We start from the raw sequence: 60,948 nt of genomic DNA, 5'->3' as shown, positions 1-60,948 counted from the left end.
GTCTACCCGCTTAGTGAAAAAAGAACCAGCCCTCAAACTAGAACACAGTCCTTAATCAGATGAGTTACCAAGGCGGGCATTGAGGACTATGTGTGAAAATTCATTTGGCTACTACTGGGGGTTTGCTGCCGACTGGGTGGGTGAGAAGGGGAGCCATCTGCTTGTAGTTTCCACCAGCTGTACCCGAACTACCAACGACTTGCCCAGCCCAGATGTGCACAGGGTGTCATTGTTAGTGCTCAACTCTATGAGGAGGCACTAGGCTATGCTTGTCGAATACGGAGTACAGGGGATTACTGAACTATTGCCCATTCCTCCCCCGACATCCATCCTGTGAACTAATTATGAGTGCTGGTAGCCGAAGAACTTAGCTGAACAGTTTGCACTGATGTTGACGAGCGAGCCAGTTGAGGCTAAATGGCCACTGTAGGTTTTTTCACATATTCCCACAAACCACCTCTTGATGCTCCTGCTAGAGACTATGGCGTGGCATAAAGCAGGGGTATGAGCTAATGTGGTATTTTACAAAAGAGGCATCGCAGGAAGGGAGGCAATGCAGAAAGAGCGTGTCTCTTAATGTGGCGCCCTCCAGAAGACATTGTAAGACAAAACATTCTCCTGCTGTTTGTTGAGAGTGTGATGAAAAGGTGTCGGGATGCCCTGACCAGTGTGGCTCAGTGGGTTGGGTGTTGGCCCACAAAGCGAAAGGTCACTGGTTCAATTCCTGCTTCTCTGTGAGAGACGACCCATCGATGTTTCTCTCCCTTTCCCCTTCCCTTCTCCACACTTGTGAGCTGGCTCCCCTTTGACCAGGGGCACAGCCCTACCTGCTTTCCCCGGGGGCTACATCCCTTCAGGGTCTAAGGGCAGAAGTTTTACTCTCCATTTTCTTCTTTCTTTAAATCCCATTATTCTTAACACTGTATATAACTCCAAGGCATTTTATTTTTGAATCACAATTCCAAAGCCTCTTGTTGGAGGGGTAGTTTCAATTTATTAATGAACCAGAGAAAACAGCACAAAAATGAAGGGTCCAGAAACACAGACGGGGGTGTTCATTTTGCCTGAGTCACCTGTGCATGGCAGAATACGCCTTCCCGTGTCTCAGGGACTGTGCCTTGGATGGGGGACCGCCAGTCCTGCAGGGGGAGCACAGTTCGGCATCTGCGCAACAGGTGGCAAACTCCACTCGCCCACTGGAGGATCATAAATCTGCACATCTGAGACCTAAAAGACAGCTTCTGAGAAACATTCTCCCAATTTGCCACTATATATTTCACACCTTTAGATTAATTTCCAATTTATTTGAAATAGCACATCTAGAGACAGACTGCACACCCAGACCACCAGAGACTATTGTTCTGTTCTTTGCTGCGTAGTAGTCTGGATCCAGGTTGGTCCCTCTGACACACTGAAGAGAAAGTAAGACCCTACATTAGTGTTTTCAAAAGCGTGAACATACACGGTTTCATATGATCCTCGTAGCAGCCCTGGGAGACAGGCAGGCGGGCATCCTGGTTCCAGGACCCAGAGGACAGAGGAGTTGTAACTGGTGGAGCTGGGAACCAAACCCATGTCCTCCGACTTCTGGTCCAGGGCTCCTTCCACTCCACAAGATGAACTGAGGTCTCCTTGAAGAGCAGGGCAGCTTTTCTGCTCAGAATAGATGACATGTCCTTTGGGTTTGCAGACAACGGTGGTTTTAACTACAGACCTCATCAGTGAGCTCAGGGAACAAACCCACCCAAGCTCGATTCGACATCAACACTGGAGGGGAGAAAAGGACAGAACACGGGTGTGTCTTTGACAAGGGTGTCTTCCTGTTTTCTTGATTCTCACCCAGACCATGCTGGGTGCTGTGACATGAACGCAGCAAAGTCCAGGAGGAACGGACTTTGAATACTAGAAGGTATTCAAAGGACGTTCTCATCAAGCAATTTATGGATTCCTTCACAAATCCTCTTGAGGTTGGGTCTACAGCTTCCATCCAGACTATAAAGGGTAGAGAGGAACTCCACATCAGCAAAGTGGTTGAAGACGTGGTTGATGCGCCCGTGGGTCCTGGGTGTCAGGTGCCGCTGCACCAGTTCATGCACCAGGTCTTTGCACTCATGTAGGAGCTTGGAGAGCACGTTCTTGTCGAAGGTGTATTCCACCTCATAGAAGCTGATGATGGTCATGGCGGTCTGGTTCAGCTTCTTCCTGAACTTCTCCACAGTGACAATCTCCTCCTGGTTGAACTGGTTGTTCCGGTAGAGGATCCCAATTTTGATTGCCACCTTGATTAAGTCTTTCATGATCTTGTGGGCCTCCTTCTTGTTGCGGGTGTGCTCTTTGGTGACTTTGTAGAGCTCGTCAAAGATCTCACTGCTGGTGTCATCAATCAACATGCTGGCCACGGTTTTGCTGGCTATTTTGCTCAGAATCTTCTTCTGAGCTTGAATGGCAAGGTTCTTGGAACTGAAAACATCAGGACCTATGGTAAAAAGGAAATGAAGGTTATGGCAATACGAGAACAATTTATTATTTTTCTACAAGTGAAACACATTAATTCAAACTTCTTAGAGCGAAAATTCGTGCTTTTATAGCCCACACCCCCTAAACGCCACCCAGGCCCGGCTGCCACACTGCCCCGTCCACGTGACCTGCTTGTTTACTCTCCTGAACCTTCTAAACTGTGCTCTTCCCTCTCCGGAAGTGCTCTCCTCTTGTCTGGGCCAAATCTCACCTTTTAGGACCTACTCCATGCATACAGCCTTCCAGACTCTATTAGATGTCAGAGGACTCCCTATAGTGGACACCATTCAGTTTTGCAAATGATACAGGAGGAGAGTTATTGCTTAAGGACAAGAGTGTAGTCTTTTTTGACTCTCAGAATTCATATGGACTCAGAATCCATCTGGACTGTTCATTGAGTCTGAGATGTATATTTTTCCAGTTTGATATCTTGGAAACCTGAGATGTGTCTTGCAGTCATGTGGCCAGGTGGCAGTTGTACCATAGTGTCATTATCTATGTGCACATCAGTTTACAGAATAAGAGCCAGAGATTTGGGAGGAAAGTCAAGAGTACTCTTGTAAGAAATAGTGCCTCACCAGCGCTCCCGGTGGCATAGAGAACCGCACCGTGTAGGAAATTAGACCCCGACAGCCCCAAGTCAGAGGTGCCTCCACCGGTAATGCTCTCAGTGTGAAGAAACTTAGAAAAACCACAGCTAATTTATTTCCTTGTTATTTTCCACTTTACAAATGAAAAGGAGCAATACATGGTAAAAATCAGAGTATGTTCAAGTAAGTCTAAAAAGGATGTTTCAATAAGTATAAAATTAAAATTCTAAGTAATAAGAAAGCAATCGCAGTTTAATTGGCACCATCCTTTTCTCTCTTAAGAACACATAAAACAGCATTTTCCAATCAGTGGGGTCTTAGATCTGATGCAATACCCTAGGAAGTCACCAATTAGCTGGAGCTGACATTTGGAACTAAACACTCCCCCTCCCCCGCCAGCCTTACTGGACAGTTTCTATGTGCAGTAGCATCATCATCTTCCCCAGGCGGTGCCAGCTGCCTGCAGACGGACGCAGTGTCTCCCGCAGCACCCAGCTCAGCTCTGGGCACGGGGATGGGATGGTGTCTGTTGTAAAGTACCAAAGAAATACCGCAGGAGAGCATGAAGATAGTAAAATATGGAGCAAATGTGTACTTACAAAAAGCAACAGCAAATTTTCCTTTGTGAGTTGAAGGCCCTCTAGGATCTCTAGGGCTTTCTACCCAGTGCTCTGTGGCCATGTGGACGTGACATGTGACATGCAGAGTGGGTGGCCAGCCTGCCCCGCTCGCCACCTTCTGCAGCCCTTGTCCGGCCCCTCCCCATCTCACACTCCACCCCCTCTGCTCACCCTGGACTCATTTCCTCAGTGGACAGTGATTAATCCCTGGACACTCAGGTCTTGCAGACACAGACTCGGTAAACGCTCTAACACAATTTAAACACAGGCCCCAGGGCGACCTCCACCCTCACGGCTCCTCACGGACTGGCCCTGCCTCGCTCCCTCAGCCCTGGGTCCTTCCAGGGCAGCTGCCTCGGCTCTCAGGCCCCTTCCCGCTGCAGGCCCCAGTGGCACCACCTGGAAGGGGTCATTGCAGTAGGATGAGCAGAACGGAGGCAGTGGGTGCCATGAGCCTCTCACAGCCCAGGAAGCTCCCTCTGTACAGTTTGAGACAACAGAGTCTTCAGGCAACTTGCAGCCAGGTATCCCTGACCTGGCCGGATGTCCCTGCAGCCTCAGTGCAGAGGGACTACCTCTTGACTCTTTACCATGAGAAAGCCAGACTTCCTGATCTGTGCTCTTCCAGAGTCTGAGACGAATAAATTCCTGCCTCGTCTCATCATCCACCACGGTCACTAGACCTTTGTGTGAGTAACCTTCGTTCCCAAAACATTGATTTGTCCCCCAAAGGCAAATATTTACAAGCATTTCGGGCGTGCAAACGATAGTGCTGTATGTTTGAAGCTAGTTCCACAAGAGAAGCTCAAAGACTTCTGCGTAAGGAACCTGCCATTGCAACAAGTGTATATCTGTTCACGTGAGTGTCTGAGGGGAACAATGAAATCTAGACAGATCTGCTCTGGAATCTCAAAAAGGGGGTCATTTCTTTGTAGAAACAGTTCCTAAAACTTGCCTGAGAGTAAAGTCCTTCAGGAGGCTCTCTAGAAACGCAGTGAACATTCCACAGAAGCCACAAGTCAACTAAATAGGTGTTCACTAGAATGTGAGCTTTGTGGGAGCAGGGACTTGTGTCTGAGCCTCACTGTCCATCCAGAGCCCAGAGCGCCGGCAGCACTGGTCGCAGGAAGGGAGTGCAGGTATAGGTATATTTCTACATAAAACTTGAATATTCTATAAATATTGATATTTTAAAACTAACCTTTTAAATTATTCTTTTCAGTGATCCACTGTAGCAGTGAGAAAATGCACATTACTGTCCATTTAAAAATGCTGATGATGTGCCATTTGGGGGCCAAAGTCCTTTAGGTCGTTCGGTTTCTCTGCAGTTATTGAGCATTTGCCATGTGTGTCGCCTCTGCATGAAGTGCTGTGGGGGACGTCCTCCAGAATGTTTAACTGGGTGCTGCTTTGAATGTGGTTCCTCAGGGAGGGGAGATACAGAGAAATGAATCAAAATCGAGAAACGCGAAACCGCCTGAGCTGGCACGAGTGACCGCGGCTGGAGGAGGTTCTCTGGGCTCCAGAGGTGAGCTCCAGTGCGGACAGATGGGGACGCCGGCAATGGTAGGAGGTGGTCTCCAAAGGCATGGAAACAGGCCAGTGACTTTCCCCAGGCCGCACAGGCCCTCATGTGTTTTCAGCATCTCCCTGGCATAAACGTGTTTACCTACAAAGGGACTTGGGTACAAGTTCTTTGGTGAGGGCCGAGGAGGGTCACAGGTATAGCATGTCTGAAGCTTTAAAGATCAAAATCATAAGGAAAGCTTTAAGAAAAAAACAGCAAATGACAACAACAACGAATAAGCAGATTCCCACACTCTACCCCAGACTGCCAGTATTAACATCTTTAGAAGCAGAGCCAGTGATCCCAGACTCCCTGCCTGGTACTCACATGCTGACTGCAGGAGCCTCTGACCGTGACATGCCCCACCGTGCATCCCGTAGAATACTAGTCCTATTAGATGCTCCCAGAAAGAAGGCTCTGTGGTTGACTTCTTTCTTAAGAAGTTGACTTCTTCTTTCAACTTAAATGAGCTTGTAGATGACTATGTATTGTGACTGGCTTTGATGATTTGGTAAGCTACCATACCAGGTAGCTTATTAAAGGCCTTGAGAAGTTCTGCAATAAAGATATCTGTGTAGTTTTTTTTTTAGCCTATCGCTTCTCAAACTTACTGGACCTTAGAAAACATATCTGTATCCACAGATATATTTTATACACAAATATATATATATCTCCCTACAACAATATCCCATGGTATACATTATGGGAAATGGGGGAGAATTGGCAGAAATGACCTGAAGACACCACTCCAGTCAACTTTTACAACTCCCAGGGATCTGTGGGGGAGGCCTGGGGAGACGCTGCTGTTTCCCACGTACACACACGATTTAAGGAGTGTGTGTGCACTGTGGGAAAGCTGGGAGAGGCAGTCCTATTCAAAAGATGTTCTGCACATGGAAACCCTGGGCTTGTTTCCTGCCGTCCACCCGTCTGTCTCAGCTTTCTGCAGAGGGACCAGGTTGGTGACCTGCCCCCTCAGGAGCAACACCACAGGCTGAGAGGAAGAGTGTGAGCTTTGGGAGCCAAGGTCAGGAGTGAGTGCACTTGGGATTTCTAGGGAGGCAGGACTAACTGGTGGGCACCAGTTTGTTTTGTAGAAACATCATGAGATCTAGAATAGGTCTTGGCAAAAACTTTTTAAGCCTGTGCACAAGGCTTAAGAAGACTCTTCATCGGGGATGATTCTCTTAACCATATTTGAACAAAAGTTCCCATTCCTCAGCCATAAAAAGTAACGGGTTGTTTACAAGTATCTCAGGATCTCGGCGAATGGAGATTAAAAATGTGACTATGCAGCTATCGTATACCACACCTGACTAGCACAAAGAGACAAGATTGAGGAAAATGCAAAATTCCTCTTCGTAGAAACAAACAGGGGCTTTCTTAAACCAAGACTGATGGAGGAGCTCCAGTGAAAGAATCACGACATCCGTGCTCTTAAGAAGAAGCACCCTTAGGACATTTACAAGGAAGGGAAAAGTACCAGAACTATGTTGGGAGAACGGCATAATAACGGTTGTGAACTAGTCTGTGAGAGAAAGCAAAACGTAACATAAGTGGCCCTTTTTCCTGCATGGGAAAGTGCTAGGGCCAGTCTCAGTCAATGTTTCTATAAATGGCACTCAGCCATAGTACAAGTGATGTATGTTTTTACATTTCTAGAAAACACTGAGCTCCTCCAGATGGTGAAACGCCAAGCTGGTAGTGATAAACAGCAGGAAGCTGGGTGAGTGGGCAGCAAAGAGGCAGATGAGCTTTAGCATGGAGAGAAGAAGGTGATACACTCTGGGGTAAATAAAGTAAATGAAGGGTAGGAAAGATGATGATGGTCTCTGAGGCATCAGCTACAGCCCAGAAAAAAGCTGAGTATCAGCCCTGGATGTGTCATGGTAGAGAGGGGCTAGGGGACAGACTGAGCACCTATCTCCATACTCACAGGACCAGGTAACTTTTCTACCTCTGCTTAAGGTGTGGAAAAGTTGTATATGAGTATGGATACCTGTATCAGAATTATAAAATGAAATTACCTGTAATAGCCAGCACTCACACAGTATCAGTTCATTTCTGTTAAGAGCTTGAGATGATGGCAAAGAAGAGAGCAAGCTAAAAGTGTTTGGTAGAAGTAAGGAGTGGAACTAGTACCCAGAGAGAAACAATCTGTGGAGCTTAATAAGCACCATCCATTAAGGGGTGTCCAACCTTTTGGCGTCTCTGGGCCACACTGGAAGAAGAAGAGTTGTTTGGGGCCACACATTCAATACACTATCAAAAACTGATGAGCAAAAAAAAGGATTCAAGTAAACTTTCAGTTTTGTGTTGGGCCCCATTCATAGCCATCCTGGGCCCCATGAGGCCTAAGGGCTGTGGGCTGGCCACCCCTGTGAGACCCAGAGTACAAGGAAGGGGGGCGGGGAGTTCCTAGGGCCTGGGGTGGGGAAGGGAAAGGCCGTGGCCAGAGGGTGATCTGTGGGTGGTCGCCCAGGTTTCTGGCACTCAATCACCTACACTTACATGTTAGAAGAAAAGTCCAGGCAAGGCTCCTTGAGATGAAGCAGCCTCACAAATGACTTTGAATTTGAACTTTCACAATGTACCCCCATCCTTCTGCACGTGCACTCACAGAGGCTGGTTGAACCAGTCACTTCCCTCAGGTTCTGTCTTTCACTACTGATCAGGGGCCAGTGGGGAGACTGACACCCTCTCCTCTTCCTTCCTGCTTTTTGTCTGTTCTCTGGGTGAAGGACCAGGAAGGGGGGTTGACTTGGGGGCAATGTGGCCTGCAGGGTGGAACATCCCTGACAGCGTTAATACACCTGGAGGGGACACTGCCTCTGCTCTAGTTCTTGGTTGTCCCTCTGCAGCTATGGGAACAAGACTACTAAGGAATGATTGGGTAGTGCTTTGAAATGCAGACCTAACACAGCAATGGTTTTCAGAAAAACTAATTCGGTTGTTGCATCTCTAAGTGGAGTCAAACTGGAAAACATTTTCCTTCTCTTGTATTGTGTACTGCTGGAACAGTAAAGAAAACACACAGCACTGGTGGAAGTGCAAAAAATGCTATAAAATCAAGGGAGGGGCCTTCTTTGACCTGGAGTTAGGGACATGCCAAAACTGTGATCCTCCTCTCCCCACAGAGAGAAATGATCCAGCTTAGAAGCTCATGAAAAATGACTCTTGTTGGTCTGATCCCTTTCATACTTGATTGGTGGCATTTTTAAGGCATTAAGTAATGTATTTTGGCATCTATAAGTGGAACCTAATCAACAAAACAAACAAGCAAGCAAAATATAACCAGAGACATTGAAATTAAGAAAAAGCTGACAGTAACCAGAGGACAGGTGGGAGGGGCTGATAGAGGGGGAAAGGGGGAAGAGTTTTCAGGAACAAGTATAAAGCACACATGGACAAAACCAAGCGGGGCAGGGGGGGAATGGAGACAACTGTACTTGAACAACAATTAACAACAAAAAAAGAAAGGTATTTTGGAATACTTTAAAAGGCATCACAGTAAAATTTAAATGGTCCAGGCAGTTAGAAATGTGTTTTTCTGACTAAGGGTTAATCCTGAACATCCTTGAGGTCTTCTTAGGTCTTCCCCTTCCCCTACCTTCCAACACAGCTACCTGCCTTGGGGACATATCCCCTATGCTCCCCCTTGCTGCTGAGAACATCTGAGGTCCCCTAATTTCCACCACCTGACATAAGAAACAAGAAGTTTGTGGATGGGGTCACCATGACTTGGAGGGTGGCAGCCTCTGCCAGGCACGGGCTAGCGGGTGTGCATAATGAAAATATTCCAACCTCTCTTCTGCTTCTTTGTTTTTGAATGGGCTAAATTAGGCTTTGCAAATATTTAACACCGAGGCTGACCCTGGGACCTGCAGTAGGCAGTCAGACAGACATGAGCAGAGTCGGAGTGATGAGCCAGGTATGGAAGGTCACCAGGCTGGGAAGCCCCAGGTGACCTTTCCTCCCCAGCATAGCGCTGGCCATGCGGTTTAGATTCCCTGAGCTTCTATATCACTGGTCATTCTGTTCGGACCCTCCCCTGACCTCTCCCCCCCTGGTGTGTTGCTAGTCACATGGTAGACCCCTGCAAAGGAGGGGCGGGGGTGGAGAATGGCTTCATATGACTCCCACACAAGCCCTTGCATGACCACTCCCTTAAGCACTGAGCCCTCAAAACAATGAGGTTCCAAGCAGCATCAAATAATCTTTGGAGCAAAGCCTCAGTATGCTGAGCATACAGGCCGAGTTTTGCTCATACTAGAGTTAACATCTAGACCTCTGTTGTGTTTTAGCTCCAGGCCCAGAAAAGCAGCAAAACCAGACAGAACAGAGGCCACAGCTGACATCGGGCCCAGCTGCACTGACCCTCCGCAGAGCCGGCCAACAAGCAGACGCTCCGTTCTTCTTCCTTCAAGGCCCACAGCTTTGCTTTCTTTGTCCTAAGCTCCAAGGGTCCCTCTTTCGTCTCTGTAACTTGTTTCCTGAGTCACTTCTTCCACCCCTCTGACTTTCTAAATGAACATTTGCCTGTATTTCAGTTCCTTGGCTCTGGATTCTTTTCTTAGCCAAAGTCAAGGACCGAGGTCTAATGACCTGGAGTGGGGGCGGGGGCAGGGCTGGTGTTTGGTGTCTCCCTTGCTCATTCGTTCTCTTTTGGCAATTTTGATTTATTTCATTATATGTGTATGTGTGCTTGGTTAAGCAGACTCTCCGATTATATTATTTAGTTCTACCTAAGCGAACCCTCAGAAAATGGGCCGGTGATTTCAAGAGATTCCTGCAAGAAATGCAACCAAGGAGTGAAGGCAATATGCTAATCATGCCAGCACAAGTGAACAGCAAGAAAATGGATTTTCCGCAACCCATTTATATGGTAAAAGTAATGATCTAATCAGATCTGACAAGAAGCGAGCCATAAAAGTTTCAGAAATTCTAATGAGATGATTTGAAATATGGATTTCAAATACTTTTACTTGTCTTGAGATAGTCCCCAGGCAGTAGGAAGCCATGGCAATTAGCAAAACAGTGAAACACATTGTGATTTGCTCCTGGCTTGACATGGGTGATGGGGAGAGGCAATAAGGCACAGCAGACCCCTGGGGGGGAAGGATGAGTCAAGGATGACACTGAGTGCATCTGCTAGCTAGGGGGACAGGTGGGGTGGGGTCATTAAGGCACCACCAACTGCGACAGGCATCTGGGAGCCTGGGGGGAAGACGACTTCTCGGACCCAAGCACAATGAGTTTGAGGGGCCCTGGGGAGCATCCGGGCCACACAAGGCTGCCTAGTAGGCACCTCTGACTTAACTTATCCCACCTACCCTGAGCTTCCCATTTTCCCATCCAAACCCTGTCACTTTCCATCAAAGCAAGACAAGGCAAAAAACCCATCTTCCCTAAATAATTAGCCTATTAGGGATCCTGAGGGATAAAGCGATTCTTCCTGAAAATGCAAATACCTATTGTGTTGGTCATAGTGTAGGCTCTGGTCACAGCCTGCTGGGCACCACTGTCAATCACTATAGTCAGAGCCATGCTGTATCCTTCCCAGGCACTCTCTCTCCTCTGTGCAGTCCACCACCAAGCCACACTGTTCCCCCCACCAAGAGAATGAATTATTTAAAAAGAAGGGTTGGAAGTGAAAGGCAGGCTTGGGTGCAGAACGAGTGGGGTGGAGGGCGAAAGAGAATAAACAGAATGGTCAGAGACGACCAAATGCAAAGGTGGGGATGTTGTATCAGCCAGTCCTCACTCCCTAGGCCGTGCGACCAGTCGTCCCTTCTCCAGTTCCAGCTTGAGTGCCCCTAAAATCGTGCCTTTGGCTCAGGCCTGGGAACAGGAACAGGGTTTTTGCCTTTGCCCTTGGTGGCTGCTCAGTCCTAGAGTTCACTCATCCAGTGGTCTGGAATGACAACAAATGTTTTTTTTGGGGGGCCAAGCATAATGAAGTTTCTTGGCTATATTGGGTGTTTTAGGGTCCTGAACAAGGACATACGAAAGCAATGATAGTCAAACAGGGCATGTCGTATAGGAAAGCAAATTCAGATTGTTGCAACACCTTGTATTAAATAATTATACTTTATTGATTATGCTATTACAGTTGTCCTGATTTTTCCCCCTTCCCCCCCCTCCACCCAGTACCCCCATTCCCTCCAGAAATCCTCCCCTTTAGTTCATGTCCATGGGTTGTGCATATAAGTTCTTTGGTTTCTCCATTTCCTATACTGTTCTTAACCGCCCCCTGTCTATTCTGTACCTATCAATTTGTACTTCTTAATCCCTGCACCTTTCCCCCATTCTTCCCTTCCCCCTCCCAACAGATAATCCTCCAGGTGATTTCCATATCTATGATTCTGTTCTTGTTCTACTTGTTTGCTTAGTTTGTTTTTTTAGATTCAGTTGTTGATAGTTGCGAATTTGCCTTCATTTTAATGTTCATAGTTTTGATATTCTTTTTCTTAGATCTCTTTAACATTTCATATAATAATGGCTTGGTGACGATGAACTCCTTTAACTTGACCTTATCTGGGAAGCACTTTATCTGCCCTTTCATTTTAAGTGATAGCTTGCTGGATAGAATAATCTATTTTGTAGGTCCTTGCCTTTCATCACTTGAATACTTCTTGCCAGGCCCTTCTAGCCTACGAAGTTTCTTTTAAGAAACCATCTGACAGTCTTATGGGAACTCCTTTGTAGGTAACTCTCTGTTTTTCTCTTGCTGCTTTTAAGATTTTCTCTTTATCTTTAACCTTTGGCATTTTAATTATGATTTTCCTTGGTGTGGTCCTCTTTGTGTCCTTCTTGTTTGGGACTCTCTGTGCTTCCTGGACTTGCATGCCTATTTCCTTCACCAAATTAGGGAAGTGTTCTTTCATTATTTTTTTAAATAGATTCCCAATTTCTTGCTCTTTCTCTTCTCCCTCTTGCACCTCTATGATTTCAATGTTGGTATGTTTGAAGTTGTCCCAGAGACTCCGTAGTGTGTTCTTGATTTTTTAAATTCTTTTTTCTCCTTGCTTTTCTGATTGAATGCTTTTTTCTTCCTTATGTTTTAAAGCATTGATTTGATTCTCAGTTTCATCCACTGCACTGCTGGTTCCTGTAGATTTTTCTTTATTTCACTTAGTGTAACCTTCATTTCTGCTGGGGTCTTTTTTTTATGCTGTTGAAGTACCCAGTAGGTTCCTTGAGCATCATAATAAACAGTGTTTTGAACTCTGCATGTGATAGATTGCTTATCTCCATTTTGTTTACTTCTTTTTCTGGAGTTTTCTGTTCTTTCACTTGGGCCATTTTTTTTTTTTTGTCTCCTCATTTTGGCAGCCTCCTTGTGTTTATTTCTACGTATTAGGTAGAGCTGCTTTGACTCTGTGTCTTGCTAGTGTGGTCTGTTGTAGAAAAGTGCACCTGTAAGTTGGGTAGAGCATAGTCTTTGGTAATTGGGGGAGAGGATATGCCCTGTAAACAAGGTTGTTGGAGTCTCATATTTGGTACCATCGTTCTGTGGCTCTGTGTTGGGGAGGGCTCAGAGAAAGGGGACAAAGCCGCTGCCTGGCCTCTAGAGTTCTAGAGTTTTGTCCCAGAGGAAGCTGTCCCCCAGCACTTGCCCTGATGCCAGACAGTTCAATTTCTTCCCACAAGCCACTGGTGCCTTTCCAGCTGCTGCCCCAGTGCTGAAGCCCAGAGGGAATGAGTGTGCATAACTCCTAAGTCTGTTGCAGGCCCTTCAAGAGAAGACTCCTGAGAATCTCTCAGTTTCTTCTACCACCCCAAACTCCATTGGTTTTTACGTTCAGAGTTATAGGGATTTATCTTCTTGGCACTGGAACTCTGGGCTGGGTGGTCTGGTGTGGGGCTGGGATCCCTCACTTCCAAGGTATTTCTCCAGATTTTTACCTACCCCACATGGGTGTAGGACTGCCCCCCACCCTCTCCGCACGTCTCTGCCCCTTCTACCGGTCTAGGTGAATGTGGCTTCTTTAATTCCTTGGTTGTCTCACTTCCTTGTGCAGGGGCCATGCTAATCTTCTCTGTATGGTTCCAATTTTAGTATATGTGCTGCCGAAGCGAGCACTGTCATACTTCCATACACTTCGATTTTCAATAATTCTGGGTGATATTTGTTTTGTAGTTGGGTTGTAGTTTTTGCTGTGGTTGTGTCAGGAGGTGAGCCATGTTTACCTATGCCTCCATCTTGACCAGATATAAATAATTACACTTTAAAAGCAGCATTTGAGCATCTTCAAGACGAAGACCAAGATTTTTTCATTTCAGAAAAAATGCCTGGGCCTTGAAATAACCTGTTGTTTCAAGTGGTGAAGAAACATGGGCAGGGTCAGCTCTAAGATCTTCTAGCTCATTATCTCATCTCAGTTTCTCCCCAGTCCACCCAGCCATCAGCAGTGAAGGATCTGTGACTCAGTAACAACCACATCAGAGATCACGTCAGAGATCATGTCAGTGACTGAGCACAGATTATGTGCTCAAGGTAGTGCATACCATGTTTTGATCCTCACAAGGGTTCTGTAAGAGAGGGGCCATGGGTCCCATTTGAGCGATGAGGAAATGGAAGCACAACAGATTTAAGAAATTTGCTCAAAGCTACGAGGCAAGTAAGTAGCAGAGCAGTAGTTCAAATCAATTCCAAACAAAACCTGTTATCTTTGCCTTCATGCATCTACTTTTGGAAAATTATCCTAGGCTCCCTATGACTGTGATTTCTCACTTATTTGAGACATTAAATAGGCCTCAATTAAAATCCACGTCTAGCAAGGAGATTTAGACTTCCTCCTTTTTTAAAATACGAAACACCAGTCTTATGATACAATAGAACAATACCACGTATTCATCAAAACTGGAAGATACATGAAGCTTTCATTTTTAAAGGGAATTTTATATATTCCAACAGAGGCACCTATGGATTTTGTTTTTCATATTGATTTTGCAGCCAGTTCTGAAAAGCGAGTGAGTGATCATTTTACTTATTAGAGCTAACTGTAAAGTCACTGGGTAGGGGATGAATCATCTCCAACTCAACAGGTTAATTTTGGAGAGCTGTGAGATATTTTTGTCTCACTGCACCAGAAGAACAATCATCACTTAAAACAACATCTACTTACATGACTTCTTTAAAGAACACTTATTCTCCCCCTCCCCCACTCTCTTTTGCATCTAACAAATAACTAGTGTCTCTCCTAATGGCACACATTCAGGCATAATAACAGCAGAGTGGACCTTAGTGTGCTTTACGCACAGTAACTCATCGTACCCTTGCAGCAGCTCTATGAGGAGGCACCGGTGGCATCGTCGTCATCATCTCCACCACCACCATCATCAGTAGCAGCAGCAGCATTTTACATACAAGAAGACCATGCAAAGAGAGATGACAGAGCTTGTTTAAAGCTGCCACTTCAGAGTGGCAGAGCTGGGTCAGACCTAGGCAGGCTGCCCCAGAGTCCTGCACTTCCACCCGCCATGCTGGATGGCCATTCATGAGGTGATAAACATCAATTAGGTTAAATGGGTATTTTTGAATTATTGCCCACTTTAAGATGGAGATTGAGGAGGTGCTTTTCCTCAGAAGAATTAATTTTTTAGAAACCATGATGCATTTCAAATGTATAGACAAAATAGAAGGTAATATAACGAACTCTATTTGGGTGGCCACCACCGACTTGGAACAAATCTTAACATTTTGTCCTCAGACACAGACTGAGGAAAAGTCCTCTTTGTTTTCAACTCCCTCTCTTTCCCTTCTCTCCCCCCAGACCTAACTGCACTTCAGAAGCTGATGTGTCTTTGTCTCATCTATGTTTTTATACTTTTGCCTCATGAGTATGCATGCATTGACATTATATTGCTCAGAGTGGTTTTAAACTTCAGATAAAGGTGTCATATACTACAGATTCTTCTCCAACTCTTTGCTCAACATCCTGCCTTTGAGATTTATCTGATTTAGTTATTTAGTTGCTGATATGAGTATGTTATTATATCCATGTTTCCTGTTGATGGACGTGTAGGTTCTTTCTGCTTTTTGTAAGCAAAAACGTCCACGGCGGTGTCTCTTTGTGCACACACACGGCAGTCCACCCAGCACGCCACCGCCAGGTCCTGTTCCAGAGGCTGCCAAGTGCTTCCCGGCGAGACCGCACTAATTTTCACTCCCAGCAGCAGAGCTCGAGCCCCTGCAGTTCCACTTCCCCGATGACACTTCAGCTAGTCCACCTTTACACGTTTTGCCAGTCTGATGAGTACAGAATGGCATCTTGTTTAGATATAAATTTCTGCGATTGTTAGTGAGCGTCAATATATTCTCTGTGTACATAGAACACTCAGGTCTTTCATCGGTGAAGTGATCTTTCCTATAATCTGCTCTTTTTTTCCCTTCGAATTCGATCGTATGTCTTTTTTTCTGGCTAATTTGTACAGTCTTTTAATGTATTATGGATTCTAATTCTCTGCTGATCACACTGTCTCCTCCCAGTCTGTAGCACTGTCTTTTTACTATATGGTGTCTTTGGTCATACAGAATCGGAACATTTTAACATAGTCACATTTATCAGTCTTCTCCTTTATGGTTAGTGTTTTTCCCCCATCGCCATGTAACCCCCCACAGCCTCTTCCACCTTCACCCACCCACCTCCTGGCCACAATCACCACACTGTTGACTGTGTTCATGAGTCCTTTCTTTCCCTCTTTTTTTTGCTCAGCACCCTCATGGCCAGTGGCCTTTGTACCATGTTGTCCTGCCATGAGGTGATAAGTGACTCTTACATATTTTCCAAGGATTTTAAGGTTTTGCTTTTCACATTCATTAATCCACCTGGAATTTATTCGTACATATTGTATGAGGTACACTTTTCTCCTCACAATGTATTCCATTTATTGAATAGTTCATCCTTTTGCTGATCTGTTAGGCCACCTTTTTCTTAATGAAGTTTAAATATTGCACCGGCCTGAGTTTTTAAAAATTCTGTTCCATTGAGCAATGTCTACGTCAGTACCAACACCACACTATCTTAATTACTATAATAATTACTGTAATGCATGATAAATCTTGGTAGGCCATAGGGAAGTTCCCTCTGTTTTATTCTTTTTACAAATTATCTTGACTATTCTTGCTTTACTCTTCCATCTAAATTTTAGGATCATCTGACCAAATGCCATGAATATCCTGCATTAATCTGAGGTGAACTGGAATCTTTACATAATATTAAGCTTCCCACCCAACATGATATATCTCTCCATTCATCCAGATCTTCTTCTGTGTCCTTCAATGATGTTTTATAGTTGTTTCCATAAAGCTACCACATATCTTTCATTAGATTTACTTCTAGGTACCATGTAGTTTTGGTTGCTACTATAAGTGTAATTTTTTCTGTTACAGTTTCTAAATGGTTATTAATGATATATAAGAACCCAACTGATTCTTGTATATTTATCTCCAGTTGAGAGATTCTGCCGAGTTCTGTTATTAGTTAGTTCTATTAGATTTTATGTAGCATGTCTTGGATTTTTTTTTATGTGGACAACTACAGTGCCTGTATAAAATGATTGTTTTCCTCAACTTCCTTTTTCTTGCCGTACTGCACTGGTGGGACCGCCAGCACGTGCTGAAGAGCCAGGCTGCGCTGGCATCCTTGTCTTGTTCGTGACTTTAACAGAAGGGTCTCCAAACTTTCCCACCACATAGGATGTCTGCTCTGGGTTTTGGTTGGATATCACTTCCAAGTTAAGGAATCTTTCTTCTCTTCCTGTTTTGCTAAGGCTTTTTATGTGGAAGGTAGAAATATACATCTAATGTTATCGAACACTTTCTTTGTACCTATTGAAATGATCATATGGTGTATCCCTTTTGATGTGTGAAGTGAACCAATTATGTATTAAAAGACCCTTTGATTTAAGTCATTATTGCTTTTCCAAGATAAGCCATACTTGGTTCTGATGTGTATGTATTTAATATACTGAAGAATTCTAGTAGTAAATATTGTATTTACCATTTTGCAAGTATTCTCAAAGGTAAGATTTGTCTATAAGTTTTTCCTAGTACAGTCCTTGCCTGATTTTGATGTCAGAGTAAACTATCCTCATAAAATAGACTGCATTGCCCTCTCTCTTCTCTGAGACCGTGTGAGGTGAGAGATAACTATTTCGGAAGCCGTAGCAAACTTGCCCATACAGCCGCTTGTGACTAGTGTGCATTCTGAGAGCAGAGAGTCCATTTCTTTAACGTTTATTCATGTGCGGAAGAGGAGTAGCCCTGAAAACAACAAAAACTTGCATTTTTAATTTAACGACTGGTTTAAGCTCTCTAGATTTTTCTTTTCTTTCCCAAGAGCACCTACAAAGTAGGTAGTCTCTCTGAATGACAGATCATTCTCAGGAATAAAGTGATAAACACCATCTACTGGTGTGACTTTCAGTATTATCTTGTTTTTCTTTGACAGGGGAGACTGAAAAGCCATTTCTCAGAATATTTTTTCTTCAATTTTTTTATTACAAAAAGTGATATTTGAGCACTGAGAAAAGTCAGAAAAGACAGATGAGCTGTAGGAAGAAAACCAGTCCCCTGCATGTCTGTATTTTTCCGAACGGTCTCCCAAGCACATACAATTTAATCTTCCCAAGTATGGTATCTATCAACGGGCACTCTATGTTGATCAGCAGAGAGCAACAAATAATGCAGCATCAGAAGGGGAAGTGTGTCCCAAAGTGTCTGTTGGCACATAGTGGCATCCCCTTCTGATGTCACTTCTCAAGCCAGGAGGAAGATCCTCCACAAACAGACAGCTGGCTCTTCCCACTCCATCCCGGCCCTCCCCACAAGACATCTGCTTGTCCTCTGTCAGATGACATGCTGAAATCAGAGGCCAAAGGTCAGCTCACCCCTTCACAAGGATGGCTCCAACCTAGCCCAACTGGCTGAAGATAGTCAGGCAGATGAGCACCCAAAAGTGCCAGAAATCAAGTCTGCTCACCCTGAGGGTGCAGCCCTGCCCCTCTGTGCCTCCAGCTGGGTCCCCTGCCCAGGCCGCAAAGGGAGAGGGGCAGACTGTCCCAGCTGGAGGCTTCCTCTCACGGTAGCCCTTGGCCAGCCCGTGCACCCAGCTCCAGTGCAGAGCTTTAGCAGCACGGGGCTCCCACAGGACTGATGCTCAGAAGGCTCAAGTACCCTCACAATGGGGGTAGAGTTCGCCATGTGTAAGGTGATCAACAGATGTCTGTTAAATGAGTGACCGAGTGATTTCCCATGTTCCTTCTCCTTCTTGAAGGTCCAGGTTCTGTCTGCTCAGGAAACATACTGGAATGTGTGTATTCATGAGCACAGGCTGAACTGAAGGCACTCAAAGGCCTTCTGAACTCAGCACGAGGTCCACTCCTTGTCTTTCATGTGGAGATGCCTGCCTGGCCCAGCTGGGCTGCCTGTCTGCACCCCGACCAGCAGCAGCATCACCTGGGGCACCAGATGCCTCGCCCACCACTCGCTCAGTATTCAATTCCAGCAGGAACCCTCTCTCCATGGCAGCAGCCCCCATCCCTGCTGCCACCCCCAAAGCCTCCCCATTCACGCTCACCAGCTATTTTAATACTCAGGAGCTGCTGGGGATCAGAATAGCATAGGCCACTTCTGTCTCCGGGTGATCCTCTCCCTCTGCTATCAGCTCTCAAACTGTTCACCACAGCGGTCGCCCGCAACACAGGCCCAGGCCACCAGACTGCTACCAAGGACGCTCATGGGATGCCGAGCCCAGAGCCGTGGGAGGAGGCAAACTTAGGAATATGCGACATTAGTAAACAGACTGATGCAGTAAAGATGTCAGTCTTTGGAATTCTTCAGTGTTGGGAGTGTAGATGTAAAACCTAAAATGTTAAAAAAGCAGGCAACACCATGGAACAAACTCCAATCTGTCTTGGAAAAAATAAACACAGTATGGCCTAAGAGGGTGCGTATTTCAGCCTAAAGAACGAAGGCTCTTGGAAGGTGCTGGAATGAGATAAATATAGGAATGCATGAACCCTCAGCTTAGTCAGCTTTAAACAAAAAGAAGATAAACAGTCAGCTGTACTAGAGAGACTGGGACACGCAAGGGAGAAGGAACCAGAAGGTCCTCCTGGCTGGGAGATGATTTGGCAGACAGCACCAAGCCTTGCCCAATGTTCTACCCAACTTTTTTTTTTTTTTAAGCAAAATATCAATTTTATTCAATGACATTTTGGATTTCAGTCAATCTGAAAGAGGAACAGCAGGAAAGGAATACGTAATATGTCACTTACAATACTCCTTACGTACATTCTGTTGTAGTTGTTTTTTTGGTCATGGATCGGAGATCTGAGATGTGAGTCAAGCCACATGTTGGGTGTTCACTTGTGCCAAGGTCGGTATCTACCCAGTGGAATGAGCGTGTTGGGAGATGCAGTTTGCAGAGGGTGGGTGGGTACCTGCCAGGTCTGAGGCTGGGCTCCCAAGCTCTGCTGGGTCCCTGCTCTCATGGAGACACTCTGAGCTGGGAGTCCCGTTCACACCACTCAACAAGAAGAGCCAAACTGGCTGTGGTGACCTGCCTTCCTGGGAGTTAGTCATCAGTGTGTCTTTTTCTGAGGCTTCCGCATATTTGTCTCAAAGGCAGTAAGTATCTCCAAATAAAATTATTTATACTTCATGGTGATAGCAGACAGTGCCACTAAAAGGTTTCACATCAAGTCACGGGATATGGCCACTCTAAGATGCTGGCGGTGACTGTCCTGTGGCCATGGAGTCGCTCCCCAAGTACAGGGCAAACTCCAAATACAGGGAAAACTGGAGAGCGGACCCCTGGTTTGTCTCTAGCCCCCAGGAGGCAGTGGGCACGGGAGAGAACTGGCCAGGCCCCACCGTGGGCCCAAGGCTTCACCCTCCAGGTTTCACCCTGCAAAATGCCCCTCTCTCCCCTGATCTCATGGGGCCCCACAGGCTGTCAGCTGACAGCCTGTGCCCGCCACGGAGCAGATGGTCAGCAGGCTCTAGCAGGCTCTCCCCAAGGCCTCTCCTATGCAGGTCTCAGGGCCCACTGACCAAGCCACAGGCTGCCAGCCCCAGGAGGTGGCCCTGTGCTGACACCCGGTGTGGGAGTTGTGTGCCAAATCCCAGGGCCATGTACTACTGCCAGGCCTCACATCCCTGTGGTCCCACCTCTTCCTCCCCAAAAAGACAGTGTCTCCCCTTTCCCCAGTCCCACTGGAAACACAGAGAATGTTCATTGCATGAACAAACAGCTACCAGTCTTGACACTTTACTGAAGTACATTCACAGTCAAGTCAGGAACAATAATGACAGAAGGAGCTAGCGAGGCCTCACTGAAGCCAGCTACCTCCTCCACCTACGAGCCTGAGGTCACCCCAACTGTGCCTCTTCCCCACCTGGGCATGGTCACCAGGACATCACTCCCTGGGCTGACTAGTCACTTTTCTTTTTTGTTTTATTATTTTAAAAATCTATTTTCAAAGTACTATAGGTACACTACTTTAAATGTCAAGTCATTCTATAAGGCTTATAACAAAATGCAGCATCCTCTGGCCCACTTATGATGCTGGCTCTTTAGAGGCAAAATACTGTAAACACTGTAGCTGTTTCAGTTACCTTTCTATATTTAAATTATATACTGATACTGTTAGTTCCTGATTTTATTTGCTTTTATCTTCTTCCTATTATAAAAGGTGAGGATTTACCTCTCTTCTCCATTTAATTTTCCTTCCACCTTCCTATTTGGTTCTATTTTAATATTTGGTTAAATCGAACTTACTATAACTTAAATATCATTCATAGCTGAGTCATGGATGTTCAATGACTGCATTTCCTTTCATATTCCTCTTGTTTGCCCGGAGCTAAACACTGCCTTGTTTTTGTTCTGGTTAGCTTCCTATCTATCTGTCACCAATTCATTCCCCAAGTTCCTGACAGAATATAAAGTTCTTCTCAACAGTTTTAAACTCCTTAACCAGTGTACCACTTCAACTATCTTCCTGGAGACCCCTCTGGGAGGGCTCGGTGCCCTGGCTCCAGCCTGGGGTGTGTCCCTCTAAGGCTGCTCCGGGCCGTCCTCCTACTCTTCCTCCATCCTTCGTCCCTTCTCTCCTGTGCCTATCTCCTGCTTCTTGGCTCTTGCAGTTTCTTCTTCCTTATTCTAGCACAGGTGCCAGCAAACCACCTTAAACAACTAAAGAATAAAGGCCAAAAGGCTAATTTAAAACCAGGTTTAAACTTTGACAGATGTGAATCTAAAGGGTGAGCACGACTGTTTCCTACAAACCTCCTGACTGGCTACCCCTATGTGATGGGCTACAGCAGAATCGGGTAGAGAGAGGGAGGCAGTAAAGATCACTACGGCCATGATATTTCTTATTTTCAGCGCCACGATGCACAAGATACCCTCAATGAAATTTCTAATCCCTTCAGAAATAGATACACAGTATACTTAATACTATACAATTCCTCAATTATGAGTTCGTTTGGAATGGCACACCAATGTGGGTGGTGGCAGAGTAATACCTGCTAAAAGTTAACAGTCCTGTTGTAACAGCACTTTACATGCCCCCTCTTCTCTCTAATTGGGAAAGTAATATAAACAGGTAATCAATGTATAACTGCAGAAGCAGAAAGTGAAAGTCACTCATCCTGAGGATCAGGGCCAGGGACAGGCATAATGTAATACTGTGGTTTTAATTTGATTTCCTTATGATTAGTGAGGATGAGCATCTTTTAATGTTCGTTGGCCATCTGTAGGTCCTTTTTGGAGAAATGTCTATTCAGGTCATCTGCCTGTTTTTTAACTGGACTGTTTTTTTATGTTAATTTGTATGAGTTTCTTACATATTTTGGATATTAATCTCATATTAGATGTCTCATTTGTGAATATCTTTCCTCATTCAACAGGCTTTTCGGGGGGTTTTTTTGTGCAAAACTTTTTCATTTGATGTAGTCTAGTGTGTTTTTTCTTTTCTCTTACCCAAGTAGAAATATACAAAAAAATATTAAGAGTGATGTTAAAGAGTTTACTGCCTGTGTTTTGTTCTTGGAGTTTTATGGTTCCAGGTCTTACATTTAAGTCTTTAATCCATTTTGAGTTTATTTTTGTATATGGTAAGAAAGCAGTCCAACTTTATTTTTTAAATGTATTGATTTGAAAGAGACAGAAACATCGATTTCTTGTTCCACTTATTCATTCATCAGTTGACCCTTATATGTGCCCTGACTAGGGAAGGAAGTCACAACCTTGGCTTATCAGGATGACACTCTAACTGAGATAACTGGCCAAGGCCCAATTTCATTCTTTTGCATTTATTTGTCCAGTTTTCCCAACACAGCTTACTGAGAAGACTGTCTTTACCCCACTTTATATCCTTGCCTCTTTTACTGCAGTTTAACTGACTATATAAACAAGGATTTATTTCTGGGATCTTTATTCTAGTCTACTGATCTATACATCTATTTTTATGCCAGTATCATATTGTTTTGATTATTGTAGCTTTGTAGTATAGTTAGATACTAGAGCACAGTACCTCCCATTTTGTTCTCTCTCAAGATTTCTTTGACTTTCTGGGGTCTTTTGTGGTTCCATATAAAGTTTAGGATTAGTTATTCTAATTTGAACAAAAATGTCACTGGTGTTTTAATTGGGATTGCACTGAATCTGCATATTGCTCTAGGTAGTAAAAGCATTTTGATAATATTAATTCTTCCAACCCATGAACAAGATATATCCTTCCATTTATTTGTATCTTTCTCAGTGTCTTATGATTTTCAAAGTATAGGTCTTTTACCTCTTTGGTTAAATTTGTTCCTAGGTATTTTATGATTTTTGATGCAATTGTAAATGGGATTGTTCTTGTCAATTTCTCCTTTTCATTTGTTATTGGTGTATAGAAATGCAATAGATTTCTGTATATTGACTCTGTATCCCACAACTTTACTGAATTAGTTTATTAGTTCTAGTAGGGTTTTTTGTGGATTCTTAGGGTTTTCTATATATAGTATCATGTCATCCACAAATAATGAGAGTTTTACTTCTTTCTTTTCAATTTGGGTGCCTTTATTTCTTTTCCTTGTCTGCTGTGGCTAGGACTTTCAATACTATGCTGAATGGACGTGGTGACAGTGGGCACCCTTGTCTTGTTCCTGATCTTAGGGAAAAGGCTTTTGGCTTTTCACCAGTGAGTATGATGTTAGCAGTGGGTTGTCATATACAGCCTTTATTATGTTGAGATATGTTCCTTCTATACCCACTTCGTTTAGAGTTTTTTTATGATAAAAGAATTTTGAATTTTGTCAAATGCTTTTCTGCGTCTATTGACATGATCATATGGTTTTTATCCTTCGTTTTGTTTATGTGATGTATCACATTGATTGACTTATGAATGATCCCTTTGGGTCAGATAATCCTTTTAATGTATTGTTGAATCTGGTTTGCTAATATTTTATTGAGAACTTTTGCATCTATGTTCATCAAAGATACTAGCCTGTAATTTTCTTTTTTTGTGATATCTTTATCTGGTTTTGGTATCAGACTAGTGCTGGTTTCATAGAATGAGTTTAGAAAAACTCCTTCCTCTTCAATTTTTTTGTAGTAGTTTAGGAAGGATAGGTGTTAATTCTTTTTTGAATGGTAGAATTCATCTGTGTAGCTGTCTGATCCTGGGCTTTTATTGGTTAGGAATTTTCTGACTACTGCTTCAGCTTCATTGCTAGTAATAGAGCTGGTCAGATGATATATTTCTTCCTGCTCAATCTTGCAAGGTTATATAATTCTAGAAATTTATAAATTGCTTCTAGATTGTCTAATTTGTTGGCATATGCCAGTAATTGTAGTATTCTTCAATGATTTTTTGTGTTTCTGTGGTGTTGGTTGTAACTTCTTTCATTTATTTGGGTTCTCTATCCTTTTTTCTTAATAAATTTGACTAAAGATTTGTCAATTTTACTTATTTTTGTCAATCATTTATCTTCATTCTTGAGTTCTTCAAGATTCTCTCTTTTTTAATCATTACCTGAGGATATGTTTTTATTGCTTTTAGAGAGAGGGAGAGAGAGGAAGGGGAAAGGAGGGGGAGAAACATCCATAGGTTGCCTCCTATACATGTCCCAACTGAGTATTGAACCTGCAACCTAGATATGTGCCCTGACCAGGAATCAAAACTGCAAACTTTTTGGTGCATGGGACAATGCTCCAACCAACTGAGCCACCTGACCACGGAAAGAGTGTCTTTTTCTCTTTAATGTTTGCCATCTTAATTACGGTGTCTTGGTGTGACTCTCTTTGGGTTCATCTAGTTTGGAACTCTGTGCTTCCTAGGTCTGGATGTCTGTTTCCTTTCCCAGCTTACCAAAGTTTTCAGCTGTTATTTCTTTAAATAAAGTTTCTGCTCCTTTTTTCTCCTTCTTCACCTTCTGGGATTCCTGTAATGCAAATGTGTGAGTGCTTAATGTTATTCCCAGAGGTCCCTTACACTCTCTTAATCCTTTTTCCCTTGTGCTGTTCTGATTGGTTGATTTCCACTTGTCTTTCAAGGTCTCTGGGCTGTTCTTCTGTGCTACCTAATCTGACACTGATTTTTTCTAATGTGTTTTTCATTTCACATATTGTATTCTTCAGGTCTGCTTGGTTCCTTATTATGCTTTCTCTTTGTTGAAGTTCTCCTTAAGTTTCTTTGCTCTTCTCTCAAGTTTGGCCAGCATCCTTATGACCATTTCTTTAAATTCTTTATCAGGTAAATTAGTCATCTCTGTTTCCTTAGGGTTCCCCCCCTGGGTTTTTTTCTTATTTCTTCATTTGAGAGATATTCTTCTATCTTTTTATTTTGTTTGATTTCTATTCTTGTTTATATGAATTAGACAAAACAGCTATCTCTCCTAAGTTTTGAGAAAGTGGCCTTATACCGATGTGGCCTGTATGTAAGCCATGTGTGCTGGGTGGTTTGGGCAGGCCAGTAGGAGTCAGGGGCACCGGCCCACTGAGCCAGGGTGGCTCTGGGTTGAGAAGCGAGGTGCGTGTAGCAAGTTGATCCTGCTTGCTCCCTTTGTGGCCAAAATGGACTCATGTGAGTCTGGAAACCCATTTCAGTGACCTGGCTGGTAGGCCAGAGCACCTGGATAGAGCCCTCACCCATGCCATGGAGGTGGAGGGAGATGTAAACAATGGTTCTCACCAGACCCACCAACCCCAGCGAGTTCCCACAGTCCTTGAAGAGCTCCTCCAGCTCCCCGGGCTTCTCTATACAGTCTCTTTCTGGTTTGTTATACAGAAAATGGTTCTAGTGAGGCAGGATAGTAAGAAGACAGGAAAATTCCTTGGCCAGTGGAATAGGACAACTGAGACAGGAAGCTGAACATAATGACAGAGCAATTTATAACTAGATACAGAAGCCCACCTCCCTTGAGATAACATCTAGGCCTCACTCGTACTTCAGCCCCAGGCCCAGAAAAGCAGAAAAACCAGGTGAATGAAGCACGGACCATCTGGAAGCAAGGACCAGCCACAATGACTATCAATCCTCTGCCCTGGCACCGACCAATCAGTGGAGGCCATGACCCTGAAATAGCACACCTGGAGAACTGATGAGTGTTCTCCTGAAACCCTCCCCTGACACCTCCCCTAGGATCCGCACCTGCAAGAGAGATGAAAGCCCTCCCTCTTGGGGGCAGTGCATGCCATTTCCTTCCCTCTCTTCTTCCCCCAAAAGTGTGCATTTCTCAAACTCTAAGGGTCCCCACGAGACTTGCAACCAGGGGATAAACAGGGCAGCAGTAGCTCGCCCCAGGCTAATCCCCTGAACCTGTCCTCTAGACCCCCTTTACCCTGACTTCCCAGTGAGCTAAGGCAGCCCAGCTAGGCTCTCCTGCTGCTTCTTCTACACTAGGCCCTTCCTTGTTTCACTGTTCCCAGCTTTAATAAATGTAGCCTCATAGTCACCTGAACTGGTGTTGTGATATCTTTCCTACATGACATCAAGGACCTACACACTATTGGCTGGGCCTAACTACTCAAGGCCGGCCCCCCTGTCCAATAGCACCCTGTGGAAGTAACTTCTTGCAGGCTATGTGCCAGGTGGTTCTGGGAAAGCTGCTTGGAGCTGGGCATGCGCAGTAAGTGTGGGGGCCCACCAGCCTACTGGCTGGAGCAGCTCCGGGCTAGAAAGTCAGGCGTTTTGGTGAAAGCCCCTTGTTCCCGCTTGCTCCTCTGGTTTGGAAAGAAAAACGGCTCCAGGCAATGTAGCTGGGACAGAATCATGGAGATCTGCAGGTAGGCCAAGCACCCCAATAAATATAATAGGTCCCGTGGAAATGGCGGGGAAGTGAAGAACGGTGCGCACAGGGGGCTGGAGAGCTCCTGCAGCTCCAGAGGGCTCCCTCACGCCCCAGCCTTCCTTAGTCCATCTCTTTTTCTCTTGTTAGTTGTCAGAAGCTGCTCATTCAGCCCGAAGTGGTCTCGCAGGAGTGATTGCTCTCTGTATACCAGTGCATTGGAGTTTGCTCCCGGGTTTCCTATGCCGTCGGTCGCCATCTTGGGCCTCCTCTCACTGAGTATTTGAACTGTTTGCTTCGGTTGGATATTTAGCTTCGTTTCTGTCCCCCTTTGGGGGGGGCACAGTTTTAAATAGTGAAAAATCCACTACTTACTTTGTAATTTTGTTTTTCTTCCTGGCTTAGTCTTGGAAGGTTATTTACTTCTAGAAATGTATCCATTTCTTATAGACTTGGTAATTTAATATTTCTGAATCCGTTTCATCTGTAAACTGCGAATGAGAACAACCTGTTTTATATTCTGTTTTTGCTGTGAGTTCACGTGTATAGGATACTTCACTGTCATTATGACTTCACAATTGTTTTGACTTAGGATGATTTGGTGTCTCCTGAGGCCACCAGGAGAGGTAATGGTCTGGGCGTGGAGAGGCTGAGTCGAGGTGCCCCCTGAACGGCTAGGAGGGGACACCCAGAAGGCTCGGCAATGCAGGCTTCTTGCTCAGGTGAAAGGACTGGGCTAGAACACAGCGTTGGGAACCTTTAACTTTGTGCTGTAAAAATAGGTGATCTCTTCCAAATAAAGTGTATTGTCAGACGAGAACAAGGCCGGGAGTTCAGCTTCCTGGGGTGCAGGAGGAGCAGTTGAGGATGAGTACAGGGAAACCAAGATTATGTACAGGAGAAAAGGAAGTCAGCAAAAAAATTTCAAGGAAATTCAGGTTTAATTCCTGTTAGGTGCTGCTCTGGGCTCTCTAAAAGTTGACTCTTAAGTTAGCTTCACCTGCTTCGTGTGAGACCGAATCACTGAAACATGCTGTTAAGTCCTGAGGATAGAGAGGCTAATGGGAGAACAAACTGCCTTGTTTCCTTACAAAAATAAAAAATCAACCCAAACGAAAGATAAAACATGATTGAAGAAACAGGCCAGTACACCTATTTCTGAAGCTGGTAGCTGTTATATTAAACTCAAAGTAAATGAACCTTTGCAATGGTCACTGGGCATCTGTGAAACCTAATACCTCTTGGGTATTTTTTTAAAAAGTAAAAATCTTCTAAGTGCTCCCCTTGAGGCAATTCCTTAGAGAGAAGGAGTGGGCCAGGCACGAGGGAAGGGCCTGGTGTGGGCCCGTGGCAGGCTGATCTCCGTGGCGGGCTGATCTCCGGCAGATGTGCCCAGGAGGGAGACGCCCAGGGAGAGAAAACGGGGGGGAAGGAAGCAGAGTAGGGGTCCTTTTGCTATCACGGCACTCAGAATAACTCTGCTCCTTTTTTTTCAATGACATATGTTTTGGGAGAAGGATAGAGGAGTCAGAGGGTCTGGTTCCAGTTCTGGTTGTGACACTGCCTGGCAGTGAGGCCAGATGTTTTCAGGGCTCCCAAGTCAACATTTCAGAAAACAGGGACTCAGCTTCTCCTATAAACCCCACCCCTCCCCAAGTACAGCTCTCTTGCATTTTTCAGAACTGCCTTTGGTCTACACTCACTCCTTTGGAGAAGCATATCTATTCTTAGGGCTCAATCTAATTTTCTTCTTTGTATTGTCTTCACATATTCTTCCAGGAGCTTGCATTCTCTTGATCAGAAAATAATGTTACTAAAAAGCAAGAAGAGATAGCTCTGACAACCCACACCCAAGTTGTCTCGCTCTGAATCTCAAGTTCTTGTCACTGTGCTGCAGTCTCATCTTTGAGCTTTCTCTCCCCCTCGAATCCAGCCAGTCACCTCGTCCTTGGGATGCTCTATCTGAACTGATTCTAAGTGAAATGACTCGACTCCTGCACTTAGGACCCAGATTAAGTGCCCTCTGGTAGAGAGAGTGTTGGTTTGTTTTCGGCACCTCTCCTGACTCTGGTTTTCAACCCTTCTCTCCTCTCCATCCACCAGGTCCCCATCACCCTAGAGCTGCTCGTGGCTGCAGGGTCCTTCTCTTCCTAGCAGCAGCTATGCTGGTTTCCCCACCTTCCCTCCCAAACCACTCCTCACCAGTCCCTGTTCCAGCGCCCATGCCAGCCATTCTTGCCCACATGTTATTGGGCTAATGCAGGTAATATCTGCTGCTTAAAACTGACTTGTAATGTCTCAACCAAATTGAAGGAGCCCAAGGGTGAGGGTTCTGGGTCCCATGGGAGCTGGTAAGAGACGCAAAGAAGCCTGGTGGCACCACTGACCTAACTGCATAGTCTACCTGCTACAAGAGCACCACTGTCTTCATATCCACTGACAAGCTGCATATCCCCGAGCAAGTTACTTAACCTCTCTGTGCCTCAATTTCTTGGTTTACAAAAATGGGGCTATTTCCAGTACCCAGCCCGGAAGGCTGCTATATGGGCTAAATACCAAATAAACAGTTAACCCAGTCTCAAATACATTGTGCAAGCTTAATTAATATAAAATAATATGTAACTATTCAAAACATCACTATTATTTTACATTCACTACTAGCCTCCTGGGACTGGACTCCGGCTGGCAAAGAGCATCCTCACTGTTTTTCGTCTCGTTTGATGTTTGCCACAACTTCTTGAACTCTACTTTCTCTCCCCCTGTAACCCCAACCCCAGTCTCTCTGCCCAACTTTCTCATTGTTATCTCAAGGAAACTGAGGGATCAGACACAAATGTGGTCGGAGAGGGGCCTGCCCTGCCAACGCCCCTCATCACCTCGCTTCCAAATTCTCCACTGAAATACCAATGCACCTTCTGAGCATGACCCACAGGCCCCAAATCAGGGATGTGGGACGTGTGTGCCCACCAGAACCGCCCTCCACAGAATTTCCTCCTGCACATAAAATCGGGTGCCTCTACTATGAAACTGGGAGTCTCCACAAAGCTATGTGTCACCGAAATGCTTCCTTCCAGGGCTCGAACAGTTTCACAGAAAGCGTGTCTCACTTCTCAGAAGAAAACCTAGGAGCTGGTGGCTGTTCCTGTGGTTTTTCAACAGTGTAAGCCAATACATGTACACTGCCAGAGTGTCTTTTTTTCTTGGAGAACTGAGTTATAAAATACTGGTTTCTATTAGGGTGTGTCTAGCACTCTCTGTGCTGCCAAGCCTCCCATTTTTATAGTCTGCACACCAGCAGATTTTCCATGAACAGGCTCAGCTTTATTCCCTGGCAGTGATGTTTAGGGAACCCACGATGAACGTGAAGGTTGTTCTAAAGCAAGCTCAGAATTTGTGCCATGCAGTTGCGTAAAAAGAGTACTTCTGACGTATTAAAAATGTATATTTTTGGCATGTCTTAATATATGTGGGGTAAAGGGTATTCACTCTTCTTTACATGTTTTCTTGGATTGGGCTACTAGGGGAAACTTGGTTTTTTTTTTTTAATTCTTCTCTTTTCTTTATTTCTACACTTGTATAAGATACAGCCCAAACATCCACCTACACAGGCATTTAAATGAAGGGTTGGAAGACAAATGACTGAAAAATACAACAAAATCATATATATAGTGTTTTTACAGAGATTTATATGTGAATTCAAGTGAGAGCCAGTGGTGATGCTGGAGGAAAATAAACCAGTCAGAGAAAGTGCTAATGGGAAGTGTGACTATAATTTGGTTTTGCTGACAAATAAAAAAAACAAGTGCCTTATTTTTAAAGAGAGATATAACACAGGAAATAGAGCTGTATATTTACCTACTCGTACACATTCTCTCCTCATCTCCAGCAACTTACATGTTGGCTACAACCACCACCACAGCACCTACTTATGAGCCCAAATCTTCTACCAGGGGCCCCCACTGGGCCAGGCCCCCCCTCAAGGCCCATCCCTCCACGAAGCCTTCCAACCAGAACTATAAACCACCATGTCCCATGCTCCAAACTGTACACTAGTTATTGCCGCCACCACCCAGTCTTTCAGATCCGGTTTTGAGCGGGTGGGTGATCTGTCTCCCTAATGGGGCTGCAAGCCTCCTGAGGGCCAGACCACATCTAATTCCATTTCTGGCTGTACCAAAGTACCCCGCACCACTCTGAACTCAAAGCAGATGATCAGCCAATATCTGTTGAATTGTGTAGATTAAAGAGTTGAGTGCAGAGCTATTAGGTCTAGAGTGGCTATTCATCTGAAGATCTAAATTGCCCTAATGAGGTCTAGATAAAGTTTACAGCTCACCAACTATCCCCTGCACACTGCTAGTAGACAAGGCTGGCATTCCTGAAGAACTTTGGAGGCCACCTGTGGTGGATGCTGAGATGTGCCGCCTGGGTTCTCCATTGGGAATGAAGGGGCAAATATTCCACAAGCTACTGGGAGGGCTCCTTTCAGACAGCTCTTAGCAGAAGGGAAGAGCTTCATCCAAGGTCACACCCTGTTCCCTGGGGTGGCCTGCATGTAATGACTGATGATTATATTGTTGTATATAAAGGCCTGGCCCCTCGCCCCAACTCAGAACAGTTCCGAAGGGCTAGCATTCCTGCTTGAGTGTGAGGCTCTGTTGCGTCTGCATTGCAGTCCAGTGTCCCTCCCCTTCCCTTTTCTTCCCCAGGTCCTGACCCCAAAAGTGGTCTCAAATAAACCTGCTACATGCTTATCTCCATCTCAGAGTCTGCTTCCTGGGGAGCCAACCTACAGCATCATGCATATATCCATCCATCCATCCATCTGACCAGCTAGCAACCTACCAGTGTGTTTAGGGCATGTAGCTGGTGTTAGTGGGAGGTGATATGGGTGAAAAAGATCCAGCCCTTGGCCTTAGGGAGCTAACAGTCCAGGACAAGAGATGAGACGTGTGCAGGAATAACCATAAAGTACACAATGGGAAATGGCTGTTGTCAAGAGAGAACATAGAAACAGTGATGAGGCGACGTATAATCCCAGGCAAGGAGGTCGGGAGTCTTCATGCACTGGCTTAGGCTGTGGCAGTCGGTATATGTGTCCTCTCTCCCCATCTGATCTCAAGCCCTGGAAGACGGGATGGGCTGTGTTCTTATCTCTTTGCATCCCCTATACCTTCCAACACAGTGTCCCAAACAGCGCAAGAAACCTTAAAGCAATGAAGCAAAACCAAACACGGAAGGAAGGCTCGGGCAGCTCCATTTCATTGGATAGGTTTCGGGCTGTCTATCTGGCATTTTCGGGCAGAGTTCTCGAGTCTCCTTAGGATGCGGATTTACTTACATCATCCATAAAAGCCTTGGGAACATGAAGCACAAGACAAGGTCCTGACCCTCAAAGCAGCTACGGCCCACTGTCCATGGACACTGTGTGGACAGACAGGTAGAGGCCCCAAAATGTCCATGACCAGGAATGAGGCATGGGATAGGGACTAACAGCCAAGTGGCACATCATCCCCAGGAGATCACTGCCCTCGTTGGCCAGTTCATCAATTGTCAGTCTGTCCATTGACAAAGGTTACTGAACAGCCTCCTCCAGGAACCTAACAATGAGGATCAACAAACTTTAGGACCTCATCATCCCCCCACACCAATGCTCTGGCATGATTTACTGCCTTTAGCAAAGCACTATAAACCAAACATCACTAAGTGCCTGGGAAGGAGAGGCTGGGAGCAAGTCTCCTGCATTTCCCTGCCCTCGCCCGAACTCAGCACGCCAGTCTCCTTCCACTCTCCCTTTCACAGCTTTTGTGCAGTCTGTCACCAGAGTCTGTTGCTTGCTTCTCTGAAATGACATGCGCATCTTTCCTCTTCTGCCTTGCCTTAGCACTACATGCCACCACCCTCTCTGATTGTGGCCACATCCTGGGAGCTGAGGGTCAAACCTAGGTCACCTCTGCACTTCATGTCTGCCAAATGTGGCTTCTGCAAACCCAGCTCTCAGTTGGCCACATCTCTGCTCAACAGTCAGCTCAGGGGCGTTTGTTCAGCATCAAGAGAACCAAGCTATTTTGACCCTCTTATAAGTGGTTCTCCCTATACTCAGATCTAAGTTTATTTCCCAGTACCGCCTAGTATATGCCCTACAGCCGAGTCACCTTCCTGTTTATTTGTGCCTTTGCACAAGTGGTATCTGACTTCTGAAACACCTTTTTTCCTCTTGGCCACCAATTGAATCCTATGTACTCCTTCCCACTTTGTTCACGTGGACCCAGCTTAGGACCTAGGGGATGGAGAGAGCAGAGAGGGCAATGTTAGAAGCCTGCTGTTTTTGCACTTCCTTGATTGCCTTCAAATTCTCTTACCACATCCTCTCTTCATGACATGGAAATGCTTTTCTGCAGTGCCTACCTGGGCGCAAGGATGCCCCATCAGCTTGGCTGCCCTGGACCAGCCAGCTGTGAACGGGAGCGTGTCTGCCTTCAGCTGGGTAGACAGTATTGGTCTTATAAGCCAGAAAGGGAAAAAGCTGACACTGCTAATGTTTACTCGCTTGTTGCATCTTTGGAAACACTGCCAAGTTAATCCACCAAGCTCTGGGGTTTCTGAGAGATGGATAGTGGGTTTGCCAAAGGAGAGACTGCCAAGTTGGGTCTCTGGAATGAATCCAGTGTTCCATAAACCCTGCCTCTCTCCTAATCATAGAAAGAACCATAAAATAAGAGAAAGGCAGAGGAGCTGCAGGCAGCAGAATGACATAGAAGCATCATCCCGTGCTTCCTGAGTAACAGAAAGTGCAGATTGAGACAGATCTCATCCCCCCTTCACCCTCTGATGGAGGGTGTTGCTAGATAAGAGAGCTACACAGCAGGTGCTGAGATCTTTGGAAAAGTCTCTTGAAAGAGGCAGAGTGCAGGTGGTCCTTGGAGATTTTCTCACTCCTCGGTCAGTTTGTGACCAGTGAGATGGGCAGAAGCAGAAACGGAAGAGAGGATGGTAGTACCTCCTGTGCCTCCGCACTACCTGGAAAGGAAGTATGGGTCGGGGAGGCTTACAGCCCCTCCTTCTGTTTAAAGGGGCATGAAAGTGGCTCATCTCCAGGCTGGCGGGTGGGTTGGGTAGGGTCACTGCTCTTTACACCTTTCCCCAGAGCTGGAGAAAAAGGCTGGTGAAAGCAGCAGGTTTAAAAGTCCCCATTTTAATGCCTTGAGCTGGGAGGTGATGAGGCTGAAAAGATGTAAATGAAAAGTAATCTTCCCAAAACAAACCAGCAAACACACGCACATACGCATGTGCATGGGCACACATACACGCACACACCAGGGATAGAATGAGGAGCATGAGGGAGAAAACGAAAAACAAATGTCCTGAGACATTTAGATTAATGTGGTAATAATGACAACAATACTGTCTTACACATGTCTGTGGTTTACATTTTACAAAGCAGTAGGACACAGTATTTAGCAGATTTCTTATAACCCATAATCCAATCAGGTGATAATCAAATTTACTGAATGACTACCAGGATCATTTCCATGTGTTATTTTATTTAATCCTCACAATCCCCTTGTGGTCCTGTTGTTACTCCAGTTTACAGAGAGGGAAACGGAGGTTGAAGAGGCCAAGTTACTTGCTCACTGGGTAGAAACTGAAACCTAGATCTTTCTGATCCAGGGTCTAGGTTCTTGACCTTAATAAGGCCCATCTTAGGGCAGGGCTTTTACACAAGTTCAAGAAGGGCAGGGCACCAAGGAGGAAGGAGCCTTTATATCTCAACTCCCTGTGAAGTAGCTACACACACACACACACACACACACACACGGATATTCTAAGAGGTCCCACTTGCTTTCCTGTCCTTTTCAGTTACAGACCTGTCCAGCTTGAACAGACACAGTCCAGTGGGACGCCACATTCCTTATAGCCCCTGTGGGTAACATACCTGTCATTTAACTTACATCTGGACCTGCATCAGAGTCCCCATTGGACAGGATGCAGCCATAGCAAGGTGGTAAATTAGCATCAAGCTTTGAAGCTTTGTCACAAAGAACACTTTAAGACAGAAAATAATGAGTGAGACTGAATGTCATTTAGCAGAATGGCTTGTGACATTCAAATAAATGTTCAACCTGCGAGATTCAGGCACAGAGAGAAAGAAGGAATGATGGTAGGAAACAGTACGGCACAAACGCATGGCCACAGCTCACAAGAGCTGGCTTCCCTGTTCTTCACGGGACTGTCTGCCTTCAGTGGCCATGCCTGCTGTTGGCTATGCAGAGGCCTCTGACACAGAGTCGGCCACGTGAAGGCAGCCAGTGCTGGGCGGGCTGGAGGAAGCGGCAGCAAGACCCTTAAGAACTCCTTCCCTTCCTCCCCTTCCACCCAAGTCCCAACTCTTCTCTAATGTCTCCCCCTCGGCCTCCCCTCTCTTCCCGAAGCCTCCTAATCCTCCTGTCCCTCTCCGTCAGCCCCAAAGGGGATCTGAGGGTGGGCGCTGGGAGAACCTGTTAGTTCCTGGGATTTTGAGAGAGTCGAGCAAGTGTCACGGTCACTGCCTCCCCTTCAGTTCTGAAGATAGACACACACGAAACACCCACTGGAACTTCTAAATGATGTGAGGAGATCGACAAGCCACCTGTGAAACAAAATCTTGGTGTTTCATAGTCACGGAAACATACACGTAGGCAAAGGGCAGGTGCTTATTAATTACGTCTACACATACCTACACAAAGCAGGTGGCCCTTGCACACACAGGGAAATCCTCTCACACAGGCATCTTGGCGAAGCCGCCCGGCCTTTCCGCAGCCTCCTTTCCTCCCATCCACCCACCTGAAGGTGTTGACCACAGCTGCCCTTTGAGAGGCTCAGGGGTACGATGCAGTGGAAAGGGCCTCACGCTGTCCTTGGCTACTCCCTGGCTGTGAGAGGTGGGCGAGCCGCGATAATCACCTGGCTAGGTGTTGTGAAGAGGAAGGGGAGTAATTCGAGTAGAGCCCTTGGTTCTAGAGCCTGCCTTTCCTACACCCATTCCTGGGCTGATGGTGCCTCTTGTCACTTGGTCCCCACCTTTAGGACACTGGCGTGACGTTAGGAAGAGTGGGAACTAGTCCAGGACCTTGGGTCTATACCAGGTAAGTCCCAGCACTTAAGTCACAGGTCTGCTGGCCAGGGCTAGCGTTCGGGGTCGCACAGGAAGGCGAAAAGGAGGGCACGTCGCATATGCGTTCTGGTCTCCGGTGCATGGACTTCGGGGTGGCAGGCGGAGCCCAGCAGTAAGTCGACTCAAGGCTGTGGGTGGCTTGCTCCTGTTGCTCAGTATCAGGGAGAGGCGGGGGAGGACATTCATTTTTTCCTAAGTAAGCATCCACCCATTGCTTCAATAACTATCGATTGTGAAAAGCCGGCGGCGCCTGTTAAAGGCGAAGCCCTGTCCGGCGCGCCCCGGCGTGTGTGTTTCGGACCCTCTCCGCTGGGACCTCCTGCACGTGCGGGACAAGCGATGAGCGAAGGCTTCTGCACCGGCTGGTCTAGCAGCCTCGGAAACCTCATTTAGCAGCTCTGCTTTGACCTCCGCCTGTCCAGGGCTTTTCCTTCCCGAGTCCCCAGTCACAACCTCGCACCCGGTCACCTGGTCCGCGGCGACTGCGGCACCCTGGGTTCGAGGGCGGGCCAGGGCTCGTAAAGTTATTTCAAAAGGCGAATGTGTTGTAACCTTCGCTGTAGCTAACAACAGGACTCGGGTTTCCCGAACCCTTCCCCACCCCCACAGAGCCTGGGTGACCCCAGACTGCTGCAAGAGCCACGCTGCGTGGAGAGGCGCACGCAAACGCACCTCCTGTGCCGCCCGCGCGCCCAAGTGCGAAGGGGGAGAAAGCCCGAAGGCAAACTCCCGGCGCTGAGCAATCGCTGGTCCCGCCCTGTAAGGAGCCGAGCTGCCGGGGATCGGCCTCCCTCCTGCAGCCGGGAAACCCTCGAGACTTCCTGCCCTGTCCTCTTCTCCCCGTCCCAGCCCTTCCCGCTGGGCTGTCGTGACCCTCAGTACCTGCGGTGGTGACCGGCTCGCCCTCGCTTTGCTCGCCGGAATCCGAATCCATGCTGCGAGCTGCTGGCCGGGCGTCCACAGCCGCCCGCCCGTCTGCGGGGCGCTCCGGGCCGGCGTCCCGACTCCGGCTGCCCGGCGCACTCAGTGCGGTCAGCCGGGGTGGCGCGGTCTGGGCAGTGCGCTCCGAGCGCCGCCCGTGTCCTGCTCCCGGCGCCCGCCGGCCGGTGCCTGCGCTGGAGGAGAGCTCGGGGCGGAGGGTGGGGCGCGCCGGGAGGGAGCGGGGAGGGGAGAGGGGAGGTGCGATCAGCGAGGAGCTGGAGCGGCCGGCGCCCCGCGGCCCCGGACTGGGGTTAAATACCCCGGGGGCGGCGCCACTCCTCCCACCCGCGCCCGCCCGGCGCCCGCAGCCCGGAACTTGCGGGGCGCATCGAGGTCTTGCTCTTGCACTCGGGGGTGGTGGCCAAGTTTGGAGGATTCTTAGGCCAAACGGTGCCTCTGCCCAACTAGGAAAAGATGCGGTTCCCAGTGAGAGGGGCTGCTCTGTTCGAGGGCGGCGCCACCGCTCGGAGACCTCGGGGAGTCACTCGACTTCTGTTTCCTCTTGGCAAATGGAAAAAAATGAGAATTCCCTCTTGTCCGAAATGTTGTGGGGGAGTACGTAAGATAACGCAAGCGAGGGTCCAAGAGCAGGGCCCGGTACCCAGAGAGAAAGTAAACAACGCCGGGCAGGTACTGCTAACTCGGCGGTTCTTCTCTGGGCGTGGGTGGGGCGGGTTGGGCCCGCCACCCGCTGTGGAGCTGGTAGCCAGGGCCGCGGCCCTCGTGCACATCAAAGGCAGGGCCCGCCCTGCCAGAGGGGCAAGAATGGATTTAACAACCTTTCTCTGTCTTTAACACAGAGTGCTAAACTTCCTCAATACCCTCTCTTTCTACTTTCTTAAAAAAAAAAAAAAAAAGCATTTGTAACCTTATTCAGTAATTAAGACTAAATTAAGGAATAAAAAACACGCAGCAGTAGGGCTTCAGGAGATTCGTTGTTGTTAATTCTTGACTATCCACACAGTCTTATTGCCTCCTGAATTATCAACTCCACTACCTGCATTACCTCAGGCCGGCTCCTCTGCACACCCGTGCAAGTGGAGAATACGGGGCTCCTTTTACCGACCTGTGCAAAATGAAGTTTGAAGAGAAGGTCTACTGAAAACCGCTATATATTGAGTGCGCTCCTCCAAGGACCCAGTGACAAACTTTGGCAGAGCCATTTGAAAGGGCTTTGTCAGTCAGAAGTGGTTGCAAGGTGGCAGGTTTATAGAATTCAATCTATACTGTTATCTCCACTTGATAGAGGCGGAAACTGAGTCTCAGAAAGGGGAGGTAACTTTCCTGTGATCTGAGGTCCTGTAAGTGGGTGAGCAGAGGCGAAATCGAGGCTGTGTGATGTCCAGACCTGCTCCTAACAGTGTCCCGAGTGAGTCTGGCTTCTCTGTCAGCTGAAGGCTGCTTCCTTTAGCGAGGTGTGGGCTTCATGGAGTGAAAATGCAGCCCTACTTTGTGTCCTCAGAAAGCGTTTTCTGGATGGCCGAACGCATGGACTTTGATGACAGTTGGATGGATTTCAATGAAGGGATGGGAAGGGGCCCCCCTACCTCACATGTGTGATCTTGGGCAAGTGGCTTAACTTCCCTCAGTTTCCTCATGTGTCGGCATCTGCTCCATAGAGGCTTGTAAGGGAGTAAATGAAACAATGAGTGTGGAAGCTGTTACCTGATGCCTGGTGCACAGGTAATGTTGGATAAGTGGGAAGAACGTTCATTCGTAGATCTAATGGCTCCCCTTTAGAAAAGCAAAATATTTACAACCACATTTTTAAATGAAAAAAGTCATGGCAACATTTGGAAAAGTGGGTACTCAAAAAAAAAAACAGACAAATAGCTGGGATCATTTTAAAAGTTTATCATCATAGCTTTGCCATCTTAAGGAAAAACAATGAAGATAGCGTCAGAGAACAGAGCGCATTGGATTGAAGAGGCATCCAGCTTCCTCTACACACCACCAAAACATCTGTGTATCACAGCAGTAAAGGAAACAGGGAAGCTCACTGCTGGAACTTGATCAACAGTAAGCAGAGTACCAGGAGCACGCATGTACAACACACACATGTGTGTCAGTCATCCGCTCTTTACTAGAACCCAGTACCTCTCAGCCCAGAGGTAACATGAGGTGGGGGACCCTGCTGGCTAAAGTGCTCCTGAAAAATCTATTAGGTGAGTCTTCAATAAATAACACTTATTTATGTATCTGTTTCTATATTCAATTGTAGTGTATTTCTGCAAGGAAAGCATATATAGAGTGAAAAATTGAATGTGGAATTAAACAATGGAGAAGAGAGGTCCAAACAAAATAAGGTCTCCATTCCAATTTCCGATGATACGCAATCTGTTGTCATGGGATAGCAAGACAAGAGGAAATGACTGCTGGCATGCGTGTGTGTCTAATGAGGAACATCAGTGGAACATACCTTATCTGCCCTCTCCCAGTGTGGAAAAATCTGTACAAGAGAAGGAAATCCTTAAAATAGGACCCCACGAGCGTTACCCCCATGAAAGCTGCAATCTATGCTTTAATCTCCTTTATAAACCAATCCCAGTATATTTCTTTAAAAAAGGAAAGAGAGAGAAAGCTCTTAGGAAAGGGGAAAGGATTTCCATCGTTCCTCTGTGTATTTTTAGAAGAATGGCATCACTTTGCAGACTTGAATCTAGCGTCAGGGATATAAACCACTTTCCTCAGTGTTTCCACTACATCTTTTCAGTCTGGCTGCTCTTCAGACACGTGTTTCTCACTCTTAGTGGTCATTTCTTTAGCTTCAGCTTAACGAAATTGTTGGCTTTTTAAGGAGCTTGCCTGTCTGGTTGGAAAAACATATCTATTTGTAAAGTGTCAAGAAACAGATAATAAAATAGATCCATTTTTGCTAACACAATAATACTTCTTTAATCCGAGCCAGTGCTATGACTCATCTGCCTGTCTCCTCTTGTGGGATGGAAAGGGAGCTGTCTGCAAACCTTCGGCAGGCGCTGGGAGGCGGGAGGGAGGGTCCTCTCACAAGCTAGGACTGCTGCTCTGCTTCAGAAGCCCACAGGGCTCTGGAGCGGCTGTTTCTCTGGGCTGAAGTGGCCCTTGGTACTTCAGGATAAGAGGTTGGCCAGGACAGCTCCATTTTTAATAACTTGTCTCAAGGTGGATGCCGGTACCAAGGAAGCTTCTGCCCAGAGCCAAGGTGGCCCCCACAGGGCTCTAGGCAAGCTGGACAGTGGAGTCTGAGCTGGTTTCATACCCTCTGGCAGAACAATGTGCCAGAAGTCAGCCTTCAAAGAGTGGGCTGTTCCTATTTCTTTCTGGCTAACGAAAATAAGTTGTGTTGCCCCTCCCCCTGCCACCCTATTTCCAAAGCAATTCACATCACTGTAGAAAAATTGGAAAACACATATAAACAATAAAAAAATTTTTTAATCCATTCATAATTCCACCAGTTGCAACAAATGTTACATATCTTTTGAAAAAAAATTCCCTTTGTGGTATGTAACATTCTGCTTTTGTAACTTGCTTTTTCCTCTTAACAGTACATTGTGAACATCATTCCATCCAGTCTCTGACAATGTGATTTTAAACAGCTTCACAATGTTCTATTGTAGGGATGCATCATAATGTATTCAAATACTCTTTTGTTGGACACACAGGTTGATTCCAATTGTCTCTTAGGCAGCATCAGCGAGCATTGTCATGTCTAAATCTTTGCACACATCTTTAGTCACTGTCTGTGAACCTGCAGCAGCCTCGTTGGGTCTTGGGAGGAAGAGGCAAGACAAAATTGTAGCTAACAAAGTATTTGTTGTAAATATCCTGAGACTTCAAGGGTATAAAGAATTTTTGTGGATGGGATCCCCTCTCCATAGAGGGTAGGTTACTGAAGTTTATTCTTGCATTTATCAAGCATTGTTTGAGCCCAGAGGAGGTTCCTATAGGCTGAAGAGAGTAGAAAATTTCCTTTCATATTTTCATTGTGGGCAATGTGTCCTCTGCACATCCCCATCCAAGTCCAGACACCTGTGGGAGGCAGGGGGTGGAAGAGGCTGGCAAATTGGGCATCAGGCTGTTCTCTCAGGTTCTTAGCTTCTGCCCTCGTTAACTGCCTGCAGGACAGCTTCCTGAGCAGCTACTGTGGTTATAGTAACTAATGCACTGATTCAGAGGGAGTGGGAAATTAAGAATAAGTCAAAAGCAAGGGAAATAAGGAGAGGGAAGAAAACTCTGTGGGTGCAGCCTCTGTTGCGTTCTAGCTCAGCTTCCTATTGGGTTGTTTGTAAGCCTCTTAAACAGCAGGACCAGGATGATAGGTTCAGCCCCACTGGGAGTCTCCCTGGTTGCATATGGTGTCTGGTCTCATTTGTGGCATTCACTTTGGGGCTTCAGGATGTGACTGTGCTGTTTTGGTGCTGTACTTACAAGGATCTACATGGCTCCTATGTGAGACTGACCGTATGTGACGGTTTTAGCTGTGTCCACAGTCTTCCCATCTTCCCGGATCCTTACACAGCTCTGCGTCATGGAAGGGTCAATATTATTCCTATTGGGGAGAAGAGCCATGAGGCTTAGGCAATTACTAGAGTCTTTAAAGTTTTTAGGAAGGTAAGAGAGTATCCAAAGACTGGATAGGGGTAATATTGCCCCAGTTTTTAACAGGCAGAAAGGAATGGATTCCAGGAATAATATTGGTAGCATTTTTGTTACTCTAGCAAAAATCTGGAGCAAACACGTTTATAAACATTTAAAGAAGAAAACGGTGATCACTAGCAGCCAACATGGGTTCATTATCATGCCCCGTTAAAATGACCATGTTAACTTTCTTTAAATGGAGTCATTAGGGGTATGAATTAAGATAATTTTATTCAATTTCAATGCATCAGGTATTGGCTGAGCACCCTCTGTGTTTCAGGTACAAAGTGAAAGGAACCGATTGCCACAGACACCGTGCATTATAAGTAAAGCACGTAATTCCCTTACTGTTGGCTGTGTAACTCTACACAGGAAGACTTGATTGGTGGTTCTCAGTTAATGTGGAGGGAGGCCTCCAGTGGAGTGATATAGAGTTCTGCCCTAAGCTCTGGCAATATATATCTCAGTGATATCGAAAAAAATAAATAAATAGGTAAAAGCCAGTGATGTAGAGGATGGATTTGGAATTTGGTTGTACTTATCAAATGTGTAGATTACCTGCTAGGACAAATTAGGGAAGACTTGGAATCACATGGAAAAGACCCGTGGGTCTTGGTTGTTCATAAACTCAACATGAGCTAACAGTGGGAAAACAATGCATTGCTACAAGAAGAGCAGGAATAGTCCCTCTGTATTCAGCTGGTATTATGGACACCTGGGATTTCATGAACATCTGGTGCCACATTTTAAGGAGCCATACCAGGGAGCCCCTGGAGAAGTGGAACCAGAGCAATGAAGGAACTTTGGAAATCATTCCATATGAGGAAGATTGAATGCCAGGCTGGGGAAGAAAGAAAATGAGGCATTACAGGATGGATGTCCTCATGGGTGAAGACCGAGCTGATGGAGGACTAATGGAAAGTGTTAGTAGAAAATGGGATTTGAATCTAGTGCCAGTCCAGGCCTGCTGGTCCTCAGATCCATTTCTTGCCCTTTCTCTGCTGTGTGTGGGAGAGGGCTGACCCCTGCAGGCTGCATTTGCCAGGCTCTCCTATCAGCTGGTTTCTAGCTCGATCCAGCCCAAGTGAGACACTAACAGATTAGAGATCAGGGGAAAGAGGAGCCGGAATATTCTCTTCAATCCTCTATCCCTCAGATCTTGGCACCCCTGACGATGATGGCTGCATCTCTTCCAGGGCTCCAGCTCCCACCAGATATTCCCACTGTGGTTCCGGCATTCAGCTGGTGACCACTGCCTCCAGGTGCTAGTCATAGTACCTCCTCCCTTTATACCTTTAGCCGAGGGGGTCGCTGGCTTCCTTCTGTTGCTGTCATCGAGGTTGCCACGCTGTCCTGTGTTTGCCTTCTCGGCTCTTCCATCACCTCTATAGCCGGTTCCCTCCATTACTCTTTTGAAAAAATACAACATAGCTCTGCTTTCCTAGTAGGACCTTATTTGTACAGACATGTAGGAAGAAGAAAGGGTATTGTAATGATTACAGGTGGATGACCATATTGGGGGAGGCTGGAGTCCATGCCCTTTAGGATTCCTTTGCAAGTTGGGACACAGAGGCCAATGCCATGCTCAAATTCTCGACGTGGCGGGGCTGGGACTGGAACTTGAGGCTCCTGACCCTACATCCGAACTCTTTTCTGTCCCCCTGCGTATGTCATCATTAACCATCCACCTGTGGTTTATCTTAATCACTCTTCTGCTCTATGGAAAGGGAAATTGAGTCTCCTAAATTCTTTTTTTCTTTCAATTTGCTTGTAATTATGTGACAGCCCAGTACAATAATGCTTACTTGCTAATTATTTTACAGAACAAATACTGCTCGCCAAGTGTTGAGTAGAACCTTATTTCCTCCCTTCAAAGCATTTGCTACTTAGAAAAGCTAAATACATGTCCCAGTCTGGAAGGCTCCATTTATATAAACCTCTGAGTTCATAACATCTATGTTGAACTGAGGGCTGTAGAAGAGAAGAGGTCCATGCAAGCTCACCTAGTCTAACTCCTTCATTTTAAATATGAAGAAACAAGTCCAGAAAGTCGAAATGGCTTGCCAAAAGTGAGGGCAACGGTGAGACTAGAACCAAGACTCCAGCTCTGGCTCGGCATGCCCCCATACCAGCAGACTCCCTTATGGGCGCTTTCCTCTCCTTCACAACATCAGCTTTCAATCTGCTGCTGCTTTCTGCTCCCAGATCTCTACCCTCGGTATTGGTCTTCCTCCTTTTCTACCTCCTGCACCCCAGTCAGTGTTCCAGGAGCCCACCTTCACCTGGAATGGAATGATCGAAAGCAGGCCTTGACAACCAGCCCCTTTTAAAAATTTCTCCACCTCATCAATGAATTCCTTCCATTCCCTTCTTTTCCCTCCCCTTCTCTTCTGGATTCTCAAACTTTCCATTCCTCTCTCCTCTCTAGCCAACATTTTTTTTCCCCACCCAGTCTCCCATTGGCGTTGTTCTAGAATTGATCTTTCTCTTCTGTGTTCAAAGCTAATCTGCCTGGTTGAAGTTATCAACACTTCTAAGGGAAGACTCTTTTAAACACTGGATCTGATTTCTGATTGCCATGAACTTTTGATCATTCTCTGGGGAAAGCCATAAATTAACATCATTCCTTGGCAGGACCCCTGGGCCAGTTGCTATTACTTCCCTGGTTTCTCCACTGTGGATGCAGACATTTCACACCTCAAACAGAATGTATAGATGGGAAATCCTCTGACAGCCAAGACTATAAAGTTTATGTTAGTTCAAACCGTTAACACGTGCCCCGTGGAAATTTTTAGTGTTTCAACAACTTCCTCCTTTGGCTGTCAGTATCAATCTTAGCTTGTTTTTAGATCTTTCCAGATTTGTGTTAATCTAGATGTTCATGAGTGGTTAGATTTATTGAAGCTTATTCAGATAACATAATTGCAATACAATATTTGAGTCACAGTGACCTGGTTCAAATGAACAAATCTTCCCCTTAAACAGACACATTGACATCATATTTCCAGTTGGCTTGCTTATATTCTTCTATCCTTGCAATTTTATGTTACTTTCTTCCAATGTGGATTTTGTCAGGTCCCATAATTGTCAAGAATCCATGAACTCAGTTCACCCTTCACATGCTCATACTTTCACTTCTTTTGATGAAGTTGGCAAATCTCAGGATCAAGTATTAGATTTCTGTTTCAGAAATAAGTGTGGGGACACCGGTTTCCTCCCTTGGTACAAGGACATTGCTTTAAATAAGAATGGGGAGTAACCTATATGAAAGAGGACAGCCTTGGACCCCTTAATGCTCTCCTCTCCCAGATGTGGGGTGGAGGGTGGGGTCAGAGCAATGCCAACTCAGTTCCAGGCAAACACATCTTTCCAAAGTCTCCATCATCACTGTGGATGCCAACAGCCTCCCAGATCCTCAGATTGGTTGCCTTCAAATTGGTTCCCTGATTTTTGTCTTATTCTTACTTTGGCATTCACAGTCTTATCAAATTCTACTGATATTTCTTCCACAAATTCCTTGATGTTTGCCTTTTTCTTTCCAAGTCTGCAGTTTCCCTCCTCTTGGCTCTTCACTCATGTCTTCATTGCTGCTACAACTCTTTCTCCGTCCTTGCCCAAATCCTGCTACTTCCAGCCAGATCTCAAGGCCCTTCTTTTCACCTATGAACTTGTGTTTTTACTATCTGCTCTGTACCCCCATGCATGGGAGAGCCCCGAATATGTATCAAAACAAAGAACTAGCCGGAGTCTAAGTAGCAATGTTTTTGTCCTCTGCCCACCCCATTTCAATCTCTTCTTGCTTACTGCCTCGCCCCACATTTAATTTGTCTGGCTCTCCGTTTGTGGCAGCCCATCCCTGGTGTGTGGGCTCCTCGTCCCTCTTACCCCCACTGTCTCCCTGTTTCCCACCCGCCAGCCGATGTGCTTTGCTGTGATGGCTCGAGGTTTTGAGTCTCAGGCTTGGCCTCTGGCTTCTCTCCGCGGAGTTATCCTCATGGGAACTTTTGGCCAGTGTGCCCTGGTGTCCCTGCAACCCACTTCCTGTTCTTGGCTATGCCTCCGGGCTACTAAGTGTTGGGTAATTTCTGCTGTGGTAGATTGAAAACACCTGGGTTTTTGTCCTGGCTGTGCATAAACTTGATGTATGACTTTAAGTTAGAGCTGCCTGTCCCAGCCCTTTTCAGATGTCAGTTTTGAGGGCCTACCATTGGCCATCTCACATGCCTTGAACATGGCCCCCACTTCCCTGCTGATTTACTGACCAAGTCCTCTCCCCGCACAAGACAAGGGGGGGTGAGTCTTGCGACCCGGCGTCCAGTGTACCTGGGGCTCCTGCACGTCCACCGCCCCACAGTTCTCCCTTTGGCTGTGCCTCACACAGTGTGTAAACCAGTGTGTTGGGGTTTGCCTCAGTTTACCCACTGCACTCACATGTCCTTCTAGGGACAGTAACCCCACCTGGGACACTGACTCTTTCTGAGGTCTGGCTATTTCCTGTTACTTGAGATAACACAGTCAGTTTTCATCTCCAGATACTTTGCCTAACACAACCTGCCGTTTGTGGACTCTTACTTTGCTTTAAAAATTAATTTCACTGGGTATTTTTGAGTGGCCAATTCTTTTTTAATTACTAGTTGTTTTATAACACCTTTTTAAAAGAATATAACCAAAAACCAGGAGACATCAGAAAGTAAAGGCCCCTGAGCTATCAAAAAAGGTATCTTTGACTCATAAGAAAGTCCCTTAGGCTCTACTCACAGTCTACTTTTCCTTCTTTACCCCCAATGCTGTCAGGTGTGAGAACAGGCCGTGGGTGGAGCAGCCACTCCAGGCAGCCCCAGGGCCAGCGTGGAGGAGCTTCTGTCCTTGCCCACGTCCCCTTGGCATTCGACTTCCCCTGTGTACTGCTGGATTCCTACTGCCAATGGCTGCAAGCTTCTGGAAGTGCCAGGAAGCTAAGAGGACAGATGTCAGAGAATGGTGGACAGGACTGGGGACAAAATCTAGGTTCCTGTCCCTCGATCATGTGGGACAGCTTGGTGTGGTCTTGTAAGGGTCCCAGTGCCGCCGGGGCCCCGCTGCCTCAAGGGGTCAGCAGCTTGCACCTGGAAGTAATGCGGCTACGCAGGCCGCCTTCCTGTTTTTTGTCACCTGCTGCTGCTGCTCCCCAAAATCACCTCCTGCACTAGAAACTTGCCCTCCAGTCCTTCTCTCAGGGGCTGTGTCTGGAGAGCCTATCCTCACCCATGGCACAAGAACAAAATGCTGAGACATGATGGGGAAAAAAATGGAAGAACTTTGGAAAAACAGAGATAGGAACTAAAGTATTTCAGGCCCTGGGTTTTAGCAAGGGCCATTGGAACCCCAGAGACTGTGACATATTACTGAGGGCTCACATCACACTCTGGGAATAGTGTACTCTCTTTAGGAAGCCTGGGGAATGCGTGCCACATTTTACAAAGGGTTTTGCCTGAAAGAGTGAAAGTAGTTTATGATGTTTAAGGAGTCAGTGTAGGTTGTGATGTGTAAAGGAATAATTCATCAGCTGTTTGGTAGCCTGTGTTTCCTGTACGCCCCTTCCCCTCATAGCCAGGATTTATTACTGGCTTTTCAGTTGAGCTAAAATTATTGCCTTCAAGCTGCAATGCCCTTGGTTCCAGCAGCTTTGTTCTTTTAGATTTGTATTCTTCATGTTTTTCATAGCCTTTGATTTCATCCCTCCCCATCCCCAATTTGCATAAAGGCTCTCTTTTTTTAAAGTCTGCCTTCCCATGAAGCCCCCTTTTCCCTTGGCCACCTCCATGGCCCTTCTCGTGAACCATTATCTCTTTCTTGGGGTAAAGGGATCGGCTCTGCATTCAGTATTCCGACGGCCAGCACACTGAGATTTGTACTTCTGTTTTGTTTTCAATCCAAATTGATTATTTTTTCAGTTTTCATCCAGATGTTTGATGTCATGTAAACACAGCTTGAAAAGTGTTCCTGAACTGCTTACAGATGTGCACCAATGAAATCCTTTCCAAATTATCTATAATGATGCTCTGGGTCTATTTATAACCATGTCACAGTTTTTGGCTTGAGTTCTAGTTATAAGACTAAGTTAGAAAGAAAGTGCAAAACTCACGTGTATGGGTCATTTGTCTACTTGATTAAAGACTCCAGCTATTTGGAAATAGGAATTGACGTCATTTTCACTGAATGCTGGCAGTTACGCACGTCTGTAACTGTGGTGTTGTGGACCAAACGTTTGTGTCCTCTTCAAATTCACACGTTGCATTCCTAATCCCAATGTGATGGGGCTTGAGGACAGGGCCTTCGGGAGGTCGTCGGGGTCAGACATGGGAGTAGAGGCCTGAGAAGAAGAGGCAGCAGCAGGTGAGCACGTGGGGAGAGCCTGGCCATCTGCAGCCCAAGGCGAGAGGCCTCAGCAGAGCCTCACCAGGCTTGCACCTTCATCTCAGACTGCTAGCCTCCATCACTGTGAGAAATTTGGTTTAATTTTTGTTGTTTAAGCCACCCTGTCTGTGGTGTTATATGTTAGGGCAGCCTAAGCAGAATAACTCCCCTGGGGACCCGGGTCTGTCAATCTCCTTAGTGTGTGATCACTGTGGCTCTCAAAGCTGCTGCTGTCTACTGTGGAGGCCCAACCAAGACCTCCTCCCTTGTGTTTGGCACCAGAGAGACACCCTTAAACCCTCTAGATGCACTCAATTCTCATTGAAATCTTGGTTGCAGGATACAGCATTTATGTGTAATCGAGTGAACGATGCCGTGGCAGATTGCAGTTTTTAAAGATGGCAGTAACAATATCTCCTACCCACTGCTTTTCTGTGACGTGACTTTGACAGGCCTCCTCTCAAGAACTGTTCTTTCCCCGTAATCTGTGACTTGCTTACAACTAACCAAATGGAGTAAAAGGGACTTCTAAGGCTTGGCCAGAAACAATTACACAGCTTCTGGCTGGTTCTCTGGGACATTCAGACCTTTGGAGCCCTGAGCTGCCATATAAGAATTTTTACTCCCCTTGGGCCTTCATGCAGTGAGGAAGCCATGGCCAAGTAGAGAGGCCGTGTGTGAGCGCTCCTGTCCCAGCCAGCAGCCAGATCCACCACCAGACCTGGAAGTGAAGATGCCTTCACATCGCAGCTTCTGAGTGGCCCCGGGTGAGCCCCCAGCATCACGGAGCAGAAATAAGCTATCTATACTGTATCCTCTCCAAGTTCTTGGCCTGCAACATTAGAAACAAAATAAAATGTTAGTTGTACATTACTAAGGCTTCGTATAATTTGCTGTGCATCTATAGTAAGTGGAATGGTTGTATATTTCACTGATTCCTTGGGGACTAAAACCCCACCCCCGGATCAAGCCAGACCAACAGAAACCCTCCTTGCTTAGATCTTTCTGCAGCAGCCCTCAGGTGCGGTGCCCTGTTTTGCACCAACAGGCAGGATCAGAGGCAGCTGTTCTGTAGAGATACTGCTGAGGATGGGGCATAGTTCACGTGGAGCCTCCTGCAGGAGAAGTTGTGTTTTCCGAAAGCAGCTGGCATCTCGTACTTTGCATCTTACTGTGGCTCAGCTTTCCCGCTTTGCTTCGGCTTCTGGGAAGCTCAGGACTAACTCCATGACTAACTTGTAAGAACTAATTTATCTCTTTGTATTCCATTGTATTATTGTTGTGAGCTCCTCAAAATATTCTGGAATAAGGTGGGATATAAATGAATTCATGGGAAGATGAATGTCTCTCCCGTCATTCTAATATTTGAGATTGTTATTAGACTAAGCTAGTTACAACATATAGGTTTATTATAACTAAGCAACAAATGTGTTCCACTTTCTCTAAAACAAAAATAGAAGAAGCTAAAAGCAGCAGTCTTGACCACAAGTTAATAGAAATAAAAATCTGCCACAAAGGGTACATCATTTAGTAAGCAACCCAATGAAGCACTTGGGAAAGTAATATTTATAGAACAGTCCTAGGCATTTTCTATCCTTTATATGCATGATTTTATTTAATCATATTTATTCTGATAAAACAACCTGATGAGCATGAAGTTATTTTATTTCACAAATGAAGAAACTGAGGCTCAGAGAGGTTACTAAGCTTGTCCAGGGTCACACAGCTACATGGGAGAACTGAGATTCACAGCCCAGTCCCTTTTCTGTTACAGTGGGAGTCAACAACATCTCTGAGGCCCACATAAGTTGGAATGCTTCCCCAGGCGTAGATCAAATCCTGTGCAAGTGAACACTGCAGATGCATCTCTGCCGTGGGAATGGGGTTTGTTATAAGCAGCCATGGCCGAGGAGGGATTCTGTGCCCTGGGGTGCAGCAGGCAGGGAAGGCTGAGCCACAGGAGAGGAACAGAGACATGCCTGTGAGAGACTGCCTCGTACACAGTTGCCATTCGCTGAGCCCACGCTTTCTGAAAGGGATGTTTTGTGTTTCGCTTTCCCTGTTATCTCTACCATGCCCCACCCTCTTCTGGAAAATATCTTGCTCCTTCAAGGAAGCACCCCAGAAAACCTCTCGGACGCAGGCCATGGCTATGGGTGAGGCTAGCATCACACTCACTACTGTGAGAGCCTGTTTGCTTCTGGACACTGTCACAGAGCGAGGCGTTTGCCATTTCTCCCCACATATGGACAGGAACTGGAGAAATGTGTTCTCGGTACCGAAATAATTCCTCTCAATGACTTCAGCCATGAGCAGATGGGGCGAGCATCGTGACCATGGGCTTCTGGATGAGGCTTGGACCTTCTTGCATTTGGTGTTGTGAATTGTTCATGGTAATGATACCCTGCTTGCTACATCCTTTACCAGGCAGTGATTTTAAGCACCAGGGAGAAGAAACCCCAATCCGTGGGCAAGAACTTCATCCAAGCTCTAGCCACATTTATCTAGGCAATGCCACCAAAGCTATGACTTAAATTTTCCTATTTCCTAATTACTTGCCTGCATAAATGGCCTTTTGCTTGTTATTGGAGTTAGCCTTATAGTAGGTATGACATGACTCAAGGGGTGTGTGATTTGGGTGAGCCAAACAGCTTGACTCTTCTCCCCTGCTAGCTCTGGTGCCTGAAGTGCCACCACCCTAGGCAGAGGAACCAGCTAGGGCAAAGGGCCTGAGCAGGGAGCACGTGGGCTGCTGAAGGACCATCAAAGGGCCTGGGGGCTGGGGGAGGGGTGGGGAGGGTGGTCGGTGACAAGGGACAGGAATAGTTACTGCTGATTTCCAGTCTGAATGCCTGGAAGACTTGGAGCAAACCCTCGACATGACGCAGCCTCTCTTTCTGAGGGTTAAAGAGCTCCATCCAGGGCCCCAGCTCACCTGGACAAGGCCCTGGAAACCCCTTGTGCATTCCCTCTGCACCCACAAGCACCATCCCTCTGCATACTGTTGTCTGGGTACCCTCTCTGGGGTGGCCCCCCAGCCCCTCCCCTGACACCAGGGTGGGAGCAGGCCACCTTGCACACTGGTACTCCTTAGCCCCAGCCCTGCCCTGGCCCAGCTTCTGTGCTGTGCCTATACCCCAAGCAAATCCTCTGACCCATTCCTGAGGTTGGGCCTTTCTGCATGGAATCAGCGCACAGGAAAGCAGGCCGGTGGACATCTTCCCCACAATTTTGGCCAGGGCTCACCCTGCGTAGGTCTCTCCTGCCTGTGGGAGATTCGTTGAGTGCTAGGTATGTGCTAAGCATGTACCACACTTTACGTGTGTCAAGATTTCCCAATGAGATAGGTGTTTTAAAATTTCATCCATATTTTATAGATGAGGAAGTGGAGGCTCAGAAAGGCGAAGTCACTTGCTCAAGGAGGTAAAGATTTGTTTAAAACCCAAATCCATCTTTCCTAAGAGCCCCTCCCAGAAAAACAGCAGCCGATGAATGTGTTCAGAAAGAGCTTCTGAACTGAGAAGTGTGAGGGGAATAGCTCTGGGGACGCAGGCGCAACAAGGCGGATCTGTGGGCGTGTGCACCCGCCAGGAATGAAGGTCCTGGAAACAGCCCCAGGAACCCTGGAGGAGGCAACTCTGCCACACCAGCATCCGAAGCGGTACTGCTCATCTCCGACCCAGAGTGCCCTGGTAGCAAAAAGAAAAAAGTGCTGCATTTGTAGTATTTCTCCCCAGGTATAAATGATCTCTTTCCTGTCCCTAATGCCTGGCATCATACACCAGACAGTCACTGCTTTCTGGGTACCAAGGACTGGGAGCGCAAAGCTAATTATGGACAACCCAGAACAGAAGACCAAGTGACCTCTGGAGCTGGCTGCACCATGACCCTGTTTTCCTGAGGAAAAGGCCAGGCTGCTGCCTTCCCCCACAGTCCCCTCAGATCTGCAGGTTCTGACTGAGCACCTATTACCTGTAAGTATGGTCTCAGGCCCACCAAGGACACAGCAAGAGATGGGACCCTCTCGGTCTTAAGGTGTCCGTCAGCTAGACTGAGGTGAGGAGAAGTGGGGTGTGTCCAAGACAAGTACTCAGAAAACTACCAGCAGGCAGAACGGAAGCCTCTTGTTGCTTAGCTATGTGCTTCAAAACAAAACAAAGCAAAACAAAACTTAAATAAAGGCGATGATATCTCAACAAGATGAGCCTGCAGTGAAAATGTACATGATATAAAACAGTTTTAGTACAACATCAAACTGGAAATCACTTATCAGTAAACTTTAAAAAAATGTCCCCATTTACCTCACATCGTTTTCCAAGAAATTCCTAGGAGATTATTGCTTGTGTGCAATTGTTTAACCCTGTTTCCAGGGAGGATCCAGATGTAAAACTCGGAGGGAAAGTTGACCCTCATTTCCAGGGATAATGGCAAAACCAGAGTTGTACACAATGCCCCTTGGTTCGTTGAGAGACATCTCAGTATAATTTGTGTTCTGTTGCGGTTTCATTCCCACTTCCTCGGGGATTTCAGGGGAGGCCCCTGACCCGCTGGGAGAGGGTTGGGCCTTCTCCTTTGGGTGCTGAGGGGAGATCATTCCATCAGGTGGCACCTGTGGGGCATGAGAAGGAGTCAGCTGCCAGCAGGGAGTATGACTTGGAAGGTGCCAACACGTCCCCTCTGCCACAAGGTGTAGCCCTGAAACCTGCTATGGTACCCGCAGTTCCACCATTAGAGGTTTATTCCCTTTGATGACATTGTTGTTAAACTTTTTCTGAGATAATGGTCATGCAGAGGATCTCTTTCTGCAAATGAACTCCTAGACCCAAGGCGGCTCAGATATAAAACTTGGTGTGAATTAGGGACCTCTCTCTCCTTGCATTTTAAGTGAAATTCCTCAGATATCTCCCCCTCCTTGCCATCTTACCTATTTTTACAACTTGATGAAGCTGGCACTTCTGTGGTCCCATTGGCTTCTGTCTCTTGTGTCCCATTTTCTCTTGCATCCACCCTGATGCAAAGCTCAGCCACCCTCCAGTTCCCATGGGACACCCGTTACTGCAAGAGTTTTTGTGTTTCAAAAATGTCCCTGAAGATGTTGTGGGGATCAAAGGAGAGTTCTCTGCACAGCAGGCTCGCTCATTTGCCTCCGTCTCCTCTCACACCTGCCTCCCTCTGGGCTCCCGAGTCTTCTCCTTGCACCTGGATTACCAGCTGGTGGCCCCTGCTCTGCCTGGACCAACTGAATCCCCCTCCTCACTACTGAACACGCTTCTTCTGCTGGCTCCTGAAAGACTCTGTCATCTGCCTGCTGCTCAAGCTGGAGATCCGAGTCATCCTTGCTTCCTCTCCTCTGTATCCCATGTCCAACTACCAACCCTTGTCTACCCTAAACATCCCCATTCTTCAGGCTGGATAGAATCCGCTAGGCAGAGGGTGGAGTGGGTGGGTGGGTGTTAGGGAATAATCTGCTGGTGGAAGAGGAGTGAGACTGGAGGCCTATTTTTTTTTAACTACAGGTTCATAGCCAATGCCATGAGTTAAATTATATTTCTGTTTACTTGGGGTGACTTTGGAGATGAGTTGATGGAGATTATGGGCAATGGCTAAGGTCCTGCAACACTCCACCACAGTTACTTCTCTCAATCCCCAGCGCTGCAGCCCCTACCGAGGGGCACAGAATAATGGAACGAAGGCATGGCCTTCCACCTGGACTGCCTCCTTCTGGTCCAGTCTCCACACAGCTTTTGAGCCTGGCTTTCTGAAAATTGAATCTGATCCTGTTGTTTCTCAGCTTCAGTGGGCTTCACTGTCCTACAGCTAAAGACCCAGATTCTTTACATGGTCTGCAAGGCCCACCACACTTCTCAAGCATCGCTCTCGCCTCCCCCTCATCCTTGCTCTCCAATCCAGCCAGGCGGGCCTGTTTTCAGTGGCCTGAGTGCACTCCTGGTATTCACACAGGCTATTCCACATGTCCGTAACACTCTCTAGTCCCATGGTCTGGGGAGACTGTGCCTCAGCTTAACCTCCCAGGCAGAGATCTCTTCTGGGATAGGTCCCTGGTGTTGTAGGCTACTTTGGAGGGTCGGCCTGGGAATTTTTTGCTAGAGATAATAATAATGGCCACTAGGATTGAGGGGTTCCATTTGCCAGCAGCGTGTGGCAGTACCGCTGTCCTGAGAGGCCACCCTGCCCACCGTTGGGTCTGCAATATCTGGCACAAGCCTGTCACATCGAACATATCAGTGAACAAGAGCTGAATGAATGTTGCCAAAGGGATGTTTCTGTGACAAAAATCACTCATGTTTATCCAGACAAGAGATTGCAGGCAGGGTGGGAAGCTATGTGTGACCATCGGCCTGAGCTGCTGTGAGAAGCTGTTAGAGAATTAGAAACAAATGCATGTGAAGTGCTGAGCACAGCACCTGGGACCCATCCCCTCTCATCCTCTTTGTACCCCCTCCACCCAAACCCAGCCTTCGACAAAGGACTGAATTACAGGCAATAAGCAGAGAGCTCGGTGAAGTAGGTTTCTGCCCCTGGGAAGGAGAACTTCCTAGCAGAATGTTCTGGAAAGGAATGAGAGCCTTGTGATGGTGACCTCCCCACCCTATAATCATATGACGTGGAAACAAGGGCAGTGCACACTCCCTTTCCGAGGGAGACGTGGGCAGGGGGTGGACCAGATGCCTTTCATGTTTCCTTCCCTCCCCAAGAAGGTCTGATTCTATCATCCTTAAAAAAATTTTCTTCTGTTGCTCTGGTTTAAAATAGGTGTAGAGGTGCTATAAAAATTCAAATATAACAAAAATTTCAGGAAAATTACATTACTAGGGGGGAAAATGTTGGCATTTGTTCAAGAGAATTTCTATTCTGCCATCTTATCTTGTTTGTGAGGTTTTGCCGAGAAAAATTCTTTATCTGTGGCCAGTCGTCTTTGAGCTGGACTCTCTCCCACAATGAACCTTGACCATGGAGCACCAAACACCACTTGGTGGTTCCTACCGGTCTTTCTCTTTTTCAAGTGTGGTTCTTATCCCATGCAAGAGTATGCATTTATTCTGGACATTCTTGACTCCCTCAATAAAATGAATAAGACATCTAGGTCAGGGTTTCTTAACCTTGACACTATGACATTTTGGGCCAGATGGTGCTTCATCGTGGAGGGCTGTCCTGTGTATTTTACGATGTTTGTAGCAGCATCTTTGGCCTCTGCTAACTGGAGTCCAGTAGCACCTCCCCACATATTGTCAAATGTCCCCCCGGGGAAGCAAAAATCGCACCTGGTGAAGAAGCATTGGTCTAGATAAAAAGTTTTGGAAGTCCGTCATCCAGGTATTCTGTTGGTCTAGGTAACTTACTCACTGAACTTGAAACCCAACTTTCCTAAACTCATAACCTGGGCTTGAGAGAGGCAGGACCTCAGTGTAATTAAGATCAAGGATCTAGAATTTAAATGGCCTGGATTCAAATCTCGACCCTCCTAGGACTATGTTACTAACCTCTGTAAGCTTTAGTTTCTTCATCCATGAAATGGGGCAATGATACCATTTGCTCTTGAGGTGTATTGACATAGCTTGATGTGAAATAGGGGTCTCTCTGACCTTGCATTCTGGGTGGTCAGGAGGTTTAAATAAGATAATATTTGCAAAGTGTTTATCATAATACCTGATACTTAATAAGGCTGAAATCTATGTGGCCTAGTATTTATGACAGTAACTTTCCATGATGAAAAAGATCATCTACTCTTTGGCAGGTAACTTAAATATCTGCATGCATTAGGCAGCATAGGCTAATTGCTATAACCAACAAGCGTAAAGTTTGTTATATAAGAATGTATTTTTTTTACTCACCCAGAAGTCCATCACTGGTGTTTCTGGTAGGACTGCTCTCCTGGGCAGCTCCAGGCAGTGGATTTATTCTGCACATTCTGGGCCCTCTCAATAAAATATATAAGATGTCTAGGTCAGGGTTTCTTAACCTTGACACTATGACATTTTGGGCCAGATAGTGCTGCTGGGGAGAAGCCACCAAACTGCCACAGCTCATTTTACAAGCCAAAAAGATTTTTTCTTCCAAGATGGAAGGATCTTTATGGCTTGTGTTGATCATAAGAATAATAATACTTATAAAAATTCCAAATATTCTAAAATATAGACAGATGATAGTGAAATTTGAAATTTGCTCATAACCCTGCATCCCAAAAATAACTTCTCTCTCCCTTTCTTTGTCTCCCGCCTCATGGTTTTTGTTACAAGAATGGGATTATGCCTACTGCTTGGCACCCTGGACATTTCTTTCTCAGTTCTGTTTATACGATTCCTACTGTTTTGTCATTTTAATGACAGCAGAGTGTTCTATTTTCTGGACATATCATAAAGAATTCTGTTCCTTCAGTTACATGGTTTTAAGTTTTGAAGGCCAAACAGGGTCCTACCCGTCACGGACCGAGCATACAGGAAAATCTCTGGGGATGGAAACAGCAGGGCCTCCGGGTGTGGCGTCCTCTTGGAAACAGCCCCACTTTTTGCGATTGTTGCTGCTACGGGTCCTTGAGGAGCTGTGGATGGCTCTCATGTTCACGGTTAAACATAACTTCTGCAGAATCATTCTTGGCACAATTGCTTCATATAAGATGCTACATTTTATTTTCAAATGAGAGCATACTGCCTCTTGATACAAGATACTGAGAAGTCAGCATCGCTCATCTGACATTCTTACCAAAAGGGCATAATCTCAATCTAATGATGGCAAAATGCCAGACAAACCCAAACTGAGAACATTCAACAAAAATCACCAGCTATTCTTATAGCTTTTCTGGGAGTCTGGAATTATGTCTAAAGTTTAAAATGAAATAAATTTGAATGAAAGTATGCATGTAAAGCTTTTCCTTTTTATTACCGCCAAAAGACCTAGATATATAGCTTGAAATGTTTTCTTGGAAAGGGTTGACTCACACGATTCATTAAACTGCAGAACATCACAGAAATTCTACCTTCTTTGTCGGTGTTGCTCATCACTCAGCACCCTTCAGGCCTTGGCCTGCTGACACACAGCTTCTCAGCTCAACGCTCTCTCCCACACTTGCCCTCCGCTCATTGAATTTGTCCATCCATCCACTGGCTCCCAAACATCAAAACACTGTCATATCCTGTCTACCTGACCATGGGTCTGTGTGCATCCAGAATATTTCAGGCTCAGATCAATAACCGCAGACGTTTCCCTATGACTCCACCTTTTCCTCCATCTTACAGTGATGGGATCAAATCTGTTTAGACTTGAATATTGCTTATCTCCTCTCGATTAGGAGAGTGAAGTCTTTACGCCTCCACCTTTGCTCCTCACACCCCATCTCTACTCTTTCTTTGTGCGATAACTTACAAACTCTTCGGTCTTGCCATTTGATCCCCCTACTCCATCCCTGTTTGGCCCTTTGCAACCTCACGTCACTTGTGGAAACCCCTCTCTCCTACTGAACCAGCCCACTCACCATCCCACAGCTCTGCCACGTGGCATGTTCTTGCTCATGTTCCCCCATGTGCAATCCACCTTACCAGCCTCTCTTCTTGATAACTCACATTCCCAGAAACCCCAGGCCCTGAGAATATCTCATTCATCTGGATCCCTGTAGCACTTCTCACTCTAAAGTTTTCATTTTTCCACCTCCTCGTGTTCGTAACTTTTTCCTCTGTGTGACTGGCCTCCCACTGGCCCACAAGCTCCCTGAGCACAGAAGTGGCGGACCCTGGTGGGCTACAAGCCTTTCTGTGGTCCTGGTGGCTGCCCCATTTGCCCCACTCCCCACACCCCGACTTCGGCTTTCTGAGCTCTGGCTCCCCCTGCTCGGGGAGTGGGGCACTGGGGTGCCCCTTGCACGGTAGCCCCTTCCATCATTTGATTTACTTAAAAAAATTGAACAGATATTTGGAAGCAGATTCCACTCCCCCTCCCACCCCGCCCTGTGGTTGTGCCATTGGCCAGGACTTGGCTTGTATTATGCGTGCAGATTTTGCCTTTAAGAAGGTTATCTTATCTCTCCCCATTCATTGGGTATGCTGGCCCCAGGGAGCGGTGCCTCAGACATACCATCTGTATTGTAACTCGCAGTCTGGAGATTTGCTGCCAGTCATGACATCTTTCATCCTTTTTATAACAATGTTTCTATATTAAGGCATTTAAAATATATTTAACAAACCTTATACAGTAAGTCCTCACAAAGTCCTTGATAGGTTCTTGGAACTACAGTGAAACAATGTATAATGAATTTTTATTGTAAACTTGGTAACTAATTTTACCATAGGCTAATTGGTATAAACCAGGGTGAAGTTCCTACAGCATCTCATCAATGTTATAATGAAACAATGTTGAATGAAAGATATAGTTTGAGGACCTGCTGTATCAAAGACCACATTTTACAGCAACTTTTAAAGAAATCAGTATGTGGTATATTGTTTTATTATAAGTCCCTAGTTCACCTCCAGGAACCAAGAGCTTTTTCTGGCCGTTTTGTTCTCTATAGTTAGGCCACTTGGCTTGAAGATCTTTCTGGCTACTCTTTTTCCTGCACCAGGAACTTCAAGTATCTGCCTTGAAGTACCTTCTGAGGGCTTCCAAGTCACTCAGAAGGAAAGATCTAACTTTTCCCTTCTCTCTCCACATCACCTCTCCTCCTGTTACTATGATATTAAAGGAGAGATAGAACGTTAAAGGAGATATTAAAAGAGAGATAGAATGTCTTATATAGCAAGTGTCTGTGCTGAAAACACACGAGGGCCACCCAGCTCGCCACTTCCCAATCCTGGGGTGCTTTCTCAGGGAATTTCGTTTTCTCCCTGCTTCTCTAACTTTCTGAGACCCTCTCCCTGCAGACAGAGCTGTCACTAGCTTTGTGACTGAGGCTCTTGGAGCCTCCTTTTCCTCGTCTGTTGGACAGGGATGCCACCTTCTTTGCTTGGTAGCTCTGAAGATTAACTGAGTGACAACACAAAATTATAATACGATATTTTGTATGTACATGTAATATCAAAGTGCTCTAGCATGGTGCTTGGCATGTAAGAGGAGTTTAAGAGGTGTGAGGTCCTTTCCACCTAAGTAATACCTCAGAATAGTGGCCCTTAGACCACTGTGTGTCAGAAGCACATGGGGTCCTTGGAAAATCAGACTCCAGGGTTCCATCCCTAGAGGGTCTACTCTTTGGGTCTGGGGTGGAGAATTCTGCCTTTCAATAACCAGTGATTCTAATACGGGTGGTCCGATACTGACCACGCTCGGAGAGATCCTGCTTTAGAGTCATAAAATCACATGAAGGTAGAGATGGAAGGGGCTCTCGATTTTTTCCTTCAACATTCCCCATTTTGCTGATAGAGACACCGAGTTTAGGTGACTCACTGTAGGTCACACAGGGAGGCAGTGGCTGAGCTAAAATGGGAACTCAGGTTCCCTGACTCACAGGGTGACTGGCTGCACCAGAAGGCCACCTCCTCTTTGTCAGGGAACAGAGCCTTCTGTGGCTCAAGCTGAGGTTGCCCTGAGCAACAGCATCTTGGCAATGGCTTAAGTGCTTAGCCTTTTTTGTCAAAACCCTTCTAGAAATGGTTTCCTGTAAGGACTTACTCTTGTATAGCAGCTTATACCTCCTTTCCATAGTCCGTGTTGAAAGCGTCTTCTGATTAAGAAAAATTTCTTTATTTCTTTGATCAGAACAGATACTTTGCTGCCCTTATTTTAAAGTTTCTTCTGGCAACCTTCTTAATTGAAGGCTGCAATGCCTTTTAATGAGAAACATTTCTTTTGGTCATTTTAACCCTTTCATGGTAAAATAAAACATAAATAGAAAAAAAAACCCACAGGAAACAAATGATAGCTTAGTAGAATGTTGTAAGGCAAACATCCTTGTCATTACCACCCAGGTGAAGACCTAGAATTCTGCCAGCCGCTCCAGGAGCTTCCACGTACCCTGTCCCATTGACAGCCTCCTCCATGTCTCCAAAAGTGACTATGACCCTGACTTTCTGTGGAGACCACTCCTCTGCATATCTCGATAGTTTATTACCTGCATCCTGCATTCCTAGACAATAAAGTTTGATTTTTGCTCTTTCAAAAGAATCTGATGTCTTTTAGGTTTTCTTTAATTGCAGATTCTCTCCATTCCTTCTTGCTTCTTACAATTTATCTTTTGAAGAACCTGATGTATTTGACCTGCAAAGTTTCTTATAGTTTTAATTTTGCTGATTGTCAGAGGTTTGATCAAATTACACCTGATCTTTTTAACTGAATTGTTAGTGGCATATGTTCTTTCTTTGGGACACACATAATGTCTGTTTTTAATTTTTTTCTCTTCCACTAGCACTTGTTTATGCTCAGTGCCTTGATTTATTAATTCATTGGAGGTTGGAAGGTAGTAACATTCTATCACTTTGTTTTCACTTATTTACTGGAATAATTTTATTAAAAGGCACTCCTTATCTACTACTTTTTGGTTGGCGACACTGTCACCTGAGTGAAAGACATATTCCCCAGCATCCCTTGCAGCTAGATATGACCATGTGACTATGTTCCAGCCAGTAAGCTATAAATGAAAATGTCACGTGAGACTCCCAGAAAGTCTCTTTAAAGGGAGGGGAGGACATGGTTTTGGTCTATGCTCTTTCCTGGTGCTTAGACTCTAATGTGATAGTTGGAGCTTCAGCAGGCATTGAGCCATAAGATGATTTTGGAAGCCTCCTGTGAGGATGATGGTGTGGGGAGTAAGAGGGAGCCTGCATCCCTGAAGACGAAGTGGAGCTTTCTCACCAGGCCTGAGTTTTCCGCATCTGGCCTTCTGCTATATGAGAGAAACAGAAACATCTATCTTGTTTAAGTCACTACAAGTGGGTTTCTGTTGTATGCAGCTGAACCTAATATTGACCAAGTACCCTTCACTGATATCCCATTGAGGAGGGACATGGTGCCAGGGAGAACCGACCTAATGAGAGAGGCCATGTGAGGGAAGGCTTTTCTGAAGAAGCTGAGACCAAGCTAGATCTCAAGGAAAGTCAAGAGGTAACTTGACTGTGCATCCAGGAGGATGTAAAAAGCCTTTGGCAAAGGAATAGTTTGTAGGAGGTCTGTGATGGGAGGGAGTGTGATGTATTAAAAGAACCCCAGAAGGTGAAAGAGTAGCTGATCTCAGAGAGAGAGGAAGGGTGGCACCCACTGTGGCTGAGAAGTAAGGAGTGTTA

At 46.1% G+C, this 60,948-nt stretch overlaps 1 protein-coding gene and 1 non-coding gene across 3 annotated transcripts; both read right to left on the bottom strand.

Moving 5' to 3' along the window:
* Positions 1–927: 927 nt before the first annotated feature.
* On the bottom strand, positions 928–36,704 carry TNFAIP8L3 (TNF alpha induced protein 8 like 3). Of its 2 annotated transcripts, XM_053670168.1 has the most exons (3): positions 36,617–36,704; positions 4,929–5,150; positions 928–2,476 (listed from the first exon to the last, which is right to left on the bottom strand). In XM_053670168.1, the coding sequence occupies exons 2-3, from the start codon at positions 4,978–4,980 to the stop codon at positions 1,914–1,916; spliced, it is 615 nt and encodes a 204-aa protein (XP_053526143.1). In that variant the 5' UTR covers positions 4,981–5,150; positions 36,617–36,704; the 3' UTR covers positions 928–1,913. The 2 variants fall into 2 exon arrangements, with proteins under 2 accessions (XP_053526143.1, XP_037012400.1); XM_037156505.2 differs by lacking the exons at positions 4,929–5,150; positions 36,617–36,704 and adding an exon at positions 3,707–3,907.
* Positions 13,271–13,380, bottom strand: LOC119047612 (U6 spliceosomal RNA). Its single transcript, XR_005082174.2, has one exon. It is a non-coding gene; the product is annotated as a U6 spliceosomal RNA (small nuclear RNA).
* Positions 36,705–60,948: the final 24,244 nt, after the last annotated feature.

The sequence above is a fragment of the Artibeus jamaicensis genome, unplaced genomic scaffold (genome assembly GCF_021234435.1).
Source record: "Artibeus jamaicensis isolate MK-2021 breed Jamaican fruit bat unplaced genomic scaffold, CSHL_Jam_final contig_548, whole genome shotgun sequence".
NCBI classification, from domain to species: Eukaryota; Metazoa; Chordata; class Mammalia; order Chiroptera; family Phyllostomidae; genus Artibeus; species Artibeus jamaicensis.
Note: the sequence above shows the minus strand (reverse complement) of the source record. Positions and strands in the feature narration are given on the sequence as shown.

Excerpts from the sequence above, each read along its gene's own strand:
- TNFAIP8L3 (XM_037156505.2), bottom strand. The coding sequence starts at position 3,788 with ATGGCCACAGAGCACTGGGTAGAAAGCCCTAGAGATCCTAGAGGGCCT. Across the intron at positions 2,477-3,706 it reads AAAATTTGCTGTTGCTTTTT|GTCCTGATGTTTTCAGTTCC; the intron begins GTAAGTACACAT and ends TTTTTACCATAG.